The sequence below is a fragment of the Marmota monax genome, unplaced genomic scaffold, assembly GCF_021218885.2.
Source record: "Marmota monax isolate L192 unplaced genomic scaffold, Marmota_monax_Labrador192_F-V1.1 WCK01_AAM20220418_F8-fsc00010, whole genome shotgun sequence".
Classification (NCBI taxonomy): Eukaryota; Metazoa; Chordata; class Mammalia; order Rodentia; family Sciuridae; genus Marmota; species Marmota monax.
The window spans coordinates 3,831,543-3,886,075 of NW_026692321.1; the positions used below are offsets into that span (position 1 = coordinate 3,831,543).

Sequence of the window (54,533 nt, forward strand, 5' to 3'; positions counted from 1 at the left end):
GGCAGGGGCTGCAAGGGGCTCCGCCTCGCCCCTCTGGCTCGCAGCCTGCATCCGTTCCCGTGTGTCTGCTGGTGAGAGCGCCGTGGGTTAGCAGCAACTAGAGCTGAGTGCGTGTCGGATAAATGACAGTTAGAGGGCGTGCACGTTTAGCAAAATTGGGAACAGCACTTTAACTTACACTTCCCTAAAAACATAATTGTTTACTTAAGAAAAGCTTTTGGCCTGTTGACAGAAATTAGCAAATGAAAATATATTTTGACTCCAAAAAAACTATCAGTAGCTCATTTATCTAGCCTTACCTAACAGAAACAAAGTCTAATCAGTATTGTGATTTGTGAAGGTCAGAAATCAAGGCCTAAGTCTTTTCCACAAAGTTCAAGGCTCAGAGAGATTAGAAAAGAAGTCAATCCGTATATCCTTATCTAGTAGCTATTCCCTCTGTGTCCATCAGTCAACATTTACCCTGTCTGTCACTCACGCATCTAACCATCTCATAATGACAACATGGCAATGAATAGCTGCTGATTATCAGACACTTACTTGATATCATAGCACAGGCCAGGCTTATGCTTGTAACTCCCGTGCAGGGGCTTTTTTGTGTTGTGTAAGGACTCTTAGCCAGAGACCTGCCCTCTTAACATCTGTGCACATGTGCCAGGCACTGTCGTGGGCTCCAGCAATGCCGTGCATGCCTGGATCTCTGGAGCTTTTTCTTCTCCCTTGACTGAAAACTTTGGCCCATTGATTAGTAACATCCCCTGTTTCTCTGCCTCCTGTAACTAGCTATTATCCCCTCTCCTTGACTCTATGCATTTGACTGTTTCAGATGCCTCAGTGAGTGACGTCATGCAGAACTTGTCTTTCTCTAACCATTATTCGGCATAAGGTCCTTAAGCTTTGTGCGTGTCACGTATCACAGTTTCTTTTAAAGGCCAAATAGCATTCCTGTGTACGTTTATACCACATTTTCTTTATGCCTCCATCTGCCAGACGGCATTCCTCTAGGTTTTTTCCACGGATATATGGACAATATTATTAAACCCACTTACTAGATGAAACTCCTGAGTCAGAGAAGTCATGTAACCGTCCAATTTAAAGACCTAGCAACCATTCAGACCAGGTCTTGCCTAACTCCATCTCTTACAGGCCTGGCCCTATGTGCACAAGCACTGGGAGCCATAGATGAAAAGCCACGGGGGCACCTGAAGTACGAGGTGTGTTGCATATTTTCTAGAACCCAGCACACAGCCTGCCTGACAGCCGCCACCCAGTTCCCCCTATAAGGAATGAGTCAGGCGGGAAGCCCAGGTCCCAGCCCTGGAAGTCACATTCCAAAGGTCTGTTTCTGCCACTCCAAGTTGCTCTGCCACGAAACCCACGGAGCTCTGAAACGCTGGTCCTGGCCTTACCCCTAGAACGGGTTCTGTCCGTTCAGGGCAGAGCCCAGCTTCTGCTCTGTTCTTAGCTCAGCTGGGACTGGTACTCACTCTGTGGCATCTGCCATAGGTCAAGTGTCCCTGGCCCAGCTGAGGAGTGATCAGCAGACTGCCTGCCCCCAAGGGTTGCCCAGCCTGTGGGAGCTGAGCCTAGAACAGGAAAACACAATCAAGGAAGTTGCTGGAAGGGCCGCAGGGAGGCCCAGGAGGGAGGTCTATGTCCACGTGGCCTGGGACAGGGATGGGGATTTTCAGAAAAGTATGCACAGAGGAGGGGACCTCCTGATGACTAAGAGTTAGGAGAAAGGAAGGAGAAGGACCTGGCCAAGGAGCCTCACTGCTTCTCTCTGCGTCTGCCCGCCCCCCGGGGTCTGCTGCTGGTGGAGGAGGGTCGCCCGGCAGCCTAGGCGCTGCCAGTCCTGCCCTCCGAGGCTCATTCAGACAGCACTCCAGAGTTCAAGGTCAACTTCAGCCCTGAGAGGCAAAATAAGGATCCGGTGGAGAACAGCTAAAGATGCTTCATTCCGATTGGAAAACTCACCCCGAGCTGCTGCGAGAGCCCCTCTATCTCTCAGGCCAGGGTAACAGGGCAGCCTTCATGTTCCCCAACCTCGGGAAACAATCAGAACCTCTGGGCAGCGCTGCAGGGTCCCAGGAAGTCCCCTCGCACAGACCAGCTTCCGTCATCAAAAAGAACCCGACCTCCAACAGCTTCTCCAGGTCGGTCCCAATCAGTCACCTACATTTCAATTCCTTTTTCTCATCAAATACCAGCAGTGAAATTGCCAGGGCTCATCAGAATTCTGCAGCGATGGATGTTGAGGCTACAGGAATTGAGAAGTAGGTCACCCCGAGGGTGGGAAGGTTGCCGTGCGGCTTCTTCTAACTAGGTTGCTGGAAAGCCCCCATGTGGCAATTATCCCCTGAGTCACCATCGCACCGGTGAAGCGGCAGATTTCAATATCTGAATCTATTCTTCTGAATACAGCAGCGCGTGTGGGGAGGAGCACAGATCTGCTGAGTGAAACCAGATCCCTTCACTCAGTGGAGACTTTCTGGGGCCTTCCAGAGGCCGCCCGCAAGCCAGGCCCCGGGAGCGAGGGACAGCTCGGCTCAGCCCTGCCCTGGAGAAACCCTGGCTCTCGGTGCCTCTGAGGGAGACAAGCAGCAGGCCCTGCAGGAGCTGGAAGTGGAGGTGGCTGGGGCCCATGAGGCGGCAGGTGGCACCAGTGGAGATGGCACTCAGGACAGAACCACCTGCCTCAGGAGGGACAGTAGGTTAGGGACTCGGGGGGACAGCAGGAGGAAGGCAGGAGGGCAGAGGCCCCTTGGGCTCCTGTGCTGTTCTAAGGAGGCAGAGCTGTATTCCAGGAGACAGAAGAGTGTTTCAGAAAGATCCCTCTGGGCAGCATGGAGGGTGGTGGGGACAGCTGGAGCCAGGAAGCAGGTGGGAGAGGCCCACACTGAGGAGCCAGGATGCCAGGGAACAGGCACAGCTCTCAGGCGACCAGTGCCCCATCCCCCACTAACGGGCTAAGTTTAATCTCCACGGATCCTGGCAGGTCCTGGGCTCCAAGGCTTTTGCGAATGAGGAAACTGAGACACAAAGCAATTCAGACAACAGAGCCAGGAAGTGTGATCTGAGGCCATGTGCTCCCTGGGTCTCCTGTTAACTCCAGGCTGCCCATGTCCGCCCCAGCGGCCGGCTCAAACCGCTGGGTGGTGCCTATCACAGGGCAGATCTGAGACACCTAGTGAAACATCAGGGGCAGTGTGGCCCAGTGGAATTCTGCTGTGGTGTTTCTAGAATGACTGATAAGTCTGTGCTGTCCAAAAAAGCAGCCGTAATCACACGGCCAGTGGACCCTTGAAATACAGCTCTTTCAACCGAGGAACTGAATTTTAAATTTTACTCCATTTTCATTAACTTCAATTTGAGCCACCACATGTGGCTGCCATGCTGGCCGGGGCGAGTCCAGGGTTGGCAGCCAGTAAGTGCTGTACTTGACGCATGGAAATGTCAGGAAGAACCCGGGCTAGAGACAGGTGAATCGGGGCTTCCACTTAGCGGTTCCGGACACTGCCTCGCCGGTAGCACACACCCCCTCCCCCATTTCAGGAAAAGTAAGGCTCTGGAGGTTCAGTAAGGTCCCCCTTCATACGAACAGGGCTCTGCATGGGAACCCAGTTCTGGAGACTGTGTTCTTGGTGATCCCCACCTGGCCCCAAGTCCTCGCCAGCCAACAGGACAGAACATGGGCCTCTGGGTTGGGGGAGCGCAGGCCACAGGTGAAACCACAGAAGTGCATGAGAACCCCCGGGGGGTGTTAGAGGTATGGGGCAGGGGCTGAGAGTGGGTCCTAAGGCACACCAATATGTAGGGGACCAAGAGAGGACTAGCTCAGAGAAAATATCCAGAAAAACAGGAGGAATTTTCTCCTTCATTTTTACCAGCACCAACTTATCCACACATTCATTTTGAGCCAGTAGAAGGAAAACGGCCTGGTCCCCAACAAGTCTGTATCCACAAAGAAGCCAAAAGCCACGGATGCAGGAACAAGAGCCCAGCAGGACCAGAGGTACAGAAACCTAAGAGGTGGTCCCCACCGTCTGACAGGGCAGGCTTCCCGGAGAGCGAGCCTGCAGTTCTTAGAAGCTGAGGTCCTGTGTGGAGCACTCCCTCAGAATGACATTACTCTCCTGCTAACTCCAGTTAATGGCAAGTGCAGTGAGAAAGCCCAGGTTGTGTATGGGAGCTCTTGGAGGTGGCCTCAGAAACCCAGGAGCCTTACCAAGGAATGATGTGGAAACACCAGTGGTTTTCATCAGATCGTTATTTTTACCAAATCATAAAATAGCAGGCTGTCTTGCCCTTTTTTTTTTCAAGAAAAGCCTGTGATGCATTAGAAACACATCAATACAGTTTATTTGTTAGTTCCATTAAAATATCGCCCCGTGGAGATTCTGAACCGCGATTGTCACCCATGCCCAGGGCACACTGAGTGCCATCCTGGTATGGCCAGGGGCGTCTTGCCTTTCAGCTCCTTCAGTGCCATCTTAACCCTGTCGGCCGAGTCAGCGTCACTAAGTCAAATTAGGGTTTAAAGAAAAGAGACGTGAGCTCCAAGATAAATGGTATCATTGCCCTCATTCCATTGTCTCGAGTGTAAGATTTTATTTGGAGGAGAAAGTGTAATTATGCCGAGGTAGATGGCTAAATTCTTTGACTTCAAACTCGTACTTTCTGCAAGATTTCACCTGTGAGACTCGCAGTCTTTAATTAGTGCCTCACATGTTAAAAGAGAGCCTTTCTTTTGAATGGCTAATAACGTTATTAGAAGAGGTAATTACCGATCAGGTGTCTGTGGTCAAAAACACTCGCGGGCGGAGGCAACATTCTGGCTTTTGAACTCTGAAATAATTTGGTAGGGAAACACTTTCTCCCCCAGAATGTTGTTGATGTTTTGAATTTGTTGGGGTTTTTTTTCTCTCTTTTTTTCTTTTTAAGGAGAAGAAGAAACATTTAGAAATCCATCCTTTTCTGGATGAATTTCTTTCCTTCCCAGAAAGCAAGAAAACAATCGTTTCCTGTAATTGGACAGTTTGATTGGAGGCAGGTGGTGCCGAGCCCAGGAACTGGAGCCACAAAGCCAATTTTGGCTTCCAGCGCGTTTCCTTAGTTCCAAGCTCCAGCCGCACAACATGTAAATTGGCTCCACAGAAGCCAGCTATAAATTTAGTTCCCGTTCCTCTAACAAGCACCTTATCAGCGATGAAGAGTTGAGCAAATGGGGACAGTGCACAGATCTGACATGATCTCCGAGGCGCCCCGAGATACCCCTGCATTCATTTCCCCAACGGGTCCTCGTGGCCACACACTGGGAATTGAGGATGGTTCTGGAAGCAGACGTGTGCCATCACTTTAAAATATGGTGGTGTTTTCTTTTTCCGGGTTAATTGGCCTTTGCATGGCTCGTGTTGCATTATCTTGAGTTAATATTTGCTTTCAATATTTTTGAGCAACAGGCCAAGTCAGCGTGGAGTCGCAGATTACAAACATCAGGTCTGAGGAGGGGCCAGCAGTAGCGGCCTGGAGAGTCAGTGGAATCCGTTCCTTCTCCCCTGCTGCTCTCCTCCACTGCCCTTTCCTTATTTCTCTTCTCAGAGGCCAGATCTTCATCTCAACCACTGCAGGGCATCTGACAAACAATGTTCCTCTTTTACAGATGTAGCAGCTGAGGTCCAGAGAGGTTAACTGTTTGGGCCAACATCACACAGTAAGTCCAGAGCAGAGAAGAAGGAATAGGTCCAGACACTAACTTCCCAGCCTGCTGGTCTGACCACACATCTATTAATTTTCTCCCTACGGTAAATCCATAATTGAAAACATCATTTATAAGAATCCTGGGGGTGAGGAAAGGCAGAGGGGACTTATCTGGTAATTCTATCAAAGTATCGTCCTTTGTCTACTGAGTTTATTAAATGAGTTACTACAAGGGCCAGCATGTTTATTAATTTCTGTCTACGCTCAAATTTTTTAAACATGGTAACCTGATGCATAGGCAAGTTTTGATCTTTGTTTTCTCTTTCAGAACTTGAAAATAACATTTTCTGATCCCCAATAGATTAATGGCTGAAGGATCAACCTCATTCTCAGATGAACTTCACGTGTCCATTGTGTGTCCATTTGACTTATTCTACAAAATGTTCCAGCTTTGCTATGAACCTCAGGATCATGACACTCTTCTCTCCTAAGGTGACTTCACCCAGGAAATGCACCTGGTTCACTCCCTGAGCCAGTAGCCACCTGTGGTTCGAAGCCTTGACCTCGCTCACCAGTCCCAGGACTTCACCAGCAGCTCGGGCAAAGACAACAGGTCTCCCTTGAGCGGCAGGAAAGTTTGATTTGAATCTTTATAAAAAGATATTCTCTAAAGGTATGCAAATGTGGGTGAGATGACGTCTCCCTTCCTGTGGAAGAAAGAGCCCTCCCGCCCTTTCCCAGTTACAGTCACCCTGTCTCTTCCCAGGACATGGCCCCAGCCACTGTGGGTGGGCAGGAGAGGGAGATGGCGATCACAGACACAGTGACCATGGTCTAGAAAGGACGGCACGCTGGGTAAACCTGCCAGAGGGCACATGGGGTTTGCCCAAGCAGCGCTGGCCGATGGTGAGCTCAGAAACCTTGGCAACGCCACAGAACCAATATTCTTACAGAAGTGGCTCAGGCCTGTCTCGAACAACGTGCTCAGTGTGCAAGACCCAGGCAGCTCGCTGTCGGGATCCAGCAAGGGCACCTCTTCCTCCACCTCTTCTGAGCAAGCAGGCTGGGGCAGAAGCTGGAGTGAAGGTTGGGAGAGAGGAGGGCCAGCGGGAGGCAGGGACAAGGACGGCCACCTCTCAGCACTGCGGCGGCCTCCCTCGGCTCAGAGCAAAGCAGCTGCAGCACCCCCCGATACAGCCCCTGGCCAGCTGCAGCCCGAGTGAGCCACCCCTTGAAGGCCACAGCACCCTCCTGCCCCTCGTCCCAGCCCCGGCACCTCTGCACTTCACGGCCAGGGCGACACCCGCAGCACCAGCCTGCACCCCGCTCCGCCCACCTGTTTCCTGGGGGGACTTCGGTGCTCCTCCTTGTTTATGGATATCCTTTCTTCCCAAAGTCCGTATCTTTTCCGAGGAGTGGGAGGAAGAAGTCAAGAGTTTGACCCCCCCCCCCCGGTCCACAGCATATCAGGTGGACACGGCCAGCAGCCCTGGCCGTGCATACCCCGGAGGTGGGCAGCTCAGGGCCCTAGGTCAGGGTTGAAGGCCAGGAGAGGGGTCACGAGACCATATCAGGGCTGCCATAGCAAAGTCCCACCAGTGGGGTGGCTGCAGGTGGGTCTTCTCTCAGGGTTCTGGAGGCCAGAAGTCCAAGGTCAGGTGTGGGCAGCCCGCGCTCCCTCTGAAGCCTCAGGTAGAAGCCGTCCTTACCTCTTCCAGATCCTGAACGGCCAGCCATCCTCAGCTCATGGCTGTGGCACTTTGGTCTCTGCCACCATTGTCACATGATGTTCCCTCTCCCATCTCTGTGTCTTCTCCTCTTCTTATAGGGACACCAATCATACTGAAGCAGGGGAGCCCTCCTCCGACAGGGCCTTATCTTAACTAATCACGTCTGCAATCCTATTTCCAAATCAGGTCACATTCCAGTGACCTCCCGCGCCTGCCTCGGCACACTGCTGATGCTGTTCCTCCTTCCAGAAATGCCCTTCCCCTCTCTTGCTGCATGTCTGCAAAGCACATTCACAGTAACTGCTTAGATGCCGTCTTCTCCCTGGATCTCCTCGTATGGCCCCAATTCAGAGAAAGAGCTCCACGGTTCCTAAGTTCTCTCAAGGGAATTTATATGTTCTACTTTATGTCAAAACAATAAATCACTCTATTTCTCTCAGTCCTCGGAGCTCTGCACGATTCCCACTCTCGCTCACGGTGCCCATCAGGAAGTAGAGGTCAGTGAACGCTGGGCCATCGCACTGGAGTCTCATGTCTGGGTGCCGGGGAGGCAACCCTGAGTGGGAACCGCCCCGGGATTCACTGGAAAGTTTTGGCCAGGGCCACCCACTCAGCCTCCACCCTCCACCTCGGAAGGAAGCCATGAGCCACCAAATAGGGACTGCAGCCCAAGTCCAGGGGCCACCTTCTGGCCGTTGGGCCTCCAGGCTGCCCCACCGGCGGAGGGCCTGGACGCTGGCTGCAGAGAGGACAGCTGTGCCGTGCAAGCTGAGTTGCTCCTGGCCTGCCCGTCCAGGAGCCCAGTCCCGAGCTGGACAGGACGGCCGGGCAATCGAAGGGCCCCAGCTTCCCCTCACTGACCGCCACACTGAGCCGTCCAGTCAGCATTGGGCGTCGGCGTCTCGGGAGTGTAGGGAAGAGGCAGCAGGAGGGGACACCCGGTTGTGCTCAGTGCAGGTCAACGTCACCAGGACCCCTGACCTCTCCTGCAGTCATGGCCCATCCAAAGTGGTCGGCATGTGCACCCAGACAAGCGTGCCTCCTTAGGCTTCTGAAAGGTGTCAGTAGCAGTGGGGACCACACACAATACATGTCCCCATCCTGTCACCTCCTCTCCCAGGCAGAGGAAAGACGACTGCGTCTCTGATTCCAGCCTCCTTGTCCCTCCTCTGCAGATGGTCCCACCCGCCTTCCCTTCCCAACCCTCCACAGCCCAGATCCTTCCCCAGCTGAAGCCCTGCTCCCCCATGAGGCCAGCTCCAGTCCACACTGGTGCCAGCCCCCTCCCGGTCCAAGGACCTTCAGAAGCAAAGAATGAGACAAATGGGTCCCGCGTTCAGGAGCTGACTCCCCGGGACAGAGGAACCCACACGAGACCCACCCAGCGTGTGCCAACATGGCTCCTGCCAGCCACAAACCCCCTCTCGTGGAGGCAGAGAAAGCCACCGCGCGTCCCTTGAACACACCTGGAAGAGCTCCCGGCCCTGGTCTCTTCTCCCTGCAGATTCCCTGCCTGGATCTCTGGCCTCCACGTTCTAGGTGTCCGAATCCCACCAGCACCTCAGGCCACGGCAGGCACCCATCTCCCACCTTCCCCGCAGCCTAGTGCCCAGCTCCGGGGCCTCCTGCAGCCCCGTCTCCTGAGGTGACTCGCATCCTGCACCTTCTCCTATTGCTGTCGACTGTTCCATGTGACGGTGTCTTCCTCTCCAGCTGGAATGCGAGGGTGTGGGCCACAGGGCAGCAGCTGGGTCTTGTCCTTCTGTACCAGCTGTGACTGCAGGACATGCCAGGGCTCCCCAGGGCACGTCCCTTCCCCTGACCAGGGGTCCTAGCCAAGGACACACCTCCCCAGAAAACAGCCCAGCTCCAACCACCATGCACTCCAGCCTGTTTGGTTTGGAGGGATTTCTGGAACCCCCTGGTCACACAGGAGGCAGAGGCCAACAGGGCTGCTCTCTCCCGGTCTGGACGTCCTCCTGCTTCCTCTGGTGCACCAGCCCTGGGCACAGAGCATTTGGAAACTCAGGGTCTCTTCCATTTACTGTCACCTGATTTCTTGACTTCCTTCAGAGCAGGGGTTCCCTGCCCACGGAGACATGTTGTTCCGTCCCTAGTTCTAATTCTTGGAGACACAATACCACTTGCTAAGCTCTTGGTATGTGTCATCGAGTCTGGGTGTCCTCAGGTATGTCTTCTCTCTAATTAGTTCAACTGCCTTGTGAGTCACATGCTATTCCGCTGTCCCAGGAGGGCGTCACACTCGTGTGGGAGGTGAAGAAGCAGAGCTGCTCTGGCCATCCGTCTTTTCTTCACGCCACAGTTATTATGGGTCTTGATGTTAACAGGGGCTGAATTCTCCCATGGTGTATTTTCTGCCCTCTGACACCTTACACCTTACATCTTAGCCCACAAAAAAAAAACTATTTTAATCCCTTTTTCATGATCAGCCTTCAGATATCTGAATGTAACCAGCCTGCCCCTCCAACCCAACCACAGGTCAGGTACGGATCCCGACTAAGTGAGGGGTCATCTGTCAAATAATGGAGGCACTTCCAAACTTGGGCTTCAACAGCCTGATGCTCTTGGATGACTTCTTGACAGCCGTGGTGAGCTTCATCACTGACACGTGGGTATCAATGTCGCTGGGATGGTCTCAGGGAGGAGGAGCCGCTGAGATTTAATGTCATTTCAGCCTTCCTACTCTGAAAACCCCCACGACCCCCATTGCTAGGAAGACGCTTGTCTTGCTGGTCTTCAAATGGAAGAACAAAGTCTCTGACTCAGCCTCCCAGCTCCTGGCTGACCTCAGCCTCCAGGAGGGGGGCTCGGCCCTGTGGGACGGGCCCCTGGGCCACTCAGCCTCTCACTTGCCGGGCTCCTGCCCTCCCTGCTCTCGTGGCGTGCGTCTGTGGCCACACAGCAGCCTCAGGAGCTGAGCTTCCTCCGGGCCCTGTCCTTTGCCACACTGGGGCCCCCACGCTGGTGTCCTTCGTGGCATGTCCCTTGGCCTCAGCCCGTCGGGGCATATCCGTGCTCCCTCCAGCTCCTTGACCTCCATCAAGTCCTCAACCAACCTGAGATCACCGCTCCCTCACTCTGATGTCCCCCCAGGACCCCTACAAGCAAGGGCTGCACCTCCTAATCCACATACTCTCAGCCCCGGTCAGATGTTGGGCACACAGCAGGGAGGAGGGGAAAGAATGAGGCAGTTTCCTAGAAGGGGCGTCTGCCTTCCTGTGGGTGGCCTCCAGCTCCTCACTGACGAGGGCTGTGAGGAGCACCTGTGTCTCTTCCTCTTCTTCTGCAACCAGGCGGAGGATGGGGAGAAGATTTGTGGGGCCTTTGGGGCCCTAATATTTCTAACCAGAGAAAGAAATTGCTGCTCGTTTCTGAGTGCTTCCTGACTCAATCCTTTGGCAAACTGTGAGGGAAGCCACAGGTAACTCAGCAGCACGGGGGGCAGTCAGGCAGAGCAGACCTGGAACTGATCCCTCCAACAGGAAGACGCAGGAGAAGCGCTGCCCCAGTTCCAGCAGAGTTGAGAAGGTGGGCAGGACACCGTGCATGGGATTCTCAGGGCTAAACTCCAGAGCCCAGGTATTGCACACCTGAGCCCCAGGTGCTGCACACTGGGTTGTCTGGGGTGCTGTAGGTCTGACACCTGCCTGACAACAAGTGCCTTTGCTGGAGAACTCACATTCCACACGGTGTGACAGTCTGTGAAGCACTGTCACACACCTTGACCATGTGACTCTCAGTACAGTCCTGTGAGCTGTCATTTCCAGTTTACATATAAGAACACTGAGTCCCAGGAAGGTTATTTGACTTGCCCAAGAGCATCTGTTAAGTAAGTGATAAAGCCAGGACTCAGCCCAGGCCTCCGAGCCTCGTGCTTTCTCTGCCTGAGCCGCTCACCCTTCTGGTGGGAGCAGAAGCTGGCATACACCCTGGGAAGAGCTCATAGCCTCGTGGCCAGAGGATTGGAAATGAGTACACTCCATACGTTGACCCATGGAGTACCTTCTGGGAGCCATCCAAATGACATATCCCAGACTGTGGGAAAACAAGGTGTATGTACAAATGCACAAAGATGTTCGCTGCTTTCTTGTTTATTGAGAATATATTATATCCTGAAAACCTGAGAACCCCTAAAACATTCAGCAGTAGGAAGTAGCGCAGCATGTTCAACCAAGCAAGTTAAAACAGGCATGAGTTCCTGCTGTCAGCTGTCTGCAGGGTGCAAGCTCCCGCCACCCTCACGGGAGTCCCACACACCCCTGGGTGGAAGAGAAGTATATTTAAAGAAGAAAATCTCATGGGTTGGATACACTGGCCAGGTGTTGGCCTCTGACAACTCACTTAAGGCTCTTGAAGCCTGGATGTCCTCCTTTGTAAAAGGAGAAGGTTAATCCTAAATTGGCCAAAATTGTAGTCTGCGTATATCTGCAGAGCTGAGCACCATGGGGGAGAGGACAGGAGGGCCAGCGGATGAAGGGCAAACACGGCTCCCGACAACCCGGACGCCAGAGGACCTCGACTTCCTATATGCTTCTTAATTTATTGTAACTTAAATTGAATTTCTGAGACACTGAATAATGTCCTCTGGCTCGAGATCACCTCCGGACCACCCTCATGGTCCTCCCTGGGCTTCCGTGTGTTTGTGAGAAAGGAGACTGCAATTCCTCGAGAGAGTTGTGACAGGACCAGCTGTCCCTGTCCTCTGCATGTGTCACTCACCAAGCAGGGAACGTTCTAGAAGACAGAGGTGCCCCAAGGTTCCAGATCCTGGTGCCATGTTGGCTGTGGGTGTGGAAACCCTCTCAGGGATTCTCATTGCTCACCACAAAATCAGAGCAGAGAAGGTGAACAGTGGCCACTCTCCAAGGCAGTGGGCTGAGGTCAGAGTTCGTGGTATTGGGGAGAGGTGGACGTGACGCCTGAGGCCTCTGCATCTTCAGTGGGTGATCAGGGACAAGTGCAGAAGCCGCTCCACACAGGAGTTTCTTCTGTAGAGACAGAGATGGCTCTGCAGTGGCGGTCACGGTGCAATTGATAAGCTCCTCTGCAGAGTGGCACCATGCCCATGGCTGAGAGTGTAGCTCCAGGGAACAACGTGTGGCCCAGATAGCACTTAGCCTGTCTCTGGGCTACCTCCTTCCGTCCCAACAGCGATGGCACCTGGTCCCTCTGCCTGGCAGCTTCGGCAGATCTCCTAACACTGCCTTAAATGTGCAAAGTGCTTCGCAGTTTAGAAAGTGCTCCCTGCCATCCAACACTGGAAAGGCGATTGGTCCGAGTGCCTTGGCTAGTGGCTCATCCAGTACTCAGACCGGAGGTGATGTCACCCGCCCCGCTGTCCTTGACCCACACGCTGACTTCAGATGCAGGACTCTTTCCTCAGCAGAAAGAAAACTCTTTCCCTGCACAAAGCCGAGTGGCCTGCACTGCTGAGAACTACCGTGGCTTTCTGAGGCCACGACACTCAACACGTGGCTGGTGTTGGCCTCCACCCTGCTCCACCGACCAGCCCACCCAGAGGTCACCAGGTCACGAGCACTCACATGGCCTGGCTGTCTTCCCTGCTTCTAAGATAAGTGTTTCCACCAGTTAAAACAAAAACAAGGAAGGAAATAAAGTAGGTCATTATATTTTTAAATGTGTGTGTGTGTGTGTGTATAAAGCACAGAATACGTCATAATAATAAATGTAGTAAGTAGGCAGACAGAAAGATGTTTTTAAATATAAAGATACTTTCACCTTGGTGTCTCATTTTCCTGTTTCTGTAATGAGCTGTGAGGATAACAGCATCCCCCTTTAACAATCGAGTACTTTTTATCCGTGAGCCAACAAAAACACCAGCTGCCCCAGAGACTCCCATCACCCCTCCCTGACCCTACCTCTGATGGTGGGCAGCAGTGCAGGTGGGGTCTGCCCTCCATGGAACGTGGGGCCCCCTGCAGGCTCCCCTGGTCTGCATGCCACCACTGTCTCTGCCCAGGGTTTAAACTTCTTTCCCTCGCTTTGATGAAGCATGGGGGGAGGCGAAGTGTCCCCTGGTGGGCGCCATCCTTCTCCTCCACCGTGGGTGTGGATCACAGTGCTGGCCCCGCCCACCAGGTCAGCCATGTCCAGTTCCTCCAGGCCAGGAGTGGAGCCTCTGGGCACCACGGGGGTATGCTTCAGGGTTCGGCGTTTGAGACTCAATGGTTAAATTCAGTAATAACACCACAATTTCACCAAAAAGCATTATAGTGATTACTGAGTTATATTAGGAGCTTATTTAAGATAACATCTTATTTGCACAACGTAGTTCAAATAGATGGTTAGTGCAGCCAGTGCGATTGTTAAACTCCTTATGTACATTAGCATAATCACTCTGCAAGGGCTTCGCTGCTTTAAACATATGAGCAGCTAGAACCGAAAGCATAAATATATGTCTCTTAAGGTGGTGGCACAGTTGGAATAAGAGGGTTTAGGTTTGCGTGTAAACAGGAATTTAGTTGTCTCTGGTGCAGTACGGTAGGTTGTAAGCCTCCTCCAAGTCAGCCCTCTGCAGCAGCGAGCCCAAGCAACTGCACTTTATTAATAATAGTAGTTTCTGCTTATCAAAGTCCTCCTGTGTGCCAGGCACGGTGCCACACCTTATGTGACCATTCCAGGTGTCTTATTCTACCACACTTCCATGAAGTAAATATTATCAGCCCCATTTTGAGAAGACAAGATCAGGGGTCCACATGGTTAAATGACGTGTCTGAGGCCACTTGGCTGGAGGAGCATTCAGACCTAGCTCCCAGGTCTGGCCTTCTCCCAGGCTCCCGGCTTCTCCCCAGCCAGCATCAAGGCAAGCAGAGGTTCGGCTGGATCCCACCCAAGCGGCAGACAGAACAGAGGTGTCCGTCTGCATTTGTCCTCCAGGTCATTGAGTGCTCACCCCCAATTCTGCACCCAGAGCTTCGGCTGCCACAGAGCAAGCTGGACCAAAGCCGAACCTCCCAGCCGGGACGGGGCGAGACACGTTCAGGTCCTGTCCTGGGCTGTGCTTTCTGCCTCCCTCTCCTTGGGACTGCAGCGCTGGGCAGACACACAAGGACCCCCTGCTGATGAAACCCACAGGTGCAGTTTGCAATGCAGCCTCCAAAACTCTCCGGGGTCCTGCACGCTGTCATGTCCTGCAGCGACCTCTGCTCTGAGATGCCCAAGCCACTGCTGGCTGCTTAGGGTCCTCTGCACACATGTCCCTCCTCCTTGCCCGGAAGACTGCTTTCTGTGAAAGAAAAACAGGATTTCTTCATTCCCGCAACACAGGAGACGTGGGGCTGGCCTGCGGGTGCCTCCATCAGGGGCAGGCCTGAGCCCAGCTCCCCAGCTCCCCGGCTCCCCACTCTCCGGGCCCCGACGAGGGCACGCACACTTTCCAAACGTGAACTTCTCCAGAGCCAAGCCTCGCCTATGCCACCTCCCTACAACAGGGGCCAGCTACTCTCTGAACTTAGGGGAAATGCTAACCCGTGACTACAGTTACCAATTTGAACTTGACCCCGACCTTTGGCAAGTACATCACAGGGCTAGAAATTCACCAAGACACCAGTTATACACTATATAGTATAGTTCATTGAGTATTATATTTCACACGTGATAAAAATTTATGTAATACAGCCCACTGAATACATCAGAGGAACAGTAAATCTGCTATTTCAGAAGCATTTTCTTTCAGGTGCCCTGAACACTCCAGGGTGCGGGCAACTCCATCTTCCTGGGCACAAATGTGGCCCAGTGTTAGAGTCTGTAAACAAGTCAGGATGGCGCCTGGCAAATGTTAGAGTCTGTAAACAAGTCTGGATGGCGCCTGGCATTTTGCCAGAGGGAGTGGTTTGTGAAGTAAGGCCAGCGAGCCATGAAGTGTGCAGATTCCTTATTGGTTGACTGCTGTATCGAGTTTATGCTAATTAGATAAGCTCTGTGGAATGTATATATACCGCTCCTGTCCTATAATAAACGGCTCCCACTCCTGCTGTATCAATCTACACAAGTTCTTCGTCACCCCCCCCCCCCGGGTTATTTTGCTGCAGCCGGACTGCGGCACCAGGGGAGGCCCTGCTGGCCCTTACCCAGGAGGCTCTGCACTCTGCACACTGAGGGCTGAGTACAGAGGTCAGCTCCCTGGTGGGCACGCAGGGGGCAAAAGGGTTCTGGAGCCAAGAAATACCCAGCTGCTTGTCCTTGCTGGGATGACCAGTGCAGTCTCCATTGCTCTCTGGAGGTATTGGCAGGATAGGCACAAAGCTGGGGATGACCCGCCGTCATCAGCCTCCTCCCCTTCTGTTAGGTGTTGGGTTGTGTTCCCCAAAATGACACATCGGAGTCCTAGCCTCCAGTACCCCAGGTGGGGTCTTTACAGAGGGGATCCGGTTAGGATGACGTCTTTAGGACCCTAATCAGACATGACTGATGTCACTATAAAAAAGGGAAATTTGAACCCAGAGACAGACAAACAGAGAGAGAAGACCGTGTGAAGAGACCCAGGGAGACGTCACATGAAGATGGACAGTCAAAGGTCACAGCTACAAGCCAAGGATCGCCAGAGGCTGCCAACCATCCAGGAGGGGCTGGAACACGGCCCCCTGGGCAGTCCCTCGGAGGGAGCAGGGCCGTCCAACCTTGACTCCAGACGGCCAGCTCCAGGATTGTGAGAGGGATTCTCTGTTTCAAGCCCTCTAGTCAAAGGCCCTGTTCCGTGGCCCAGACCCTAACCTGCCTCGCCTGCCTTACTTCCTACCAGTCTCCACGAGGGTGTCTCCCCAGGTACAAGCTAAAATCTTTGTCTCCACATCTACTTCCAAACCAAAGCAGCCCTGAAGTCCCGTAAGTTTAGCTTCTAAATCAATATAGAGACATTCACAAGTTAGTTCTTCGTAGGATTGGAATGGGTGCGGCTGTGGCTGCAGCTCACAGGTGAGCAGGCCGGCTCAGTGGGTGCCAGTTCTCTCCCGAAGTAGGGACAGGGTGACCGCTCTGTCCAGGGTTGAGAAGGCAAGGCTGGGCGGAGAGTCACAGCCCTGAGGACAGAAGGCAGCGGGCAGCCAGGGCTGCCGGTGCACGGTGCCTGTGTCCACAGCCACAGGAGGATGGGCACAGGCAAAGTCTTCAGGGACACCCAGGCTGCGGAGCTCCAGGCCAAGTCAGGGCCCTCCCTCAGATTGCCCTGCAGGACTTCCAGCTGCTCCTTGTCTAAGGAAGGAGACGAATTCCTACATCAAAAGTGATGTTGAATGTTCTAGAAAAAGGAGGGTCCCAACAGAGGCAGGTCCTGTTCTGCTCCTGACCACCCCAACTTCGACCGCTCCCCCTTCAGTCGGATGCTGGCTAGACCAGAAAACTCCAGGGGCCTGCAGCTCTTCCAGGCTGTGGCCTTGACCCTGACAGCAGGCACAGGTAAAGGACCCCTCCACGCCCCATCTCCCCCTTGGCACAGCGGGCTCCCACCGCTCACAGAGCTGTGCTTTGTGAGTGTCCAAGGAGATAATGGTCACACTGCCCCAGCCCTGGCGGCCAGCACCTAGGAGACCGAGAAGGGGCGCCCCACCTCCTTTGCCCCAGGCCCTTCTCCACGCTGGTCCCTAGGGCTGCAGCCACAGGCAGGGCTGTGAACTTCCAGAATGGCCCTCAGCCTGCACATCTGCACTTGCCTTCTCTGCTCTGCTCAGAAGAAACCCTCAGACTCTGGACTCATCAGGAATGAAGGGCTGGTTCCTGCTGTCTCCTGGCCTCAGCCCCAGCTGCTGGTGACCAAATTGGGGCAGGAGACATCATCATGGACTATAAGGTTTTCTACTCCAGCAGCTGCTATGGATTCCACAGACCCCTGTCACTTCCCACCACTGTTCAGAACCAGAGGTGGTCAGCAGAGGTGACAAGAAGGCCCAGCTCAATAGGTACAGCAGGGCAAGGAGCTTCCCCACAGGGGGGTTGTCTTTAGGCTGTCCCTCTTGCTGTGGCCTTGCAGGAGCCTTATGGATGACCACAACAAAATCACCTCTCCCCACCTGGGCAGGTCAGAGCCAGGAAGGGTTCACACAGGATGGGCCTTGGGAACTAGAAGCAACCAGTGATTTTTAGTGATGTGCACCCAACTCTGAGTTTGGAGAAGAATTTTAGCCATGTGAGCCCCCTCATCTGGAGGTATCAGCTACTGAGGCTGCATAGCAGGATACTTCGGGCTCCAGGCTTCGGCCACAGATATTTACTTTTCACCGCTCTGGAGGCTACATGTCCAAGATCAAGGTACCGGCTGATTCAGTTTCAGAGGAGCTTCTGGCTGGTTTGCAGACGGCCACATTCTCACTGTGTCCTCCCATGGCCCTTCCCCAGTGCCTGTATGGAGAGAGGGAGAGGGAGAGAGCATGCACCTGACATTTCCTCTTTATAAAGACACAAATCCATTTGAAAGTTTCAGTAATAAAAGTGATCTTTCAGTATCCCAAAAATAAATACATAAATAAAGACACAAAGTCTATCTGACAGGGCCCCACCCTCACGACCTCCTTTAACCTTAATTTAACTTCTTAGAGCCCCCGTCTCTAAGTAAAGACACACTGCACATTAGGGTTTCAACACAGGAGCTGGTGGTGGTGAGGGGTGCAGAAACATTCAGTCCCTAGCCCTGGGGACCTGGCTTGTGCCATTGCAGGGGTTACAAAGCAAGAGGCAAAGACAGACACAGAGCCAGGCTGGTAGGTTTGAGCTGGGTTTTTACAAAGTGCTGAGTCCTCTGTCCTCCCTGCTAGCATGCTCTGCACAACACAGCCACCATGTAAAAAGTGCCACTCGATACCACCAGACACACCAAAGGACACTCGCACACATCCCAGTGGCTCTCAGCAATGTCGCAGCCAGCCATTATCCCATCTCCTAAATTCAAAACTGAGACAGAAGAGGAAAAAGTGTCACACCTGGCTGGCCAGGGACAGAATTGGGATTTGATCTGAATCCAGCAGCATGGCTCAAGGGCGAGGCATGGGACAGGAGAGAAGGATGAAAGGGACTCACTTGTGGGGCATCTCAGGTTGGCGAGACGTACTCCCCACTGCCAAGTGCACTGAGATGGACAGAGCTTCACCTGACGCGGGAGGAGTGCATCTGGGAGCGCTTTGGAAGAGGCCAGGGTGGGTCTTGAGCAGGAGCCAGCCAGGGGAAAGGAAGGGAGGAGGCAGGAGGCGTGGGCTGGTGTGACGAGGAGAACCAGCCAGGTCTGAGCAGGGCGCCACCCACAGCTCTGCAGCTCAGGAGGCCAGGGTCCTCCAGAAGAGGCTGGGCCCTCTGTGTCATCAAAACAAGAGACATGATCTTTGTCCTGAGAGGATGGGGCAGGGCGTCTCTGCCCTGGGATGTTCCGCCAGATGTCAGAGACATCCCTGACGACCCAGGGCTGGATGGGAAGAGGGGAAACAGCTGGGGATCAGGAGAGAAGGGGCAAGGCCGAGAGCAGCTCGGGGCAGCAGAGATGGGGAGAGGGTTAGGATCAAGAGGGGTCAGAGGGCAGAGGGATAGTGAGACTCCAAATGGCTTGGGTGTCATATGAGAGAGACCAAAGAATGTGCGCTGCTCAGCTGCTGCTGGCACGACCCCTGGGGAGTGTCTGCTCCCTGAGCAAGAGAACCAGCTGGAGGCAAAGTGAGGCCACCATGCAGCCTCGCAGGCCTCTGCTCCAGCCCCAGCTCCGCCAGCTCAGCCGCACACCTGGGGCAGGCATCTCAGTCCACCTGTAAACAGGAGCGCAGTTCCAACCCACAGGGCTGCCGTGGAGACCCAGCGAGAAGCACGCAGAGCAGGGGCGCGATGTCTAGCACCCGACGGACACTGACAGGCGCGGCTACTCGTATTTGGCACATCGACGTTACATTCTCCCTCGGAACGCAACTCATTCGTACCCTGAGAGAAAGCTTCTGCACTAGGCGTACCTATAAAAAGTCCTGATTGACCGTCCTGGTCTTTCAAATACCACTGTATCTGGGGTGTCCTCCAACTTCCAATAACAGAAAGATCTGGAGAGAAGCCATTCCCAAACTCTCCTGAGTTGGGTGCCCCGTCCCCATCTCACAGTCAGTGCTGCCCCTTGGACTCACTTCTGCATCCACCTCCTCTCCTGCCGGGAGGTTCTCAAGCCAGGGCGGTGCCACCTCTTCCTCCCTCCCTAGCTGCCTGCACAGGGCCAGCACATGGGGCCTGAGCAGACGTGCACTTACTGAGTAGAAGTCACCGAGTTTTCCCCTGGCTGGTGATTTGAGTGTGAGTTTCCATTTGATTCCTCTGATAGCCAACCAAAGGAGGATTTTAAACTGATAGACACACCTGTGTTCAGCATACAGGGGAAATTCACCCAGCTCCTTGGTGATGGTTTTGGATTGGTAAGTTTTATTAGAAAAATAAGAACTATCAGCAAATTAAACACTCATGGGCAATAGGCACAGCACATGCAGAAGGCAAGTACACAGTCTCTCATTTTACCCTTGGCCCCAAGAAGTAGGTAGGGCTGGCCCCATTTTACAGATGAGCAAACTGACACTCAGCAAGTCTAATTTGCTAAAGGTCATGCAGTGCAAAGTGTTTATCTGCATTTGAGACCAGGAAAGTGACTAGTGTCTGTTCTAGGAATTAGGGACATTGACGCCGAGAACACTTGAAAATAGCCCCATGCATTTTCCCATTCTTGAAACAGGTTTACTAAGCAGGAATGGAGCTAAAAACAATCCAGCAAAATGACTCAGTTCCTAACAAAGTGTCATTTCTGTCCCTTTGCTGGGACAACCCCAGCAAAGCCCGCACAAGACAGAAACAGAAAGAGGCAAACGGGGGGACAGAGACAGAGAAGAGAAAGGAAAGAGAGGATGTATCAGCACGAGTGCAAGAGCCAGAGAGATTTCCTCTCTCCGCCCTGCAGCCCCAGCTGGCTCACTACAGCTAAAATGCCCCTGTAAAATCAAGGGCCGGCCGGAGGGCTCGTTTCCTGTCTTCTAAACATACTCTTGTTTCGATGATATCTCAACCCTGCGTCACGGATGTCTCAGGAACACCTCAACCCAAAGGAAACTGGGTGTAGAAAGTTAGGCTTCCTAAACAGCTTCAGGAACGGTGTGCTCAGGAGCTGCACAGACACAGCAAGGCTGCCGCCTCCTGCTCCTCCTGCTCCTCCTGCTCCTCCTCCTCTCTTGCTGCTCTTGCCCTCCATTTCCCTCTTCCTCCTCCTCCCCTTTCTCCACTTCCTCCCCCTCCGGCTCCCTCCCTCCTCCAGAGCACCTCCAGTTCCCAGGTGGGCAGCTAGGCAGCCCAGCACACAGCTCTCTGTGAATGTTATCAGAGGAAACACTTGAGAAGCAAACAGAAACCACTCTTCACCTGCTGTCACACCGCTTCCTCTGGGCCCCCAACCTCCACCCAGGTGTCCCCATGGGAAGAAAGGGCCCATTCAGGACTGTAGCTGGTGGTTCTTTCATGGAGTTCCTCAGACAAGGCGGGAATGGAGGTCAGACAAGAGGAGGCAGCAGAGCTTCACAGCAAACCTGAGGCTCAGAGCAGGGCCACCTGACGTCCACGCTTCAGTGCCCTGCTTCTGTGGCCTCTGGCAAATTGCACAGCCTGCAGCCTGTGTGATCACCTGTGCATGGGGTCACTCAGACTGACTGCCCAGGCTGTCAGGAGGACGGAGCGAGGTATTGCCTTGGGTCACAAACGTGATGCGAGGCGCACATTGAGACACCCAGTGCCCAGGACACTCACTGATCTCCACTGATGTTTACAGCTTCCCTGCCACCGCCGCTCACACCCAGCACCCCAAAGGCTAGGATCCGCAGGCTGCTGCCCGCCTCTCCCTGGGACCAGCTGGACACCTGCGACACCTGCCACCCACAGGCAGAGCCTTGCACCTGGCCCTCGGAGCCTCTGGGACCTTTTCCCATGACCACATCTGACCAACTGCTGCTCCCACGTCACCCTGCCTGGTCACACTTGGTTATCATCAATTTAATTGTCTTTTCCCCAATAGACTTCAAGTCCTCTCAGCCCAGAGCCAGGGCTAATTAGTGGTTAATCGTGGTGGTTGGTGTCTGTTGATTCTTGCACCTAAAATAGCATCTGGCACCACGAGGAGCTGGAGAGATGTTCACTGGGTAAACACCAGTGACCACTGTCCACGCTGCTCCTCCAGCTGGACACCGAGGCTCGGAGAGGAAATGGAATCTGCTCGATGCCACAGAGTCCCACCTGAGTCCTGCCACCCTCAGCATCCTCCGCCACATGGTGGAAGCCCCGGAGTGGTAGTTAGTGGCCATGGTCCCCAAGGGCACAGTGGAGCAGAGGCTGGGAAATGGAGACTCGGAAGGTGCCGATGCCCAGCCTGGCGGAAAAGGACGCTGGGTGTCACCGTGAGGGTGGATCCCCGCAGTCTCCTTGCACACGACGTGAAGCAGCCCCCTGCTCAGAGGCCAGCTGGGAGGCAGATGCTACAATAGCTGGGTCCTATTGATCTCTCGGGCGCACGCCAGGGTCCGTTCCTGGCACCTACGGTGAAGAGCCTGTGATCCTTCGATCCTTGGAATCACCTCGTCACCCTCGACAGCACTTTGTAGATGAGGACGCTGAGGAGGCTCCAGGAAGATGGGAGGTGGTGCAGGGCGTGGCAGCCACCAGCTGTGGGACCTCGGGGCGGTCTGGATGGGAAGCCTAGTGGTCCCTGCCAGGCTGGTCCTGAGGCCATTCCTCTGGAGCACTGAGTGCCCACCGCTCCAGCCCTCTCCTTCCTCAGAGAGGTCACCGCCTCCTCAGGTGGCCCCTGCCCTCGCTCTCCAGGTGCTTGGACTGATGGGGAGATTTGCCAGTGGGCACAGGGGGCACCACCTAACTCAGTGCAGTGCTGAGCCTAGTTGTGAGCGCCCCTTCCCCCCATGCCCTGGTGAAGTCCTGGGCCAGCATCTGACCATGGAAATGGATACGCTGCTAACCCGGGCCTTTGGGCTGGGGGGAGGGGGTGTCCCTTGCTAAACATTCACCCGCATTCCTCTGAAGCCAGGGGCAGCCAGGCAGAACAGGATCTGTCCCACACCCTCCAGTCCCTCCCTGGCCTCCTCTCCATACCAGGGGACCCAGCGAGGGCCTGGGAGGCTCCTGGTGGACGTATCCTTGCTGTGGCTGAGAAGCCAAGCCACAAGGCACCTGTCACAGCCCTACCATCAGCATCAGCGTGGGGCTCTCAGCAGCACCCCTAGAGCGGCAGAGCCGGGGGAACCCTAGGTCCCTCCCCCCGGAAGGGGGCCACCCCTGGCAACAGCAGCTGGGCCCGGCCTTGAAAGTCCCGGGGCCAGCATGCCACCAGACACGCCACTGTTCAGGCAACAGCCCCCGAGCCCCTGCTTCACCAGCTTTCCACAGCCCCTCCCCCTCCGTCTTCACTTTGGTCTTCACAGGGCCCGGGAGGCTCCCGTGAGTGCGTTGAGGTGGGCAAACCCAGGAACACAGAGTGGCTCCCCACAGCTCCAGAGCCAAAGGGAGAGCCCACAGACGGTGAGGAGTCGCCCCAAAGCTGGAGGGCACCTCAAGCTTACCCAGCGCCCTCATTTCACAACTGGGCACCTGGGACTTGTCAAGGGCTCATACCACAGGACACCACCCCTCGGGACAGTGGAGCTGAGGCCAGAAGCGTCTAATATCAAACACTGAAGCTGGGGAAAACGGATGCTTTCCATTACTGACCGCCCCCCCCCCCAGGCGCGTCGTGGTCAAGCCTTCCCTGAAGAATTAATGCTGCGCAGACCCCTGCTGGCTTCCTGGCCCCTCTCAGCCTTGCCCCACGTGCCAGACCCTGGAAGGGACATTGGCCTTCTCCCTGTCGGGTGGAAGACCTGGAACACATCTCCCAGCTGCCTTGCAGCTAGAGTTCACCGGATACCTTAGGAGGCACTCACGGTGCCTGACCCTGCGGCTGCAAAGTCAGTGGCAGGGGTGGGCCTGGCTGGGCCGATCTGGCTCCCTAACCCCTCGATGGCAGCTCTGGGCGCATTCTCCATCAGAAGCAGACTCAGGGGCAACTTGTTGCTTCCAACAGAGTCTTAGGGTCACTTCAATGACCTCCTATTGACCAGCCCTTATCCCAGAGGCCCACAGTGGAGCCTGCTTTTTCAGCCCTCCTGCTGGGCTTGTAAAGGATAAATCCCTATATTAAAGCCCCTCCTGGTGATAGACCTAGAGGGTTTCTGTCTCCCACAGTGAGCTCTGACTGATGCATTCACTCTTAGGTCCCAGGTCCAGGTAATCTGTGTGCCTGGTCAATTTAAGGAATGGCCACCTGAAAAATCGATGAGTTTGTGTGAAGTCTTCCTGGACTCCATAACGAACTAGGGGAAAGGCTGGAGCCCAAACCTTCACGATTTCTCTATAAAGACCGTCGGATTTAAGCCATGCTGTGCTTCCTCTTGATATGTCACACAAATACACCTGGTAGAGTTTGATCCTCTGTTAGGGAAGTGTTAGGGGCTCAAGCAACGGACACCCCACCTTAGACTGGGGAAAATGTGGGGTGCCATTCTCCCCTGGAAAATCCTGCAGCTCAATTTTAAAGCCAGCCAAGGCCACGAGTCTTCCATTCCTGCTCAACAAGTAAGTCCTTGAGCCCAGCCAGAATGTCCCCTCCTGCAGGTCAGTACAGGCCACTCACTGAGTTGGGGAAGACTTGGGGCCGACTGACCAGGACAAGTGCTCTCCGCTCCTCTTGGGGCTCCTTCACATGTGCAGGGGACACATGCCACCCAGTCCACAGAAGGTGACGTCACCCTCGGGAAAAGCAAAGCCACCACCCCTGAGCTCTCTTCAGACTCCGTCCCATTCATCTGACTCCAGGGCTGATTTCAGACCATCTTCCCATTTCTGCTTCATGGAGTGTCGTCAGAGACTCGTGTCTGGCCGCTGTAGAATTAGAAACCCACGTCAGCCCCAAGGCAGGGCCAGGAGGGGTTTTCCTAGGACTTGGTTTCAACACCACCTTCTGGAAGATGAAGCAGCAAGAAAACTAGCGTTCCCTCAGCAAACGCTCCAAGGACCGGCTCTCCCCAGGGAGCCCCTCGCTGCCCCGATGGCCAGGCTTGCTGCCCCCGCACTGCCTGGCCACGGGGACGCCGCATGGGAGTCGGGGACTCCACCACCCTGTCTGCCCACCCAGTTTCCTCAGGCTGCGCCTCCCAGGCCAGGTTCACTGTGCCCTGTGCTCTGGGGTTATTTTTATTACTCAGGCTTTTTTCAGTGACAGAGTCACATCTACACATGGTGACAAAAAGAGCACAAAGGCCGTGTGACAGAGAAGCCAGCCTCTGCCCTGTCAGACCCCATGGCCCATGTCCAGGGGCAGCTGGTGTCAAGAGCTCCCCGGGACCCTTCCCAGCCAGCTCCTGCACACACAAGCAAATGGCTGGCTGGCGGGGCCGTTTTCAGGTGCTCTTTCCTCACCGCTACGGCTTAAAAGCCACATTCCGGCTTTCCCAGCCACCCTTATAGCTGGAGACGGGCCTGGGTCCTGTCCTGGCCAATAAGCCATGGAGGTGAGTCGACCCATGGCAGGGAGATAGGAGCCAGGTGATATCTGGGAAGCTGTTGCTTTTCAAATTTAAAAAAAAAAAAAAAAAAAACAGATAATTTAGTTTGTCATGAGCCAGGTCCCCTCATCATTCTTAGTACTTGAGTGTGATGTTTGCAGCTACAGCAGCCATCTGAGGACCCTGAGGTTAAATTATATATAAAGCCAACAGGTTTCCTGAAAGTGGAGCAGAAGGAAAACAACCTGTCTCTCTGAAGACATTGGTAAACAGTGGAGCCAACACCCCAACTGCCTATCTCCAGACCTGGTGTGGCAGAAGAAAAATAAACCCCTATGTTTTTAACCGATAATGCCGCGCTCTCTGTTGCCTACAGGAGAAGCCACCCTATGACACAGTGCGCCCCTCTGGGTCCACGCTCCCTGAGTGGCCGTGGCTGCCCACTGAGCTCTGCACTTGGCTTTCCCCACTGGGCAGGGTGACCTGGCAATGTCTTCCACAGCAATTTGTGTAGGCCGATCGCCTTCCTGTGGACATGTCCAGAACATTCCTCTCCACTGGACATTCCACATGTCCTAAAGAAAGCGGTTTGCTTCCGACTCTAACCCACTACAGGGAACTCTCTGTGTCTCGTGCGACGTGTAGTGCCGGCACACAAAGTCTGGCAGAGGGAGGGAAAGCCTGGCCAGGTCCTTGCTCTTGCCTCGCTCTCTGTGGACGGGACAAGCTGAGCCCTCCTGGCCGCCCTGGGTAGCCCGCTGAACACTCTCACTGAGTCCCCTTTCCCTCCTCTCGGCTACACGTCTGAACCCAAGGTCTCCGCTTCCTCCACCAGAGCTTTGGGATGCCCGAAACTGTGTCCCAAGTGGGTGAGGGGCCTTCAGCTTCTCCCCAAGAGTGAAATCCAGGCTGGCCCCCTGCCGGCCTCCTCCAGCTCACCTCCCGCTACCACCCGGCACCTGGCGTGCCCCCAGTCCCGCTCCATCGTCGCCCACTCCACCACCTGCTCCCTCCTGCTTCGGCAAACTGGCCCACACCAGTCCACGTGAGGACGAGGCAGCGGCCGTGGCTGCCCACTGAGCTCTGCACTTGGCTGACAGACAGAATGCCCGCCCCGGCCCCTGGTCTCAGCACCTATAACCAAGCTCGGAAATTCACTCCAGAAAATCCAACCTCACACCCCAAACTAAGTCCCCCTTGTCGACAGAAACCGTCAAATCCCACTGCCAGGCAGACGGACGGACGCAGAGCTGGGGGCCAGGCCTGGGAGAACCCACGCGCAGGACTGGTGCAGGCTGTGGACTTACGTGCCAGTGACAGCAAACCCACCTGACACTCTAGCGACCTGACCAGGCTATGACCCTAGCCCGTGCCAGCCAGCTGGGGTATGCCAAGAGCTAAAATGGTAGGGAAGCGGTGGTCTCAGCACACCCTCAGGCCACCATTGCAGGTCAATCCTGTCCTCTGAGGCAAAAGGCATCTTCTCTGACTGGCAATTGCAGAGCTGAATCCCTGTGGCCAGGGACCCCCGTGCCGTGGCCTGCAGGCCCCTCCAGCTCCGTCTTCTCATGGCCAGCTACACTTGAGCCTGTATGGAACTTCAGGGAGGGGGTCTTCCAAGACCACCTGGTCCAGGCACTGAGGAAACTGAGGTTCAGAGAGGTCAGAATTTACCCAGTCACTTCCTGACGGGACAGGGCCAGGCAGTGCCCATACTGAGCACCTTTCGCGTGCCAGGCACTGACCTCTTAGGCTCATAACACTCCCTTGAGACACAGTCTGGTCCCCTCCTCATGGATCAGAAGTCAGAGGGGGTGAAGGTTGAAGAACTTGTTCCAGAGCACACAGCTGGGCGCCCCACACCACTCCCAGGACAAGGGGGTGAGAGGGCTGGGCAGCACTAGGCCAGGCAGACCCCAGCAGGTGTTCAGCACCTTCCCTCCAGGGTGGAAGGGAGCTGGCGGGGACACAGAGTCTCCTGCAAGGGTGCCTGCCAGCCACAGTTAGGACAGCGTGAGCAATACAGTGAGCAACCAAGCATTGGGTCGTAGCTCAGAGTGTAAAAGAAATGTCCGTGGGTCCGACCAATATAAACGAATGGACGAACAAGCAAGCAATGCGGAGAGGAGAGAATCTGCCCCTGCAGAAGGATTCCAAATAATTCACACAAACACTCCCCCTGCCAGAGGTGGAGAGAAAGTGTCCCTCTCCCGGGAGGGCAGGGCTTTGGGGCTTGCCTTCAAGAGCGGTATGGAACGCCGGAGTCAGGGAAACGGTGGAAAAGCCAGACAAACACCACCTCTACGTGGTGACCAAGGTCAACATCAGCAGCAGCAGCCATGGTGACCCGGTGCACCTTGATAGGATGTCATGAAAGCAGCACTGGACCTCTCTGTGGTCCTCTTCCCCCAACCCACAATCCTAATGTAACCGGAAGAGAAATCCTGGATGAGCTCAAGTTGAGGGGCACTCTACAAAACACCTGACCACTCCTCCCCAAACGGCCAAGACCATCCAAAGACAAGGAATGTCAGGGAAGCCATCAGACCAGAGGCTCCAGAGATGTGACCACAAATGTAAGGAGGACTGCTCCAAGGACCCTGGGCCAGAGAAAGGACTTAGGGAAAAGCCAGTGGAGTTCAGATGAACGGTGAAGCTGAGCTGGAGTCACCGGTTCCCCAGAGGTGACTGAGGGTTCAGTGACACAGACGGTCAACAAAGAGGGGCGGTGAGGGGCCTGGCCGATTCTCTGTCTCCAGCTCTTCTGGAAATGTCCAAATAGTCCGCATAAGGGCTTTGCCGTATATGAGGGGAGTCTTTCCGCAGTGACTGTACCTTAGACTGGGGCTGAGTGAAGGAGACTCCCTGGGCCTGGGCCTCAGTAAAGGGCCTTGGCTCATCCCTGGTGACCCTGCCGTGCAGCTCCTGTTGAGACCAGCAGCCGGACGAGAACAAGCCCAGTCCAGAGGCTTCCACGGAGTCAGGGGGATTCAGAACACACTCTAGAGCTTGAGAGGCTGCCTGCACTGGGACCATGACACCTCCTAGGGTTCACTGTTGGGTGACTGCACTTCCTGCTCCCTGACCTGGTCCAGCCAGGTGTGATCAGGGACCCAGGGGTTCAGATTTCCTCTGGGTGTGAAAATGCAAAGTGACCTAGGCCAGCCAGGGAAAGAGCAGGTGTCCTTTTTCCTCCAGCTGGGGTCACTGTCCCCTAAGGGGCCCCAAGCAGGCCCTTCCGGTCACAAGAAGCCTCAGACCTCATGCTTGTGGGGACCTGGCTGGACTCCAGGAGGAGCTTAGCTGAGCCACAGAAGGCCTGGCCCCCGAGCCCCACGGTGCTGGCCGGAGGACGGGGGCGTTTCCGATGGGCAGGTTGGCCCCCAGCCAGCAGGTCCCCAGATGCCATGCAAGGCACACCTGAGCGCGGTAAGAGAATAGGTGTGTGTAAACAGAGTTTGAAAAAGAAAATAGCTGCACAAATACAGCACTTGTTAACACAGGTGTTTACAGGTGGAATTATTTTTCCTCGGCTGCTATCTCCCAGGCTGCTTTGTGAGGCTCAGCTCACACCTGCAGGGACTTTCCTGTGCAGAGAAGGCACAAAGAGGAAGTGGATGGTCCGGATCGATGGTACGACGCAGGAGGTCAGCCATCAGCTTTGGGCCAGGCTGGCTTGCGCTGTTTCCCTGGCTGGACTAACTTTGATTTTTCTAACCTGCTCAAGCAGGATCCAGCCTGCTCTCCACTTCCTGCTTGGCCAAGCAGCTGCTTCTGCCCTCCCAGGGCAGTCACAGCCAGAGACCTATTTCCGGGCAGTGGGCACCAGTAGCTCTCAGGGCACAGCTGCCTGCTGCTCTTCTCTCCCCGCCCCCAAGGGGTTCTCACATCTGTATTTTACAGACAAGGAAACTGATGACACTTGTACAAAGTCCCACAGCTGGTAAGTGGAGAACGCTGGGGCCAACCTCAGACCCCGAGTAGAATCCAGAAGTACAGAGGGAAAGGGCTCCCAGTGTCCCCAAGAGGACACAGAGGCGTGCTCCTTGTGGGACACCCAGAAGCTCAGCTACATCACCCTGGAGCAGGAGAGCCGAGCGCCTTGCACCTCCCCGCCAGGACTCCCAGCCGGTGGTGACCAGCATGGAAGGACTGAGCGCTACAGAAAGGAGCACGCCTCCGCCCGCGCTGGCCGCGGGTGGGGTGCTCACTGTCATGGTACGCTACCCGTATCTCGTCCCAATTTTCATCGTTTTTAATTTTTAAAATGTCTGGAAGAGAAGCTTCAAACTGATAGCACTACTCCTGACACAAAGGCGGTTCCTCTCGCCGTCCCTCGGCCTGCTTCTGGTAAAGGCACCAGGTTTTGCATTCTGAGGGAGGACCGTACTCTCGGAAGGCCCTCTCCTGATCAGCCTTGAGTTCACGCAGATGTGGGCCAGTGTTTCCCCGTCATCTGGGGAAAGCCCTGAAAGGTGAAATGACCCAAATGCAGATTCGTCAGCCGAGGGCTTGAGTCTCTGAATCCGGTCTAAAGGAGGGGACTGGAACTGAGGAGGAAGAGGTGGGGACTGGCCCTGACCCTGAGGAGGAGGAGGAGCAGAGGAGACCTGGGCCTCTGCAGGGCCACCAGTGGCCCCAGGAGCACTGGGCTGAGGCAGAGCTCATTTCCTCCGGGTGCCCTCATGGGCCCCAGCAAAGCCCCTGAGCCGCCTGGAGACGTGGGTGGGGCTCTGCCACACGTGAGGAGGGCAGAACCAAAAGAGCAGGGACAACAGAAACCAGATGGCCGCAGGCTCTTGGTGGGACAACGCAGGTGCAATCCGGGTAGGAGGTGACAAGATGGGCCAGATGGCAGCCCCCTGAGAGTCCCCTAGAAGCTTTCCTCGTCCTGCAGGCACCCAGCTGGGACTCCAGGCCTCCAGGGCCACCGGGCAGCATGGGGACACCTGCCTTCGATAGCTTGCGGGACCTTTATTCCTACAGACCCAGGGAAATACCGTTCCTTGGTTTTAGCGCAAAACCCTTCAGTGCAGCAGAAGAAACAGCACGGCTTCTAGAAACTTCAAGGACTGTCACTCTGTTCTGGCCTCCTTCACAAACCAGCACCCCCACTCACTTTCATAGATGAAACCCAGGGTCAGAGAGACGGGGCCTTCACCCTGGCTCTGTCGTTTGGAGGTCGTCTGGGTTTAAGCCCAGTGTCCTGGCAACGACTGTGGGTTTTCCATCTTCTCTGATACTTTCTTCAGAAAAATGGGACCAGCGATCAACGAGGAAGCCCTGCGGCCTGCCAAATCCCTCCTGGCTCCTCTCTGAAGCCACACCCATCCCTGCCTCTCCCACTGACCTGCAGATGGCGGCTGGAGTGCCCACCAGAGGCCAGTGACCAGAGCAAAGGACAGAGGCAGAGATCTGAATGGGAATGAGAATTTAAAGGCTCCCACTGAGAAGCTGAAAGGTCTTCCATCTGAACTATGACAAGTCTCTAAAAGATGGGATGGTGTCTAATTAGATATTATTTTATGTCACTCCAATGACCTCATATGATAATTGCAGATCTGCTCCATTTCTCGGCGGGAGTTGGGATGACGGCTGTGCTCTGTGCCTTCCGGTTTGGAAGCTCCGGGCTTCACACTGACTCCATCCACCTCCACCCCTTGATCTGAGGTTGTCCTCTGATGCCAGGGCACATGCCAGGGTGGAGACCACAGGAGCCAGCAGAAGCCGGCGGGCACACGTCTCATCAGTGAGCACTTACTTCCCGAGCACCCGCGCACCCTGGATGTGGGCCACCCATAATCCTCAGAGCACACGATTCTGCTTACATCCTGTCGGGCTAAGGGATCACCACCATGTGCAAAATGTCCCCCCCCACAGTCACACCCATGTCCCCCCACACACACAGCCAGGGGCGGCTTCATGATGAGACTTCAAGGTGCAGCTTAGCTTGCTTCTGCCCCCACAGGGCCTGCCGTGGCCCGGGCTCTCTCACCTTTGCCCGTGTCTTGCCTGGTGTGACCTGCATCCCCGTGGATGTAGCTTCAACTGTCAAAACTGAGACACAGGGGCACATCTCAGGAGGGTGGTGGGCAGATTACCTCTGGTTCCAGCGGAGGGACTCTCGCCTGGGCACCCTCCAGCCCGAGGCTCGCCTGAGACCACAGCCCAGGCCTGGGTTCCAGTTCAGAGCAGGCCCAGCCCCCTGCAGAACCCGGAGCGGCTCGGCAGCCCCTCTGCCTGGCTCCAGCCCCTGACTTCTCGCTCCCGATGTGGTGACATTAGCTTCCATGAATAATCATGAACTAAAGGGAGATAATTGATATTTAGCTTTGCCAGAGGGAGGCACTCAGGGAAGCCGTCTGTTAGTCAGAGGGCTGGTGCCGGCAGCTGGAGGCAGGCGGGTGAGAGGCTCCAGGAGCCGGAAAGCACTCGTTGGCTCTAAAGTAGCTTCCTCAGACCGCACGGGCGCCCAAGGTCCTGGCCTCGAAGACCAGTGATCAAGTGCCGGGCCAGAGGCTGTCGGGCCCTTCCTGGTCCTTCCTTTTCCCCCTTCAGGTACCGGTGCGTCCCCAGGACCATGTGCCACCTCCGGCCATCTTCAGCTTCCTCCTCAGTTTTTGCAGTGGCCTCCTAGGGGGATCCTGTCTCGGGGTCCCCTGATGCCGCTACCCTCAAACCCAGTCTACAAAGCACTCTGCAAGTAAGCCTCCCCAACACACCTGACCACACAAGTTTTGCAGTAAAACTGCCACCTGTCTCTGCCCTTCAGGACAATGGCCAGGCTCCTCAGCATGAGTCCTTTGCTCCACGCTTGGCCCCAACACCTCTCCCTCAGAACACACTCGTGTATACACACACACACACACACCTGCACACACGTGTGTGTCCATGTGCAAACACAGGAGCCTGTTTGGGCCTCTCTGTCTGCTGCCCATGGCTCCAGCCTCCAACAACTGGGCCTGGACCCTGCAGCCAGGCAGCAGACTGACCACACAGCTATGAGACCAGTCACCACACACTCCTCAAGCCTCAGTCTGGTCACCTGTGAGATGGGAGTGATAAAGTCTACCTTGTGGAAGGAGCTAGCAGTTCTCAGTGAAAGTCTATTAAGTCCCTGGAACCCGGGGCATGTGTGGAGATTTTGATAAATACTCATATTCCCTCAAAAAGTGGCCTGAGAGAGATGGAGATTGGGAAGAAAGGACCAAACTTAGGTCAGAGGAAGGGGAGGACGTCCCCAAGGGCACCAAGGAGGGCACGGGCCTCTCCCAGGGTTGTTCTGCTGTCCCCCTGAGATGACCTGTCGTCCGCCTGATGACAACCTGTATCTAAGTCCTTCTGGGTAAGCGTTCTGAAACAACAAGAGAAACAAGGATTCTTTCAACTGATTTGTTCAACTTGAGCACCAGTTCCCAGCTGCCTAGCAGTGAGAAGGAAGGAGACCGTGTTTTCTTCCTCTGCCACCATTGAACACAGACAGCACAGCTGCACCGCCCAGCACGGAGGGCCCCTGGCACCCACAGCATCCGCCGTGCTCACGTCCAGAGCCGGCTGAACTGGGGGCAAGGGATTCCGGATGGAAAGGTTTCTATGGAGGGAGGGCTTCTCACTGCTCCTCGCTGGCAAGGAGAGGTCCTTTCCAACAGTGCCCGCTCTGCCACGGTGGACGCTGCCCACGCACACCCGCACCGAGCGTACCATGGATCCAGGCACCCAGGAGGAGGGACGGAGGAGGGCGTGGAGGAGAAGGAGGGCAGGTCCGGGTCAGGAAAAGAGAACACGGGGAGAAGAGGGAGAGACCATATGAGAGAGCCCAAGAGACACGAAGAAACAGAGAAGGAAGGAATAGAGTGAGCTGAAAGTGGAAAGAGGCTCAGGCCTCAGAGAGAGGAGGAAGAGAGTGGGGTGGCGAGACGTGCCTTTACCCTTGTCCACACCTGCGCCACAGCACGAAGGGACGGTGGGAAACCACGTGAATCAAGGCAGGGGTGGCCGTGGCACCCCACTGCACGGTGGTCACCAGGCTCCGGTGGCACGTCCTCGAGGGTAGATCTTGTCATGGCTCCTTCCTTGGGCTTGCTCATGCTCCCTCTCTCCCTCCCTCTCTCCCCCACCCCTTCTCGGTGGCCATGAGCTGAGCAGCCTCCCTCCACCACGCCCTTCTTCATGATGCTCTGCTTCGTCTCAGCCCAAAGCAATGGAGCCAGTCAACCGTGGACTGAAATCTTGAGCCAAAATATATATTTCATCCTTAAAATTGTTTTTCTCAGGTATTTGTCACAGGGATAAAAAATCTAACATACCACGTGCTTGACGGAGCACTTCCCAAGACTTCTCTGATGAGATTGATGGTGAAGTAGTGACTGCGGTTCCTGGGTGTTGTACAGTAAAATGTGACAACACTCGGGGGATCTGTGTAACTCAGTAAATCAGCATCTTCCAAACTACAAGGTAAAAATCATGCATGGGTAAAAACCCACTCAAAGAGCAAGATAGACCCAGAGACACTCAGGCATCAACCCCTCTGAAGGCAAGAGTCTTCTCCGGAAATGGGAGTCACCTGTCTTGCAAGGTGCTAGCAAAGTGTCAGCCATGGCATAGACACAAGATAGATAGTTCTCAGGAGGACTGCACTGGTGACAGACAAACTACTGTGATCCTGACTCCGCCTGTCCAACTGTGGTGCGAATGCACATTCATGTGAGCACAGACACAGGGACACACGTGCACACGCGTTACCATAACAGGCCCCAAGTGGGCTGGACCTGCAGCTGGAGCCTGTGGAAGTTCATCAACGCATCCCTCAACTCCTAAGTATCTCCACTCACAACTGAGTACACGGTTAACATTAAACCCAGCAGCAGCAGCACTTCAGGTGCTGGGCCGTGAGCCTGAATGTTTATCTTTGCATGTATGTGTGTGTATGCGTTTGTTATTAAGGGAAGTTCAGGGCCATGTCTATGCCTGACTATGGAGAGCAGACTGCAGTTTAAAATCTATCATCTTAGCAATTCTAAAGTACACAGTGCATTATTATTTATTATAATCACCATTCTGTGCAAAAAATGAGTATGGGAGATGATGGATTTGTTAATTAGCTTGATTTAATCACACAACAATATAAACATCTACCAGAACAGCATATATCCCATAAATATATATGACTCTGATTTGTCAACTTAAAATATATTTTTTAAAATACTTGGAAAAGTGAAGAGCTGGTAGCATTGTTGGTCCCCTTGTTCACTCAATTCTACAAGGGAGTGCTCAGCAATGACCACAATACAGGTCGAAAAGCTGACTTCCCACTTAGCAGCCCAGTCTGACCCAAACCAGGGCTGTGCCCCTTACTAGGGTCAGCTGAAGAGATAATCCAGAGAGTTCACGCCCTGGAGGTCAGAAATACAGACTGTGCTTGGCCACTGGTCACATTTCTGTCTCAATGGAGCCAAAGTTTCAGCTCAGAACAAGCCATTTCATGACCTCCTATCCCATCTCCCAAGATCACAGCCACTCGGGCAGAGATCAGGGCGAGACTTGACAGGACACAAGGGATGGCCAGCATCCCTGAAGCCTGGACAGAGGCCCGAAACAGGTTCTCCCTCACCGCCTCAAAAGAAACCGGTGCTACAGGCACAGAGGCACACACCTGTTATCCCAGAGACTCAGGAGGCTGAGGCAGGAGTATCACAAGTTTGAGGCCAGCCTCAGCAACTCAGTGAAACTCTGCCTCAAAATAAAATTTAAAAGGGGAGTGGGGTGTTGTAGAATGCTCCTGGATTCAATCCCCCAGGCACAAAAAAAGAAAAGGAGAAGGAGAGGAAGGAGAAGGAGAAAGAGGCAGAGGAGGAAGAGAGGAGGAGGGGAAGGGGGAAAAGGAGGGAACCAATGCTGGGGCTGATGCTGAGGACACTTTGGCCTTGGACTTGTCACTCTAGAACTGCAGGACAATAAATCCCAGAGGTTTAAGCCGCTCAGTGTGTGGTGCTTTGTTCTGGCAGCCCCAGGGAACTAACCAAACCGCCAGGAGCCGTCATTATCACACCTTGTTTTACAGGTGACGAAACTGGAGCTTGAGCTTTGTCCAAGGTCATAGGCTAAAATATGCCTGAGCGGGAGTGAGACCCTCACCACTTACCACCCTGCTCCTCCATACCGTGTCCCCTGCCCCATGGGACTAGGGATCATCTCCCTTAAGCCGTCAGTGAGCAGGGGGTAGGAAGTCGGGTGGCCTAGCCTTGCCATGAAGCACAGCCCTAAACTGATACATGGCCTATACCCTCGGCCACCCCCAAGCCTCTGCAGGAAGGAGGGAGCTGCTCAGCTACCGATGGAAGAGCCAGATAGAGGGCCGACGTGGGCTCAGAGCCCTGCCAGGGATCCCAGCTCTGCCTCTTTCATCTGTGGCCTCAGGCAAATCGTTTCCCCACACCCCGCGTCTTCATCAGTCAGAGGCACTGCTGAGGTTGTGATGAGGGCTGCAGGGGGTGACCCCAGTCCAGCCTGTGGCCATGACACACAGTAGGCATTTCATAAGTGACTGTGTGTAGTCACGCCCTTCCGAACCCACTCACAATGAGGTCAAACCCAAAGGCTCCACCCCAGGGACCCCCAGCAGCCACTCAAACTCGCACCCATCCCCCATCCCCAGAGGGAAGGAGTCCAGGGAGCAAGGGGGATGTCAGGACGGCAGCTGGACCACAGGCCCCTGACCTGCCCTCTTCCACAGCTTCCTGTCCCCCTCAGACGCTGCTGCTCAGCACTACCCGTCTAGAAATGGGACATGCTTTCCAAATCCAAGCCTCACCCTGCTCACACTCAAGCTGGGAAACAGAAGTAGGCCAGGAAAGGGGCCTCAGAGTTGGGACTCCCAGGCTGGGGGACAGAATCTCAGCAAAAGGAACAAAGAGGTGGCCCAAGGCGAGTCCTCCCCACCTGGAGTCAGGGCCTCTGCCAGTGCTTCCCGACCTCTCAGGCCCATGAAGTGGCCATCCAAAGGGACGAGCCTCCTGGGGACCCCAAGTTAGGCTCTTGGCTCCCTTTTTCCACCAATGAACTAAATCTGCACACAGCATGGAGCCTGAGCCTGCCCAGGACCCAGTCCCTGGGCCCCACGGGGCAGCAGAGCTCAGAGGTAGAGCTCAGCTGAGGAGCCACACTGCAGGCTGGGGTCAGCTTCCAGCTGCACCTCTGACTGTGAACTCCAGCATGTCACTCGTCACTTGATCTCTGAGCCCTGTTCTCTAAGTAGGAAGCGTCCAGCACAGATGAGAAATGCCATCAACCCCTGACCACACTCAGCCCCACAGCCACCGCCTGCGGGATTGGCAGGCTGCAGAAAGAGCTGGGTCAGGGGTGCCAGGAGGAGAAGTCTGGGGGCGGGGGGGACTTGTGTCCTCCCTGGTGGGGGTGGAAGGGGAGCCAGAGGCCAGGGCCCTCGGGCCACATGTCAGCCAGAGAATCGGGAACTAGGGCCCCAGCTGCAAGAGCCCTGGGAGGTTTCTTCAGCTTCTGCCACTTCCCCACTTCCCCCCCCCCCCGTCACCACCCTTCTGCTCTGCATGACTGTTGAGTAACCCCTACAGTGGCCAGGTGGCCACCAGGGTCAGCCAAACAGGAGCAGGGGAGAGTCCCAGCAGGCCGGCCAGCCCCAGAGCTGAGCGGGGGCCTATGTCAAAGGCTGCAGGACCAGAAGGCGGCCAAGCAGACTTCCTGGGCCCTGCCTCCCTCTGAGGAGGCCCTGGACACAGGGAGCTGCTGTGCCACAGGTGTCACTCGGCAGGTTACAGTGGGGGAGACCACCCGGAGCTCTGGAACTGGCTCCCACTCCCTCCCTCGTCCAGGTCTACACAGGGGTGGAAAAGACAGGGAGGGAAGGGACCGTGGGCGGGAGTAGCTCCCAGCCCTCATTCCTCCCAGGACCAGGTGGTCTCTGCTCCGACGGTGGAAGATTGGCAGGTAGCGGCTAAGGGAGGTTCAGGCCTCTCCCCAGGACATTCCAAGACTCCCCCAGGCCCAGGGCACCACACATGTGTGTGTGTGCTGGAAGGGAGGACAGCATTGCGCAGTGTGTTCTAACTAAAACACATTTACTTACATATGTTGTTCCTTCTAATGAGGAAAAACTCATGTCAACACACAGATGGGGAAACTGAGGCTTGGGCTGGTCAGTGCCCTGACTGGGATTCTCCCCAGGCCTGTGGGATTCCAGGGTGTCCTTTTAGATGTCATGCATCCCGCAGGAGGGGTCAGGACTACAAGGCAGCACCCACCCACCTCTGAGGGCTGCAGACACAGAGTGTTCATTAGCAACTCAATTGCATGCTGAACCCTCGGTGCCAGAATACTCCTCCCGCCCTCTAACCCGGAGCCCTCACGTGTGGTCTGTCCAGAGCAGAGCACAGAGCTGCCCCCATCCGGGCTGGAGAAGCCTGCATCCTACACACTCGCAGACTTGGCAGCCACCTCATCAGTCTCCCCCAGAATCCCTCCTCCTTCGGGCTTTCATTCCTTTGCTCATCCGTGGGGCCTGCGGCCTGGGGGTGGCTGGCAGGTGGTGTGGAACGAGCTTGGTGTGTGGGGACAAGCTTCCCGGGGCTTGTGCTCACCTGCAGAGCCAGATGAGGACTCAACCCAGCTCTCTGCCAGGTATGGGGCAGGCACCAGACCCAGGGCCCAGAGCTGCGGGGTGAGCCCTCCCAGCACGGCTGCGCCTGGGCCCCTCGTGGTTCCATTTTCACCCCTGTAGGCTTTGCCAGCCTGTGCGGGTTAGGATCCCTTCTCCAGGGTGTAGCCCCTGCCCACCTCACTGCAAAATCCGACAAGTTCCCCATTCTCTCCAGGGTGTAATGACCACACCAACTGCCCTGGGCCCACAGGAGTCACTCTGAGACCCTTTTCTGTGTGGGTGGGCACTTGGGAGGCTCTGGTCTGCCCAGCTTGTAATTCATGAAGCTGGAAAAATCTACCCCTGATTCCTGGTTTGTGGTGGGGGTGGTTCTTCACACAGAGCAAGCAACGGCCCAACTGAACTCAAGATATGTGACATCTATCACTCCCTGCAATCTGCACACTTGTCACTCTGCTTAGGAAGATTAGATTAGTAAGAGCCTGGTCATCGGAAAATCCAGATACCTAATATCTCCTCCCTCCCTCCGTGTCTGCAGGGGGTGAGGTGACAGGGTCGGCATTCTTTCAGCCCCCCAGCATTGACTCTTCCACTGATGCCCCCCCGCCCCCCTGAGTTCCAACATGGCAGCCCAGGCTTGACCCCAGCTAAACCCCAGGCCCTGGATGTCCAAGCTCCCAGCCCCCTTCTCTTGTTGGCCAGCTACTGTCATTGTCCTGGGTTTTCTGGAAAGAAGCACATCCTGAGTGTCTAAGCGTCTTCCTCCATTTCCTCATTGCCTCCCAGTGGGCGGCCCAGCCAGGCCACACTGCCCCCCGCCACCACGCATCCTAGAACATTCAAGAACTGGTCATTTAAAGAGATTTGAAGGGCAGCTGCTTCTGTCCTGTGCTTCACAGAGCTGGGAGGGATGAAGGAAAGTGTGGTTTCCTGACAGGCAAGGGCAAAGTAGCCCCTCTGGCTGATGGCCAAGTTGGCCCGGTGGACCAGGAGCCAGGCTTGGCAGGTGAGCACTGCTGTCAGCACCTGAGAAGGCCCAGACCAAGTCATGGATGTGACAAACCCCGGAGAGGTCACAGGGATGTCAGACCTGACATCTCCACTGAAAATCTCCAGAGAAGGTTCCACTGGACCTGCTTCCTATGCAGAGCTGAGGGACAGGAGGGTGGGGTCCGGGCAGCGCCACCCGTTCTCTTCACACTGACCCCCCCACACGTTGGATCCAATGTCGGCAGAGTGACCTCTTCTAAGGGGCTGCCATCTCCCTGTGGCGGTCTCCGTGAAGACCAGGAGACCCAGAGGCCACCTGCATTGACCGTGCTACTCTCAGCCAACACAGGGAGATTTTTTTCAGGGACCAGCCGGCCAGCCATAGGCCCCTCCTATTGGCAAGTAACCTCCTCGTGGGGCTTGGGGTCCCCAAGGAAAAGGAATCCAGAATCATTAAGCAGAGATGACTCAGTCCAGGAAAGATGGAAACTACGTCTTAAAAAATTCTAATCTTTCATTTTCTGGTTTAATTTGTCAAGTCTTATCCTGTCCCAAACCAACTGCAAGCGACAGCCTCGAACAACAGAAAATACTCAGAAAAGGTTAGGGCCAGGTTGCCGTGAAGCCCGCACTCCCTCGCCCTCTCCCGCCATTCTTCCCGCTATCCTTCTCTCTCCTCCCTCCATCTCTGTCTCTGTCTCTTCCCCCCCCCTCCTCCCCTGCCTGGAGGAAGCCCTGATTTGGGTCCTCTCCCCATTCCAACTTCTCAGCGTCTACAGATGTGAACTTCATTAGCTTGGGCAGGATTCATCAGTGCAGAGGTTAATTGTCTTCCCCTGACATGTTTTTACTGAATACATCTGGGTGACAAAATTAATTTCCTCATTAGCTATTTTTGAAAGTGGAACAAGCTGAGGGGGACTCAGTGTGGGAGACTTGTGCAGCGTGAGCTGTTCTGCCAGGTCCCCTCCCTGCCCTCACCACCCGCAGCCAGAGGCACCGGCCGGGGTCAGGGTAGGTGGCCAGAAGTGCCCCCCAAGGGGATCTAGACTGTGATGAGAGGAGGTGGGGTCTCTGATCCCAGGAGCTCAGGAGGCCTGGACCTACCTGGCCACTCCCGGCCTCTTCCCTCCCTGTGCAGGAACTGCCTCTTTGCTGGACACAGGAGTCTGTGTCCTTCAGCCAGGCCACAAGTTCGGGCTGTCATGTGGAGGACCCTGCCCTGAAGGGTAGCCTCCTTGGGGAGAAGAGGAGGGGAGCTGACCCAGGTGCCCAGCCCTGGAATTCAGAGTGGGGTCACCTTGGGCTACCTACTGAGATCCCCACCTGAGAAGCCCACACCCTGATATCAGCATTTAGCCACTGAGAGCTCTGGGTCCCAGGGCCACACACTCACCTTCCCTGGGCCTTGGTTTTCTCAACTGTGGGGGAAGTGGCTGCGACTGCCCCCCATGCCTGGCCCCAGGACCCTCCTAGCTACCTGAGCCCATGACTATGGCAGCCCCTCTTTGCCTCTCTGTGACCCCCCACTTCCGGAGTCACCATTCACATCACATTTCGCCAGAGACTGCCCAGAAGAGAACAGGAACATCCAAGATGCAGTGTCCAGAATTACCCTGTTTGTCCCCAACCCAGATCCTTCCAGGGTGGCAGGCACGTGCCTTTGGCCTCATTCTAACAGAGAAGGAAACAGAAACCCACGGGGTCAGAGAACGGCTGTGGGCCACCACTGCGGGCAGAGCAAAGCCCCTTCCCCTCCAGACCAGAACCCTGACCTCCTGGGAAGCCCCTGCGTCATCCCCAACCTCCCTGGGGGACCCCAGCCCACTGTCATCCCTGACCTCCCTGGGAAATCTCAGCCCCCATCCCGTGCTGTCACCCCCTTCCTTTCTAGGAAGCAGGCCAGGACTGCAGAGTTTGAGCTGGTGCTGATACAAGTCCTGATTTCCTGTTCCTTTGAGCTCAGCCTTCTGTACATGGGCACTTCTGACCTGGCCCAGAGAAACTTTCATGCTGCAGCAGTTTCAGTAACAGGAAAAACCAGACCTGGGGAGCCATTGGAATGTCACCAGCCAGCACCTGGGCCAGGATCAGGCCTGGTCCCCATCAATCTCCTGCAATTGGGCCTCTCCTTTCTCACGGTCACAGCCCCACCCCCAAAGCCACAGCCAGTGAGAGAGATCCTGGGATTCGATGGCCTTCCCGGCTTCCCTCAGAAGGTCAGGCTGCTGCAGGGCAGACTCTGCTGAACTTACAGGGTCCTCCAGGGGCCTGACCCTCCCCAGTGCCCTCCAAAGCAGCAGCCCTGTGCTTCCATCCAAAGGGAGCTGCTGATTCCTCCCGGGAGTCTCTGACCTGCTTTAATCCTGAAGGGGCCCTTCCCTGTCTCCAGGCTTCAGGACAGCCCTGAGATCAACCCCCTGCTGCAGGGTGTTCTAAAACAAAAACTCCAACTCCTGGTCAGGGGCAGGGATCCGGTGTGAGATGGAAGGAACGATTCCCTCCTGCTTCCCCAAAAGTGGGAGGCTCTCCCCTTGGCCTGCCAGAGGTGACCAAGAACAGGTCTCGGGGCACCCTGAATCCTTAACACAGCCTGTGCATGGAGGAAATGACTCATGAGCCCTCAGAGATCCAAGGGATCCACAAAAACTTCCCAGAAGGCGTGAGCATGAGGCTGGGTTCTGAAGAATGAAGAGAGTTTGCCACCATCACACCACAAGGGAGTAGCACTTGCGAAGGCCCTGGGGCTAAGAGGAAACCTGCCTGCTGGGGAACTCCGGCAGTCCTCAGGGCCGCACAGGGTCTTCGGAGCATCCAAAGTGATTGGCAGGGAGGGAAAGGCCCTGGGCACAGATGCCAACCTATGGGTTAGCAAGAGAAGCCTCAGTGCTGTTTCACCTCCAATCCAGGCGGTGCTGGAGTAAGAGCCTCTAATGTGACCATTTCCTCTAAGTAACAGAGTGGGGGGCTCTGGCCCCATCCTCAGATGAACTCCCAGAAAACCATGGGGAGGGGGTAATCTCTGTCTGGAACCCACACCGCACATGGCACAATCCTGGCCAGTGAAGTTGTTCTCCCAGGAATGTTCATAGAACCAGAAACATTACACCTTGACCCAGTTTAGAGATAAAGGCAGAAGTCTTGTCGCAGAGGGTTGGTGCCAGTGCCGGGAATCGCACCTGACCACCCAGGCTCCCACCTGGACCACACACCTTTGATGTGGGTGGCAGCTGCACAGGTTCTCTGCAAAGGCACCTGGGTGGCCGGCGTAGCCTCCACATTTGAGCGTCTGATGCTTCTAGGTGCCCCCCATCCCCCTCCTTCAGAAGTCAGCAGAGAGCGAGTCGCTCAGTAAGGAAAAGTGTGCACAGCCTAGGACCAGGAAGACCCTGGGCCTTCATGCCTGCTCTATTTGACCTGCGGACGGTGTTTCTCACTTTTAGAATGTGTGTTCCAGCCGGTCACTGTCTGAGCCTGTGCAAGGGTGCATGAAGGTGCTCACCAACTGCTCACGGGAGGATCAAGGAGCATCTGCCCCAAGGCTGCTTTTGAATGGAAGCTAAATGCAGGACTTTCTCAAAGCATCCGGGAAGGAACTGTCGAAGGCTCTCGTCCGGTACCGTGGAGTTCCCTCCAGAGACTTCCCATCTTTGAAAACAGAAAAGCCTGGTTCAGCTGAGGATTTCTCCATGAGAAGCAGGGTTTGCCCACATGGCTCCAAGAATGCAGGTCACTGGACTGGGCACATCCAGAGCCAGGTCTTGCCCATGCGTGGGCATCCGGAAGGCTCAATCATCGAAAGCCACAATTTTCCTGTATTCTGGGCTCTGTGACTTGTTGAGAGGGAAAATAATGAAGCGTTGTTCTACAATTTTATTCTCAATCCAAAGGAATGCTGCTTTGGAAAGTGGTCAGATTCTACACTGATATTTCAGATATTTTCTCAGACAAATTTTAAGCGTGATTGTATCTTGAAATATGAATGGTGCGTGCATCTTGTGCACAACAAGGAGCCTCTACTGGCCTAAATGTCCACAGAGTTTCCAGATGTGGTTACATTATCCCATGCATGTTGCTCTGTACCTGAAAGCCCTTCATGGCTCCCCACTGCTCCCCAACAAGGCAGCCACTGTTGTCTTGACTGAGTTTAGGGAGGCCTTGCTAAGTACTTTGCATGTATTATCTCATTTAAATCTTATACTCAAAGGGAAATGTTATTAGACCCATTATGAGATCAAACACTGAGATTTAGAGAGGTATGGGGACTGGACTAAGGTTAGGCACTCAACCTCAGAGCTGGGCTGACCCCCAAATCTTAAAGGCTATTCTCAGAACCTTCCTTCCCCTTCACTACAGTGTTCCAAGTCTCCTCCCTCATCTAATTCCCATCCATTGATTAACTGCTTTGGGTCTCACCCCAGGAGGTCACCTCATGGCCATCTCCCCCCATGGGGCCCCATGGGGTCTCCCAGCAGCCAGGCCAGGTCCAGTTAGGAACTTCTCCTTAGTAGACAGCAGCCTTCTTTACTTTATCTGTCCCCTCTCAGTAAGTACCTTGAACTCTAGGTGCCAGGTGGCCCCTTATGAGTGCAGCACAGAGCCTGGTACCCAAGGGAGGCTGAAAATACGTGTGGAATGGAACATGTGATCCTGTTCTGCAGTGTCTGTCTCATTCCTCGCAACCCCACCTACCAACAGAAAAATCTGAATCTACCAATGAAGGCCAGGGCAGGGCCACCCAGTGGTGAGGCAGGACCCAGTCCGCTGCCCTCCCCAGGCCTGGCCCCACCGGCTGAGACTCAGCACAGCGCCTTACACAGGTCCCCAGGTGATGCCGCTCGTGCCGGGTCTGGTCCCACCCTCCAGGAGACAGCCCGTGTCCTTTCCCAACCACCGCAGCTGCTCCTGGGTACCAACCCTCTCGGCAGGGAAAGACCCTGGACCGAGTGATTGCCGACATTTGGGGCCACCCCAAAACTGTTTCCCAACATAGAGTTTTCTCCTGGGCGGAGTCATGTGCCGCATGGCCGGGGTGGGGGGTCTTCATTTTCGGAAATGCCAGGAAATAAGACTTTAAATGTCCTATCTGAGACATCTCACCACAGTCACCTCAGGGAGGACACGAAGGCCCCGTGAAAGGGCCAAGCTCAGCCTGGAGCTCTGTTCTGACTTCTCAAAACGTGAAACCATTTTGGCTTCTGTGCATTTTAAATTTTTTCCTTTATACCCCCCCACACACACACACACACACACATGCACACACACGGGCTTCCGTGACACACTGAGTGTGCCCACTTTTCTGTGAGAAGTGTGTCTTTCCTGTGTCCCTCACAGGGGTGCCCCCACTGTGCTCCTCAGGGCCTATGTCCCCGTGTCCCCCCAGACGACCTGGTGAACACTCCCAGGCAGCCTTTCCCAATCACCGTAGCTCTCAGAGCTGACTGAAAACCAGTAGCAGCTGGCAGGAAATGGGTGAGAAAAGTGACCACAGATAAACTGTAGGGCTCCACCAAGGAGCAAGGAGAGGCAGATAGACAGACCCTGGGCAGGAAGTCCCATCGCACCATCAGACGCTGGCCTCGAAGGGTACAGGCCCCAGGACAGCCCCAGCGCGGGCTGCGGGCCTGACGCAGTGAGCCCAGGGAGGGTGGGCAGCCAGGCCTGACCGGCCAGCCATAGCCCCTGAAAGGAGAGGAGGGGCCAGAAAAGGCAAAGAAGCACCAAGCAAAGGCTGGGCCTCGGGGGTCCTCGGGGGTCCCACAATCCTGGTCAAAGACATTGATCAAAATAACTGGGTGAGGACATATTGGCCCAGGCCGGGGCCTACACTATCAGGATCGAGTTAACTGTGGCCCATGCATTTTGTCACCAGAGTCCCCGCAGTTCCACGGCAGGAGGGGGGCCGAGGCACCCGGAGCACAGTGACAGCGATGTGGTGGGAGGCGCTGCCTGGCAGAAGCTCGGAGCCAGCATTTCCAGATACGCCTGAGCCTCCCAGCCAACCCAGAGGCCGGCTTTGCCCTTCATGATGATAGAGAACAAAGCAGCTGGGCATCGTGGACGCTCCCCGTGAACTACCCTCTTACTGCTCTCTGGCTCCCTAGGAGGTGGGTCAGATTGACCCCATTTACAGGGGAGCAAAACGAGCCCCAGGGATCATATTTACGCAGCTCGGAGCCACACAGCCTATGAAGGGCAGGTCCCAGATGCAAAGTCTCACTGCAGTCCCTGCCCTGCCCACTGGGTTACACGTCCTCTTTTCATGTGAGTCATTAGGTGCTAAGAAGGGAAGAGGAGAGAAGGGGGAGGTGAGAAGGCGGCGGTGAGCCGCTCGAGAGCGAGTGCCCGGCCCTGGGCCCTGGCTGGGGGCAGCCCTGGGCCACAGCATCTTCCCAACAGCCCAGGGTGAGACCCCCCAGGACACCTCCTCAAACAGCCCAGCAAGGCACCCACCATTTCTGCCTCCCCATGTGGACCCAGGGGCTCTTCTGGGGATAGCCATAGCAGGGTAGTGACCAAGACTGTGCACCACCAGCTTCTCTGTGACATGCTTTGTGACTAGCTGCTGTGACAAGAAGCTGCAGCATCTGCACTTGAACTTCTGACCTGGTCACAGTCCCTCCGAGGGGAAGGGGTGCAGCTGAGGAGGGCTTTGGCACCCTTGAAACAGAGGCTGAGGTCCCCTTCCTGTCTGAGAGGCAGCGGAGGGCACCTGCCCCACGAACGTGTTTGTCCCCATGCTGCCTGGGCCATCGCTCGGGTTAGCAAGACAGGGTTCAGCTGGGTCTGAGTCACCCTCGTTCCTGGAACTGTCTGAAGGCGGGAGAGGATGCTGTGGGCAGCTCTAACTGTATCATCTGGGCTGGGGCCGGTAGCAGATGGTCCTTATAAAAAAAAAAAAAAAATACTTCCATGTGGGCTTAAAATAGCGCAGCACTCACCCTCAGCTGAATGGGGAACTGCACACGCCACTGTTCACGTGGGGGTGGGCGCTGCAGGCTGTGGGTGGCCACCAGGAGCCCGGGCCAGCTGCCACGGCTGGGGCCTGGGCAAGCTCCTCGTGCCTGGCCTCGACTGGGCAGGTGGCGCACGAGCCCCAAGCAGGCCCCACGGGGACCTGAGCCACGGCCCTCCCGTTGCCCCAATGAGCCTGAGACCCAGCTGGGAGCAGTCCCAGGAAAGCCCTGCCTTAGCAGGGCAGGCGGGAAGACACATGCATCCGAAAGCCCTCAGATACCACTCTGGGTTCCGAGCCGACCCCTGCACGTGGACCAGGAGGAACATGGAAGTGAGGCCTGAGGCCTCTGGGCTGCCTGGGAGGAAATCTCGGGCTGCCCTCGGCAGCTGGGTTTGGACACAGGTTGCTTCCTCTTTTGCACCTCGGTTTCCTTGTCTGCAGTGGAGTGGACACAGGGGGCCTCCGTGAGGAGGAACCGCTCCCAGGCGGCTCTGCAGAGGGAGCGCATGATGCTAGCCTCTCCCAGGGCACGAGGAGCCTCGGCCTTTCCTCCTTGGTCCTCACTTAAGCCATGCCACACTTAGGGAGGAGAAGTGATAGCTCTGGAGGTCTCGGTCTTGGAAGGCAGGGCTGGCCCCGGGGCACAGGAGGCTGTGGCGGCAGGTGGAAAGGCCAGCTCAGCTCACTCCTCACTCCAGCAAGGGCTTCCCAAGCTGCAGCGTCGCCCTGACGCCCTCCTGCTGCCCGGCCCCTCCAGCTCAGCACTCTGGAGCCCAGGTCTCACGGCCGCAGGTGGAAGGCCAGAGCAGGGCACAGGTAAGGAAGCCCCAAGGGAGCCAGAGGACCTCGGCTGCTCGTCGAGACAAAGGCACCTAAGGCTGAGCAGTGAGCTGTGCAAACTAAAACCAGCTCTAATTTGTCACCTGGGCCAATTTCCTTGGTGCAAATACTCCCATCACAGCCAAGTTCACCACTAAACGTAGAAAAGACACAACCAGCTGCCACGAGCTCTAGGATCTTGCACACTTGGTGGACATGCAAATCCAGCTCTTCCCACAAGAGGATCACCGATCAGGGGACACACAGGACAGGCAGTGACCAGGGCTCAGTTGAAAGGCAGCAGAGCTTGAGTGTTGGAGGAGTAAGTGTAAGGGCTAAGATTCGGGCTCTTCAATTAAGACGTTAGCTAACCGACTGGTTGGATCTATTTTCTAGCTGTGTGGCCTTGAGCAAGTTACATAACCACTCTGAGCTTCGCAAATAAAGACAGGAGAATAACAGTATCTGCTTTTTTGTATGGGTACTCACTTTGTCGAAATAATCTCTATGTCATAGGCTGTTTGTACTCAAGAATGTAACAACTGGGCATGGTGGCACACATCTGTAATCCCCTTGACTCCGGGCTGAGGATCACAAGTTCAAATTATGAGGCCCTAAGCAACTTAGTGAGTCATTATCTCAAAATAAAAAAATAATAATAATAAAAAGGGCTGGGGATGTGGCTCAGTGGTGAAGTGCTCTGGGATTCAATCCCCAGTACCAAAAAGAAAAAAGAATGTAACTGAGATAAAGCTCGGCCGTAGCGGGGTGTCGGAAACGCTCCTCCACAGATTAAAGAAATAAATGGCTCCCTCAACCCCACACTGCTCTATCCCCACCCCCAGACTTCTGCAAAGGGGTGCCAGGCAGTCGCCATCTGCTGTTGTCCACCCAGTCCTGCCTGGCCTCCGCCAGCACTGCTTCACCAGGCTTTGACCTTGGGCCTGCCAAGGTCGCCACAACCCTGCTTAATACAGCCACCCTCACCTGCAGTCTCCCCGCAGCCCCAGGCCCTGCTTCCACTCCAGCCTCCCCATCCCGAAAGCCCCCTGGGCCGACACCTCCCCCCTGGGCCCCTCCCCCACGGGGTCACCTCCTCTACCTGGCCATTAGGTGGGCAGCGTCTTCTCTAGCTGGAGTCCCTCTTCCTGGGCATGCTCACTTTCCATGACCTCTGCTACTACCAAGGACACAAACCTCTTCCAAACCCTGCCTCCGGCCCAGCTGTGCCTCTGCCGGGCCGCATACCTGAGAGCCTAGTCCACATGCCACCTTGCTGGCCCAGGAGCACCCGGCTCAGCTTGTGCCAAGCCAAGCCTGCCATCACCCCCGGGCCTGCAACCTGCTAAGTGGCACCACACCCGAGTCACTGCCACCGCCTTCCTCCTCGCCTCCAGACCCAGGGCACCCGCGCCCCGCTTCCCCCTCACACCCTGCAGACCCGCGCCTTTGGTCCTCGGTCCTCCTCCTCAGGAAGGGGTGCAGGGCCTACCTCTGCCTGCGCCCCCACTCTCCCTGCCTTCCAGGGTGGCCCTCTGCCTGATGTGGACAGGTCACCCTCCTGCTGAAATCTCCTGGGAGACAGACCAGAGTGCCGCGTGGCTTCTTGGGGCCCTTGTGACTGCCTCCTCAGCCCCTCTTCCCATTCCCTTGACACTCCCCTCTGCCCTGCCCCTGGCGGCCTCCACGTTTGGCGCATCCCATTTCCACGCAGTGGTGCCTTCCGCTCAGCTCCCCTCAGAGGCCCCTCCTGCCCCTCCAGCCCCCTGTGCACTCGTGCTTCAAGCTCTGGACAGTCAGAGGAAAGCCCTCCTCATCCCCACGGCCTCCCTGGACGGGTCCTCTGCGGCTCCCCACGCTTGCCCCTGCCTTCACAGCAGGGACACCATCCGGCTCTTCTCAGGTATTTGTGTGGTTAATTAACATGGTTCTCCCCGGGACTTGGAATTCCCAAAGGTGCAGTAAACTGGCACCAGGAGTAGGGTATTCCTTGCCGTGAGGTACTATCTTCCAACTGCGGGAGCCCCCAGCCCTACCTACCAAACACCAGGGACACTGCCAGCCACTGTGACAAGGAGCCAACACAGTCACTCGCCACCATGTGCCCTGGGAGGCCGGACATCTCTGCAGACGCGTACTTCCCCAGATGCTCAGAGCCCCGGGCTCAGGAAACCCTCTAGGTCAGTTCAACCTCAGGTGCCCTGTAGGGTCCCAGCTCATAGCAGATGCTCAGGAAGTGCGTGCTGGGAGGGGCGGGCAGCTCCTGCCTACAGGCTGTGGTCACCTGAGAGCACCTACCCAGAGCTCAGGAGGGCAAGACCTGAAGCCAACTCCTTCATCACGTCACCTTCCTCCAGCAGCCCGGGGTGCAGGGGATGACACAGGTGTTCCCTAGGCCACATGGCAGGAAGAAGAGCAGCTGGCTCCTCTCTCCAGAGAATCTCAGCAATCCTAGCTGCTGGCAACCCCTCAGGTGTGCCCAGGGAGAAGAAAACTCAAAGCACAAGCCTGGTGTACTCTGCCCTCCGCTTCACAGGTAAAGGGACTGAGGCCCATAGAATCAAATAATGGGCTTAAAGTTGCACATCTTATAAATGGCAAAGCCAGGATCTGAACCCACGTGTCCAGCTCTGGGGCCAGCACTCTTAGCCACCACCAAGAGAGCTTGGGTGTATCAGCTATCTACACTGTGTAACAAACCTCCCCAAACTCGGCCGCCTAACGCAACGAGTACACATTCTCGGTGTCTGTGGGTCAGGGAGTGGCTGGCTGGTCCTTCTGGCTCAGCAGCTCTCAAAACTCTCGGGCACAGCGATCATCTCAGGCCTGACGGGGAGGACTCTGTTCCATCCCCACTCACTAGAGACCTGAATTCTTCACCACCTGGCAGCAAACATCCCCCAGAGGACTGGGCAAGCAGGAGCAGGAGAGGGCGATCAGGAACGAGGCCCGGCCCTGCAGCTACCTGGGACGCCGCTTCCCATCACCTCACCGAGGTCTGTTGGTGAGAAGTGAGCCCTGAGGTCCAATCACACTCAAGAGGGGATCACAGGAGGCCATGGACAGCAGAGGTGGCGGTCACTGGGGGCCCTCATGGGGCCACCAACCACACTGAGCCCACAGAGGAGGCGGGAGTCCACAGAAGACAGACAGAGGCTCCAAGCCTCTGGTCTGGGTCCCCCAGGACTCCGAGTTGGGTCTCTCCTGAGTAGTAATAGTGGCCTTGAAGAGGCCTGGAACTTGACTCCCAGCCCAACATGCTTCCTCCTCCTGCTCTTCCCAAAACTAAGAGGGGAAGAAGATACCCTCGTGACTTTCACTGCTCAGCCGTGCAAAGAAACAGCGGTCTGTGTTGTGGCGCGTCAGGCTGGGGGCCTGGCACCCCCTGGCTCTCACCCCCGCGCAGCCTCCGTCTCCTCCAGAGTTGACCTCCCTCCTCCCTTTCCTGCCCACTGCTCCTGGCACACCTCCGCGGTGCCTGTGTGACCGTCTCCCCTCCCAGGCCCACTCCCACAGTCGCCCTCGGAGAACCTGGACTCACAGCCGAGCCACTGCTCAAAGACCATCCTGGGCTGCCGTGGCCCAGGGGCAGGGCCCAAGTGGAGTAAGACCTTCTGCGGCAGCCCAGGCCACTCCCACCCGCAGTTCACCGTCAGGGGGATTCTGCACCCTGCCCTTCCCACTGACGGGCGAGGTGCTCCCACCTCCTAACCTTGAATGCCTTCCATGCTCCTCTCGGCTCACCAGATCCTGGTCACTCTCCCGGGTCAAGTCCGTGCCCTGTCTGCTCTACAAACCCCTGAAGACCACTCCAAGTCCCCAAGGCTGGACTAGGCAAGAGGCAGTGTGCGCTCTGCAGGGTCAATTGAATTGAAATACTACTGGTCTCAGCAAGCAGACTACTCGGGAGAACCTGAGCACCCCCCCCCCCAATAACTGCACCCTCTCTGGTCCTCAGCACCTGGGCACCACAACTGCTCGACTAGACTTAGACTTCTGGCTGCCCTGGGAAGCAGTTCTCCATCCTCTCCTCCCTCCATTCCCCAACACTCCTTCTCCCCAGACCCGTCCCTCACACCAGGCACCCCCACCCTACCCAGGGGCACAGCCGCCAGCTCTAGCCTCCCCTGCACCCACTGTCTCGTCACCTACAGGAGGCATGGCATCCCATCACTTGCATAGTTTATGGGTTTTCTATTTCCCAACTTCACAGTGAGCCCTTTGATGGCAGGATTGGGTCCAGTTTGCCTCTGGATCCAGAACAAGGCTGGGGGCAGAGGGCATGCACATGTCAGGAGAGATGGAAGAGACGAAGACTGGTCATTGATTTGAATCCCCCGTGACAAATACACCCAAGATGTTTTATTCTATCTCCTTCCTGCCCAGAAATATGAAGATGTCCTCCTCTTGCAGTCCAAGACTGCACACTCACCTTGCAGGCCTGGAGGGCCCAGGGCTCGATGGCGAAAGCTGAAGGGCACAGCTGAAGGGCACAGCCGACATGCGCAGCTGGATCCCCCCACCCCACCCCGCATGCAGAGGTGAGACAGCAAGGAGTCCAAGCACAGGTCCCCAAGCAGAGGTCAAGCACACCTGCAGCTGCCCATCAGCATCTCACTGGGCCCAGATTTGCTTTTAAAATGCTTGTCAACTCGATGTGCCCAGAGGACCCGAGTCACTCCCTGTGGAATCCAGGCCATTTACACAGAAGGCAGAAGTGAGACCTGGTGGGAGCTCACAGGTGACAGCAGGTGGGACCCGCCTTGGCTCCTGGAAGTCCTCACCTCTGCCCAGGAACCTTTTCAGAAGACTCCTATTTACACAAAGCCTAGAAATTTCTTAGACTTTTTGATTTCAAGACTACTTTATTATTTATTATTGGGCATCCTAAAAAAACTTTTGTTCATGAGGGCTGCATTGGATGATGCTTACTGTATTAGAAATTAAAATAGAAAAAAATTTAAATGTGTATCATTTGCATTAAAAATAGCAATCATAAGTCCATTCCATATGAACATAGATTTCATACCTCAAGAACATAACTATTTTCCAAGCGAAATGAGCAGTGATGATAATAGCAATGGCTTATACCTGTCCAAACTCCTCAGTGTCTCACATAACAAAGCAGCTGCATCTCGACTGGCTTCCGGCTCATTCCATGGCATCAGTTGTTGAGGTCTGTGAAGAACACTCAACCTCCAACAAACACTCAGCTGGGAGAAAGAAAACACCCCCCAGCAGACTTTCCAGGTGACCAGGGCTTTTCTTCTTTAACAGAGCACCAGAACCAGTAGCTTTGGCAAAGTCAGCCCCAGCGTGGAATCTGAAACCCTAGCCATAAATTCTGTATGAATGCTAACTATCGTGCACCTCGGATAGACTCCTGTTTTCCACTCACCTGTGATTTTGCAATGTGGTGCATTGGTCATTTGGCAAATATTGATTCATGGAGTTTGCAGATCTACCAAATGTTAACACATTTTATGACTCAGCCTTGGCATTACTACAATCCCTACAATCAGAAATGTCTCTAGGTGTTAGGAATCTATCAAGCTCACAGGAGTGAATGCAAGGTCTCCAAAGTTTTAATTTTCACTTGAAAATTTCAACTTTATCATTGGCTGCAGGTGCGGTCAGTTAAGTTTCTTAAAGTAGCAGACTCACTCTCTTTATTTTCAAGAAAACATCTGCCAGATTCTAGCTCTGATTAACTTAGTTCGTTGGTCAGTGAGTCTTTTTTCCCCAAGTCTTTCTTTTCCCCATGAAAAAGCTGTTGGCTCCATTCAGAGCTAGAAACCAACCCCCCCGGCCCCCCACGATGAGGTAACTTACTCCCGACACCCACGACGCTGCCGAGCTGCAGAGGGGCCTCCTGTGGACTCGCATCTCCAGGACAGAAGGAATCACCCTTACTAAAGGGAAGAGCGAAAATTCATCCTTTTCCCTTTTCCACCAGGGTCATCCTTATGAAACTGTTATTGTTCATGATGACGGTGAGACCAAGAAGAATGTGACAACTGTGAATAATGACCACGAGAACTGTCCTTGACTCCTTCCTGCCCGGCACCAGCCCTTTTCCCTCGACTCCTGCACACCAGCAGGACCAACAGGGCACCATGAACAATCAACCGGATTTTAGCATTTCTCTGAAAACAGTTTGACCTGTGGGCCCTCCAACAGCACCTTGGGATTCCCCAGGTGTCCCTAGGTCACTCCTTGCAAAACACAGCCATAAGGAGGAGGTGTGGGCCAGCTGAGCTGGGAAGCCTCACTCAGTCCTCACAGGCCGCTGGCTGATGGAAGTTCCCAGGGTCTGCACAGTCGGGGCAAGGCAGAGAAGGGCTCTTCATGGAGGTTCCTCTGCAAATAGCTCCCAGGAGCCCAGGAAATCACAATTCATCTGAATAACCCATTGGAGGCCGGGTCAAAAGTAAGAGGTCGGCCTATTCCACGGCTGACCCGTGAATCAGAAACCCAGCGTCTGTCGTAAAAATTACGAAAACAACTGCTATGGTTTGGGTGTGCCCCAAATTTCATTGCGTGTGTTGGAAACTGAATGTCTTGTGTTAAAGGTAATTGAGGATTCAGGGGAAGCAATTGTGTCACCGAGGCTCTGCCCTCACTAATGGACCAATCCCTTCATGAATTGATGGATTTGTGGGTTAGTGTGGGAGGGGCTTTGCACGTTCTCTCTGGCACGCTCCTTCTGTCTCACCTCCCAAAGTCTCTCGCCATCTCCCGGCACAACAGGAAGGTCCTCACCAGAAGTTGAGCAGAGGCCAGCAACGTGCTGTGGGGCTTCCAGTCTTCAGGACTGAAAGTCGAAATAAACCTCTGTTCTTTATAAATTACCTGGGCTGCAAAAACAAGTTACAGCATCAGAAAACAGAGGAGGCAAGGGTCAGTGTATCCTCTGGCAGACAGTGGGGCTCACGGCACTGAGGGCCAGAGTGGCAACCACAGGGCACGCAGGCAGGCAGGACCAGGCTGGGTGCGCGGCAGCACCTGCATGTGGGACAGCCCACAGGTAGAACAGACTGCACCCCGGCCTGAGCACCAGGACCGACTCTGTGCACAAAAGCCTAGACTTGGACACCTCGCCCTTGCAGGTGACCAGGGAGCTCTGCCCAGGCTACAGAGTTTCAGTGGAGGGAACAGTTCCACTTGGGCAAAAGACGTCAGGCCCTCTACAGTGTTCCCAAACACTTCTGTTCATGCCCCCATGCATCAATTCGGTTTTAAAAGAAATGTCACAGTCTTTCATGGAATCACAAATTAGTGAAACCATTTTAATCATTTAATTCTTCATTTAATGACTTTCTAAAACGTCCAGAGCATGTTTCTCCCCCACTCGTTATTGGAGGCATGGCTGATCAGCGAGGTGGGTGAAGTCAGATGGCAGAGCCTTTGGAGCCTGGATCCTGGCTCTCTGACCGTCGAGCTGCGATGCCAGGGTGGAAACCTAACCACTCGGTGCCTCCACTTCCTCAGCCGGGTGCTGGGCAGAAATTCGGCCCCTGCCTGTGGAGTCGCAGCGAGGACTGAGTCAGCTCTCAGGGCGAAGCTCTCCTTGGAGGCAGGTGTTCTGCTCCTCTCTGACGAGACTGTGACCCGGGCCTTGCACACCCTCCCCTCTGGCTGGCTCTTCACCCACCCAGGCAGCACCTGTCCCCTGTCCCTGGTGACAGCATAACCATGAGTCCAGAAAGCCAAGCAGGCAGCTCCTCCTGGCTCCTCCTATCAACAGGAAGAGGAGGCCCCAGCAATAGATGGCTGGGGCTGGGAGAAGGTAGGGACAGAGGGAGGGCCCCTGTGCCTTTGGTATTTCTTCGCAGCTGCCCCAGGGGATCCATAAGCCATGGGCCAGGCAGGTGCCCTGGGTAGCACTCAGGGTTCACAGCTGAAAGATGGAGCTGGACTCTCAGCCCTGACACCATGCATTTGGGGAAATGCTCTGGGTAATTTCACACTGCAGAGGGCACAGTCTACACAGCCAGAAGTGGGGATCCACCAGGTACCCCAGCCAGTAAGGGCCATGCAGCCTCACCACAAAGGTGGACTCTTGGCGTTCTTGCTAAGGGTTTGTAAGGGACTCTCCCTCTGTGTAGAGAGACCCATCTCAGAGCCAG

At 55.3% G+C, this 54,533-nt stretch overlaps 1 long non-coding RNA gene across 1 annotated transcript; it reads right to left on the bottom strand.

The window, feature by feature from the left end:
* Positions 1-15,021: 15,021 nt before the first annotated feature.
* On the bottom strand, positions 15,022-47,572 carry LOC131424069 (uncharacterized). The gene is made up of 2 exons (XR_009226524.1): positions 47,507-47,572; positions 15,022-17,804 (listed from the first exon to the last, which is right to left on the bottom strand). It is a non-coding gene; the product is annotated as an uncharacterized LOC131424069 (long non-coding RNA).
* Between the last annotated feature and the right edge of the window lie 6,961 nt (positions 47,573-54,533).